Raw genomic sequence first — 72089 nt, forward strand, 5'->3', positions numbered from 1 at the left:
TCTCCCCAAAGAGGTGCTGCATCATCATCATCAGCCATGTAAAGCGCACGCGGTGAGAAATGATACGATGTCCCGGGACGAGAACGAGGCGGCCTAGGGGGTGCATCGACCTCCACCCCATCGAAAAGATCGTTCAATAAAAATGACATGGATGGGGTAGCAGCAGAGTCAGATGGGGCATCAGTCGGTCTGCTCGATGGTCCGGCAATATGAGTTGCAGTGGAAGGCGCATAAGGCGCTGACGGGCCAAACAAGTACTCGGCCTATACGACTGGTGGGGAGGACATGGGAGTCCCTGGACGACTAGAGGAGGCATGTCGTCCTCCTCGTACTGGAGCTGGTCGACCTCCTCGTGTTGGTACATTAGGTCGACCTCCTCGTTCTGGGATCCGTCGACCGTCCTTGTGGACGAGGTCCAGTGCAGCACTCATCAATCGATGGATCGCAGGATCCAACGAGATCTGCTCTGCCTCAATGACTATGTCAGCCTGCAGGATATGAACATATTTTATTAACGCATTCAAATCGGAACGTATATATAATAAAATGAGTTGTGGCATTAATCTTCTTACGAGGCTCAAATATACAGCTGCGGTCCTGTCGACGAAGCGGCGTGTGATAGACCTATACCAAGTGAAGTATGGGTCATCTAGACGCATCGGACTGTGCTCCGCCACTCCTCGTACGATGTAGTCTCGGCGATACTCTCACGCAGAAACGAATATCGCGTGCGTACTCGACTAGTCTGTGACCCCTCGACCGCGTCCATCCATACCGTGGAGATCGTCCCCAACAATATCTACCCCCGAAGTCATAAATGGGGCGGGAATGACCTGTCGAAACCCGAACTGTCACATGACTCGATCGGGGAGATACCACTCAATAATATGAAAGCATATGAGTGGCACTCGCGCTACCCACAGGTCCCTCCCGTTTGCATAGGCAGGCGACATGTCGGCTAAAATCTCATCCGTGTAGGGCATCCATATAAACTGCAGTTAGACAAAACAAAAAGTTATGCGGACTATACACAACTGAAAGAAAGAAAGAAATGCTTTCATGTGTTATACTTTAACTGATTTATACCTCATGCTCCCGGTGCATGTCCAACTTGAACCTGTACCAGGGCAATGTGTGAAGCGCAACCATCGATGCCCTCAAGTCGTCCCTCCATCTGTATAAGATGAAATCTAAGTTCCCAAATGCAAGACTACTACATATTACGAATTAGTATTCGTAATAGTTATTGAGTGAATATATAAGGATAGATAAAATAGGTACTAACCGATATGCGAGCGGGAGAGGATCAACCGGACGACCGTCCTGACCCCTCTCAATCTGCAGGAAACCTCGCCGCGTAGGCGAGAATGAAGGAAATCTCTCCCAAGCCCAAACCTGGAGTAAGCGAAGGGGGCCCGCAATCTGTGTCTTCGAGTGGTGCGCGGCGCGACACATCTCCCTGTACAACCACGCCAAAGTGGCGGACCCCCAACTGTACGAGTGACACGCTCCGAAGTCCTCAAGAAGTGGAAGGAGCATAAGATGCGCATAACTGCCGGAAACATCCGAGAAGATCACCCCACAAAGCAAACGCAACAAGTGGGCTCGTGCGTGGCATGCTATTGTCTGAACATCTGCATGTGCCGGGAGCTCACGAAACGCATCCCCCTCAAGGAACCGCATACGGATGCGTGCACCAACCAACTCGCTGTCAGGCGGAACAACGCCTAACAAACGCTCGCACATAGTACGCAGGCCGAGTCGACCCTGACGGTCTGTAGGTCCCTCCACTGGTCCGGCAGTGTGACCAATGACAGCTCGCCCATCAATCGGCAACCCGAACAAAATAGCTACATCCTGTAATGTGACGGTGGCCTCACCATGAGGTAGGTGGAACGTGTGCGTCTTGGGTCTCCATCGCTCCACCAATGATGTGACAAGATGCCAATCAAGCTGGATATGAGCAATCCGATAAATGCCATAAAACCCCACATCGCATATCAGATGGACAATGCGGGGGTCTGCCTCTAACCAACGCTCGGCAAACTGCGTGCCCCCTCGGCAGCACAGGGGCTCCGCATGCTCCTCAGCCCACGCTCGGCTGGCCCTGTGATGATCGCCCATCGTCAAGACGCTCGGATCGGATGGCCCTGGATCAATCCTGGAAATGCATCGTTGCATTAGAATAGATATAAATAAAAAAGAAACGGTGTGAAATAGTATAAAACTGCATACGAAATCAACGCAACAGTCCCGCTGCATCGCCCGAGTGGGTCCTTCTCGGACACCTTGTGTGATTATGCCCTTCTTGATGACATATACTGCACGTGCTCCTTTTCCTACCTTCCCTAGCGTCCATCTCATTGTGTATACAGGAGCTCCTTGGACAACCTTTATGTCGAGCATACGCTGGATTTGCCTGTATAGTCGGCAAAGACGATGCTGTCCAGTACGCCTCGTGCATAATCGGCTGAAAATCCGCCGCATATGTCGCATAATGTTCGGCGGTGGTCCAACAAGGCTCAACGTACTGCATGGCGTTGAGTCGTGTCTCCGCACATGCAGCGAGAAGGTGGGAGCATGGAAAGTGTAAGGCTTGCCACTTCCCACACGAGTAGCCGTGCAAATCCTGAATGCGAAGCGTTTGCACGTTGTTTCCTTTATGAGGTCCCAAATGCGTAGTCGTGATGCTGAAAGTACCTATAGACCGGTTGAACGTCGTCACGCGATGTCCGGTCGCCTTCAACTTCCTTCTTTCCATCGCAAGCAATGTATGAGGAGTTAATGCATTTCCTCCTGATATTGCATTACGAGCAGCCTCACGTCGGCTATTGAAATAATGAGCAACGCGATAAAATGTCAGTTGTACAAGGGCAGTGATTGGGAGGCTATGAGCGCCCTTAAGGACGGCGTTGAAACATTCGACGAGGTTTGTCGTCATATTCCCATACCTTCTGCCCCCGTCGTGGCACTGAGTCCACATATGAGGAGCGATTTGATCGAAGAACGTCTTTGCGGGTTCCCCACCCTCATCAAAGATCTTCTCCATCCACATGTTAAACTTTCTGACCTGATGCTGCCTTCCCGCGCGCTCAGCCATTCGCTTTAGATTGACACTGTGTACTTTCGTGTTGAAGTTGGTTATAATGTGTCGAAGGCAGAATCGGTGGTGCGCACGCGGTGGCTGCCAATCGGGATTGTGAGACACTGCAGCGATGATCCCTGGATGCCTATCTGATATAAGGAAAATATCGTCCCTATCGGTAATGGAACGAAGACAACATAGAAACCAATTCCATGTGTCTAAACTTTCCTCTTGCACAATAGCGAATGCAAGGGGGAATATTTGCCTATTTGCATCCGGGCACGTCGCAATAAGGAGTTTTTGCTTGTACTTACCGTACAAGTGTGTCCCATCTATACAGATCATAGGAGGATAGTGGGGAAAACCTTGAATAGATGCTGCGAACGCCCAAAATACTGATACAAATGTTACGGTCTGATCACTGCCGGGTATAGGGTTCCACCTCCACTTTACGACAGTACCAGGATTATAAGTGCACATTGCTTCCATCCACCTAGGCAACGTCTGATAAGACTTCTCCTAATCGCCGAATACTTGGGCAATTGTCTTCTGTTTGCCTAACCAAATTTTCTTATATGAGATGGAATAGCCATAACGACGATTTATGAATTCTTTCAATGTAGCGATTGAGGTCGACGCATCACCCCTTATCATATTCACAACCTCACTAGCAATAAGGGACGACGTGATTTGGCTATGGTCTTGCGAGAGGAGTTCATTCAAGCATGTGTGTGGACCACCATATTGAGTGATTTCGAAGAATCGATGTTTCTGACGATACATCGCACGTAGTCTCCAACTGCATTCAGAGTTCTTACACCTAACAACCCATAATAGTGGGGTCAACTGCAGGACGTAGAAGTCATGATGCGTTCGAGCGTGGTATATTCGCACAGCAGCTATCAATTGATCTTTCGACCCGAATAGCATCCCTTGACTCAGTTCTGATGATTCATCCCAACGAGTTACCCGTATAGGAAGCTCGTCACCATGGGACAAATCTGCAGCCTCTACGTCAATTACACCATACATAGGAGGTTCGTCCATGAAATATGCCGTATCCGTGCCATCGTTCGATTGACGGGGGGGTAGGTCGACATCATCGGGGAACTCGTTCGTCCCTTCACCAATTTCCTCCTCATACGTGTCATCTTGTAAATGAACATCGTTCGTGATATTCATCCCCACGTCCAGCGCGTTGTTCGCTATTGTGAACAACGATCCTGGTTGTTCTGTTGAAACATCTTCGCAAACACCATGAAAATTCGTATGGATAGTAGTTCCTTCATACGTCTGCGCCTCGAATGACAATCGTGGACATTCGTTCATATCCACAACAGGCATCCCACCAACATCTGCATCTTCTTCCTCCGCTTCAACCACGTGCTCAATAGACGTTCCCGGCTGCCCATGTGTGGCGACACCCATCTGAGGAATGAGTTCAACATACAGTTGCACAGTCAAATATGTCGTCCCTACGCAATTTGCATCCAACACCATGCGCAAACCGTAATCACTAGTTACGGGAACAACCTCATAGAAGATTGTATCATGATGCCCCTTAATCGGGTATCTTGCGGTTAGCCGCAATGCATTTTGATTTGGATCAATTTGCAAATACTTGTATATCTTCGTATGCAATTTAGTTAATTTACACCTATGACCAATTCTAATAGGTTGAACTGGCGGAATACTATAACTAACACCGGTTTGGCCGGTTATAATGTTACCCCCCATGTACAACAATACCGGAACTGGAATACTGCTTGAACTTCCTGCCATCTAGATTGACGCCTGGTAAATATAAAAGACCTACGCAAAACAATAATTTTATGTATAAGTCGTATGCTAAGTGAATAGTGAAAAAAAATTATTTTCAATACATTAATGTGCACATTATATTCTTTAAATGGGTTAGGGTACACTCATGTAATTATATGGGTCATAAATGGGTGACCCATTTAGACCCAAAAATTAAATGGTTAAAACGGGTCTACCCACTTAAACCATCGGCCCATTTAAATTTTCAACCTAATCATTTATAATAGTATTTTATTTAATGTATCACATTTAAAACTATACTACGAGCAAGTAACTAGTATAATAATTAAAATCTCTACGTGCATAACATAATTATGGATTGTTCAATTCGAACATTTAAAGAATTATGAACGTAGTTTGACTTGGTTCGATTTTCAAACTAATTAATATGCATGCATATTCATAATTGCATAATTCGTTCAGTTTAGATATGCCTGTAATTATGTTGGTTTTTAATTCTAGTATTGGTTATACCTATTATTTGTAATTAAATTACATAATTAAATAATTAACATTATAATATTAAAATCTCCGGTGCATGATTTTATAATTATGGACCATTAAAATATAATATATGCATAATTACACAATTATGTGTATGCATGTAATTTTATTTGGTACGATTTTCCAAAAAAAAAAAACTAATAAGCATGCATGAACATACATTACATATTTGGTTCAGCTTAGATATGCTTAAAATTATGTAGATATGTAATTATATTTTTAACTACACCTATCAATTGAAATTAAACTATAATTACGTAATTAATATCGTTATTCGGAAATCTCTGTACATAATTTTATAATTATGGACAATTCAGTACAACTATATTCATAATTACGCAATTATAAATGTACACAATTGGTTTGGTTCATATGCATGCAACATGCATGTACGTAATTACATAATTGGTATGGTTTAGATATGTCCATAATTATGTAGGTATATAATTATAATATTGGCTACACCGAGCTATCATTAATCAATTAAACTACATAATCACGTAATTAACATTATAATTTGAAAATATATGTACCTAATTTTTTAATTCTGAACAATTAAATCTGAATATGTACGTAATTATCTAATTGGTTTGATTTAGATAAGCATAATTAATAGTTTGGTTCAATTATCCAAACCATCTAACATGCATGCATGTACGTAATTATATAATTGGTTCGATTTAGATACGTCAAAAATATGTAGGTATGTAATTATAGTAGTAGGTACATATCATTAGAAATTAAATTACGTACATAACTACATAATTAACATTATTATTTAGAAATCTAACCACATACATAACTACATAATTAACACTATTATTTAGAAATCTATGTACATAATTTTGTAATATGAACAATTTGGTCTCAATATGTACGTAACTACACAACTATATAAATATATATATGTATGAATTGGTTTGATTCAGTTTTCCAAACTATTTTTTTCATAAAAAAAAGAATTTATGTTTAGAAAGAAGAGAAACTACAATGTGCAGGGACAAGAAGTCCACTATAAAAAGAGAGAAAAAATAAAAAGGAAAAAAAAAAAGAAAACAAAAAAACACAAGATCCCATAAAAGAACTAAACAAAATCAACTGAGAAACCCCCTTTTCAAAACCTTACCATCAGAATATACCGAGCTCTTCAAATTTGCTAACCCTCTTTGACCTTTCACCTTTCAACTTTTACCACCATCAGACACACTTTATTTCCTCCAATATCACTAAACTTTAAATCCATTTTATCCTCAAGAATTTGAGCTTCTAAATCCTCCTCGAAAATCTCCTCCACTAGAATGAGAAAATTCCATCCCTATGCTGAAACTTATTCAACAACCCATCATTATCAAAAATTGAAGCTCCCTCTAGACCTTCCAACAGGCATGGATCAGCATAAGATAAATCCCTTATTTCATCACAGGAGCCAGAAACCTACCCATATTTTTTTGGAAATCTATCCAACAATAACCCCCCCAGCACTATCAAAATCACTATTGTCATCACTTTCTAAATATGAAACCTCATTTTAGCTTTTCTAATCTCATTTGAACCTACTGCAATCATCTCAACTTAGGAACTTTCACAATACTAAAGTCCCCTTTAAAACCTCTCCTTAGTACAGTAGTCGTTGACTCATCAGAATTTTCTCTCTTATCTTCAAATACCTTCTTTATTGCAGCACCCAAACAGGCTGCCTTTCAATGAGCAAAAACCTTATTACCTTCAAATTTATCCATTTAAAGACAGAAAACAACACACTCCCCCAACGCTGCTTTTTTTCTACTCTTCTCCACACCACCTTCTAATACATTTTCGGAACTAGACACAATTTCATCACCACCTATTTCTATTAACATGTATGCATGTACATAATTACGTAATCACTTTAGTTTGGATATGTTCGAAATTATGTAGATACGTAAATATACTATTGGTTACATCTATCATTTGAAATTAAACAACATAATACGTAATTCTAAACTATAATGACATTATTAATTAAAAAAACTAACCTTCCTCTAGATGCAGTGCCAGAACCCAAATACTCGGAACGCGGCGTGTGATATCAAACCAACTCAAAACATAAACAATTATCTCATGTAAATCTCTTAAATGAAATATTCACGTTATTTTTCTAAATATTAAATAACATACCCCATCACGATCCCTTTTAAATAGCCTCGCCTCGCCTTCGCTCGAGCCCGAACGGTCACCTGCACCTCGAACGGTCACCTGCCAACGCAACGGTCGTCTGCAAGCTCGAAGCTTCGTCTGCAACTTTTCTTCTCTTCTCCTCTGCACGATTGTGTTCTGAGAAGGCTCAGGGAGGAATTCAGCGCGCAAAACAAATCTCGCAGGTCCAACCTGCGAGATTTACCACGTGTCACGATCCCTCGGAATCTCGCAGCCACGCGTCGCCTATCCGCTCGAGCGCAAAACAAATCTCGCAGGTCCAACCTGCGAGATTTACCACGTGTCACGATCCCTCGGAATCTCGTAGCCACGCGTCGCCTATCCGCTCGATCTCTTCTCAAATCTCGCAGGTACAACCTGCGAGATTCACCACGTGTCACGATCGCTCGTAACCTCGCAGCCACGCGTTGCCTCTTCGTTCGATCGCTTCTCAAATCTCGCAAGTTGGACCTGCGAGATTTCTTCACCCGTCGCCACACGTCACGTTACACCTGTTTCTTTCTTTGCCACGCGTCGATGGCAGAGTAGCCACCAGTTTAAATTTCGCAGCATGAAGCTGCGAGATTACGTGAGCATTATTTTGAAAAAAAATTCCCTGTTCAGAGTATTATTTTATATTTTATTTATTTTTAATTATAAAACGGGAAAAAACTCCAATTACTTCCCTTCTTTTTAAACCAACTGTCATGATTCGTTTTCAGTTTATAAATTTAAAAACCGAATTGTTTGCTTCCATCCTCGTATGACCAAAAGGAAAATACTTGGTGTCGTTGGCCTGTGTACAATAACATTACCGGTGATTGAAAACCTACAAGTTCAGTGAGACTAAACGTCCAAAACGCGGCTTGCTCACATTTCTCCGTTCATGTCCAGCCAATGCCACTTGCATCATAGTCAGAAGTTTGATTTCATCACCGCCTTCTTGCACCAATCTCTTCAAACGAAGAATCTCAGAGTCATTAAGAAGCTCCACTCCCACCTCCTCAGAACAGGCTTGCTCTTTGTATCGCTCTCTATTCATGCCAAACTCATCTTCTCATACACCTCTTGCCTTCATAGAAACACCCTTCAAACCTTAACCAGCTTCTTCACCTGCATAAACCCCACCAACCCATTACCCTTCAATGTGATTATTTCCCATTTTTGCCAACATGGATCTCCTTTTCTTGCACTTCATACCTTCTCTTTCATGCATATTACTGGTGTTCCATTGGACACGTATGCTCTATGTAGCTCTTTAACGGCTTCGTCTACTGTAAAAAATGTTACAGTTGGTAAGCAGTTACATGCCCATGTTGCAAAATTAGGTTGGACGTCCAGTGTTTTTGTGGGGAGTGCTCTAGTTGATTTGTATGCCAAGGCGTTGCTTATTGGAGATGCATCCCACATGTTCGATGAAATTCCTGTTAAGAACACTGTTTGTGCAAATGCACTTCTGTCGGGTTTTGTTGAGGCCAAGTTGTGGGTCGAAGGACTTGAACTGGTCCAGAGGATGCCTGTGCTAAGCTTGAAGCCCGATCATTTCACATTATCAGCAGCCTTACGTGTGTGTGCCGGGTTATCCGCAGTTGAGTTGGGAAAACAGGTGCATGCCAATCTGATCCGCACAATTTTTGACATGGATACTGATGTGTTTCTGCAGACTTCATTGATTGAGATGTATGGCAAGTGTGGCCTAGTGGAAAAGGCTTTGCAAGCCTTTAATTCGAAAGGTGTTGGACTACGACGAAACAGGCAAAGAGATGTTGTCTTGTGGACTTCAATGCTTGGTGTGTATGGTAGAAGTGGGCAATTTAATGAAGTGATTGGATTATACAAAATGATGTTGATGGAAGGGATCAGACCAGATGGGGTGGCATATGTGACAGTCCTTTCAGCTTGTGGTCATTCTGGCCATTTGGGACATGGGTTTAAGTATTTTGAATCCATGGCTCGGGACTATGGCTTGGACCCTGGCCCGGAGCACTACAGTTGCCTGGTTGATTTGCTTTGTAGGGCTGGTGAATTGGACAAGGCATGGAAGCTTGTGAATGAGATGCCTTATCAAAGGAATAGCAGTTGCAATGTTTCCATGTGGGGTGCTTTGCTTAATGGTTGCATTGAAAGTGGGAATGTTGACTTGGGCAAATTGGCTGCTCAAAGGGCACTTGAGCTGGATCCTCAGAATGTTGGAATCTATATTTTGTTATCAAATTTGTATGCTAGGTTGCGTATGTGGGATGAGATTGGGCAGTTGAGGGAGTTGGTGAAAGAAAGAGGGTTGAAGAAAGATGTTGCGTGTAGTTGGATAGAGTTCACATGCTGAATTGTAGGGCTTTGGAGAATGGGTATGTTCGGCAAACGGGTATTGTTGATTTCAGAGGATGATTCTATTGAAGAAGGTTGTATAATCTATAGAGCTACTAAAGTGATTCCTTTTTCCATTCAAGGTGTTACAGTCCAATTTAAATTCATTGTCAAGGGAACTTCCCCTATACCTATATCTTGAGTTGCAAATAACTGGATTATGGCATCTGATTGGAAAATTTAAAGTCTTACGGATTGTGAAGAAAGTAGGTACATAGGATTGGCTTGACTTTCAAGATTAATAAAGGAAATGCTTTGGCATATGGTTCAAAAGCAACATGAGGCCAGAGGATATCTTTACGATGCACCATTTGAAAGGGATTTTTTTAAAAGAAGATTATTCCACATGGATTCCTTACTAGGCTTATTCTGAAGCCCAGTGCTGCATCTGCTTCTGCTCCGCAGTGCATATTGAAGCAATCTCATTGTATTTGTCAGGAAGCAAGCAAGAGCAGTACTAGCTAGTACGGTGCCAACCATGGAAACAGAGCTTGGACCGGCAGCTAGCAAGGATTTCCCAACCCAAGATATAAGGGCACTGATCAAATTCATCGAAGGATCTTTTCATGATCCTGCAAAAAGGGTTGTAAGATGAATGCTCTGGCTTCCCTTTGCCATGTTTTCTAGCTTGTTGTACATCAACTCTTTGACATTCCTTGTACTTGGAAAAAAGGAAAAATACCTCAAAAAATTTTCACTTAGGAATAAAATGATCACAAGAAATTTCAAAAACCCTGATTTCTCTATTTTGAATCAAAATCTCAAACATAACTTCAGTTGACTCTTAATCACCTTTTGTTCCTGGCTAGAAATATTTTATATTGCTTCCCAAATTGTATCATCTTGTGAGCTGTGAGGATTAATGTAATGTTAGAAAGGATAACATTTAAGGACTTTTTTTCATTTAAAAAAAAATAACAAATGGATATAGTGTAAATTAACGGGATACCTTTGAGACATCTAGTTTCACCACGAGTACTTGCTTAAATACATATTGAAATATCTTTACCATGACCATGTGAGGGTGCCTATCTATTTCTCTTAAATTTTAAAACTCAAGTTGAAACCTGAAGTACATAAAATCTAACAAAATAACCCGTCATAAAATCTTATTACTGGTGTATACAGTCGATATAGCAACTTCAGTGCAGGAAATACAACTGCAGTAGATTGGATGCTTGACGATTCAATGAGGACCCGCATCGTTTAAACAATTTCTTACAAGTCTTTCTTGTGCTGGTCCAAGTGCAAATTTGTCATCGTGTGATTGATGAATTCTAAATCTTATGTGCAGGAACAATTTCTTATGTCTTTCTCCTTGTCAAAATGTTTTGATCGAAACAGAGAAGTTGGTAGCTACAAAGAAGTCATCCATTCAAACAAAATAAAAATCTATTAGCCATTTTTTCCTCCTTGGAAATCCTTGCTAGGAACAGATCTTGCTGACAAATGAGGCTGCTGATTGTTGAGACTGAAGATTTTTAGATCACATTTTGAAGAATTCACATGATCCTAGTTTGTGAAATTTTAAACTAGAGTACCTTTTAGATGAACAACCAACATTTTTTAAGTTCTATCTCAAGCCTGTAAATGGACCATGAAAAAAATTGTACTCAAAATTTGCTGAGATGCATGAAACCTAGAACAGTGAAAGCAAAATCTCTGGAAGCTAATAGGAGTCATATCCAAAATGGTAACAATCCAATAAATCCTTTTTTGGTTTGAATACTCAAAGAAATCATGTTTTGCTATCATATCCAAAATCTAAACTAACCTTTTAATTTATCAAATTAAGTACAACACAAGAAATTAGCAACCTTCATCAAGACATGCACTGCATTCAATGTTGTAATGTTTGTTCTTGAAAATTAATATGTGTTTGGTTCCTGTAAATAATTTGTAAAGGATGAACGATTGACCATAATTATTCATTGATATTCTTGTTGGTATTTATTTATCTATTTATTTATTTTTCTTGTTTTCATGTACACTGCACTATTCACTGTGGAAAAAAAAAAGAATATTTGGTGTTGGCAATCAATTTGGTTACCAATGAATTCTTATTGATTGAATTTAAATTACAAGATGTCTTCTCCTAATATATACAAAAGCTAAGACATAAAATCAGCAATTAGCTCCAGAAACCAGCTTTGTTGAAAATCAGCTCCAGAAAAAACCAGCAAGCTGCTCCTCCAGCTTTGCTGAAAATCAGCTCCGGAAAATCAGCAAGCTCTGACCCACATTTAATGCATCCTGATTTTCCTCTAGTTTCCTCAATACTCCCCCTCAAGATGGAGAAGCTATAGAGTGGATTCCCATCTTGTTCAGTAAATGATGAAACTGTCTACAACCGATTGCCTTGGTTAAAATATCAGCAACTTGTAAATTTGTAGAAATGTGAAATGGTTTTAATAAACCTTCTTGAATCCTTTCCCGAACAATGTGGCAGTCAATCTCAATATGCTTTCTTCTTTTATGATAAACGGGATTGGGTGCAATATAAATGGCAGCTTGATTATCGCAAAATAATTGTACAGGTTGGTTGAGAGTTCCATCAAGGTCTTGTAACAGGCTCCGAAACCAAACTAATTCACATGTGGTAGAGGCCATTGAGCGATATTTGGCTTCCACTAATGATCGAGATACTGTTATTTGTTTCTTTGATTTCCACGAGACCAAAGCATCTCCCAGAAAAATGCAAAAACCAGTGATTGATCTCTTTGTCTCTGAGCATGCTCCCCAGTCAGCATCACAGAAAGCTGCCAACTGCAGTGGTTTGTTAGCTGGATAAAATAAACCTTGTGATGGAGATCCTTTTATGTATCTCACAACTCTAAGAGCTGCTTTCCAGTGAGCCACTTTTGATTGGTTTTGAAATTGACTCAAGACTTGCACGGAGTAAGAAATATCTGGGCTTGTGAACGTTAAATATAACAATCGGCCAATTAATCTTCTGTACTCTTTTGGATCAGAAAGTTCAGGTCCTTCTTCCTCATTAAGCTTCAAATTTTGTTCCATTGGAAATTGAACGGATTTTGCTCCAATTAACCCACATTTTTGTAAGATTTCTAATGCGTATTTTCTTTGGCATATGGAAATCCCTTTTGAACAGCCTAGGAAAAATTTCAACTTCCCAAGGTCTTTCAATTTGAAGTGTTTTTCAAGATACTCTTTCAAGTGTTGAATTTCGGTTTCATTATCTCCTCCTATCACCATGTCATCAACATAAACAATCATGACAGTGAAAGAAGTGTTTGTTCTTTTGAAAAATAGTGAGTAGTCGGCCTTGGATCGTGTGAACCCAATTTTGGTGATAATTGAATTTAACTTGTGATTCCATTGCCTTGGAGCTTGTTTCAAACCATAAAGGGACTTTTTCAGCTTGCATACACAATTCTCCCTCTCTCTACCATATCCCGGTGGTAATGACATGTAGATTTCCTCTTCCAAATCACCATAGAGGAAAGCATTATTGATGTCGAGATGGTAGAGGGACCAACCTTTAGAGACGGCAGTGGCCAATAGGCAGCGAATGGTGGACATTTTTGCAACTTGGGAAAAAGTCTCAAAGTAATCCTCCCCTTCCTTCTGTGTATATCCCTTTGTGTCACGGTCCGACTATTTTCACACGGTTGTGAAGGGGCCGTGCGGCGCTAGCTAAAGCACTCTTGCTTAACTAGCCAGCCTATCGTTTACCAACATTCATCCACGAAGCACTTTCATTAACATTCAATCAGATAGCAGCGGAAATAGTAATCAATTCATGAAAGCCGTGGCAACCAAGCAGTAAACATTGAAGCAAACGTAATTCATTAACAAATCCTCCGTTGACATGTTGTACTTAGCGAGGGAGGCAAGTAGGCTAAGCACGTTGACAATTGCTAGTGAGTTTTACAATGACTAATGAACACACCCTCCCCTAAAGAGGTTTTTATGTAATTATCATCCTGGCACTAGGAAACATCAAAGTGACCGAGGAGTCATACTGCCATATTTGGCTTACAAAGACTCTACTAGCAGAAAATAACCCTACACTAGTATTTACATGATGGAACCATCCTAAGCACACGAGATAAGCGGTCACAGGCAAGCATAATGCCCTGAACAAGCTTAGCTCGTGACACTTTGCTACAAGGCGTGCCTTGTGTCTTTCAATGGTACCATTTGCTTTATATTTTGTTTTGAACACCCATTTGCATCCCATGATTTTTTTGCCTTTGGGTAGTGCAGTCAACTCCCAAGTGCTGTTGTCTTCAAGGGCTATTAGCTCATTCTGCATAGCCATTTGCCAATGAGGATGCTGGCTGGCTGTGGCAAAAGAGGTGGGCTCAGGTTCCATGGTGATGGCTAAGTTGAAACTACGGTGAGCTGGAGACATGTTATCATAATTGAGGACAGAGGAAAGGGAATGAGATTTATCTTCATCCATTTTCTGTACAGCAGGAGAAACATGTGGCACTGCTAGAGAAGTAACAAGTCGGCAATGGAAATCCTGGAGATAGCCAGGTTGCTGTCTTTGTCTTGTGGATCTTCTCAACTCAGGATTAGAATGTGCCGGTGTGGGTAAGTGTAGCTCGGGCTGGGAGGAGTCACTAGGATGAGAGTGCTTTGCGGGTGGGTGAACTTCAATGGTGGCGTCATGGCTGTTTTGAGCAGGTGCTGCTGGTGTAGACTCAGAATATTCTGAGATGGGGTTGGGTATTACGGGCAGGTCATCAAGTCTTGAGAAAGGAGGTGTTTGTAAGAGTGAGGGTAGCTGATTTGTGTTTAGGAAGGGAAAGGTGTTTTCATAGAAGACTACATCAAGACTAATGAAGGTTTCTTGAGTCTTTAAGTCAAAGAGTTTGTAACCCTTAATGCCATTCGGGTATCCTATGAACAAGCATATATGTGCTCTTGGATCAAACTTGGATCGGTGTGGATTGAGGTTTGATGCATAGCATAGACATCCTAGAGTCTTTAGGTGAGAATATGAAGGAATTTTAGAAAAAATGATTTGATATGGGGATTGGTTTTGGAGGTTTGGAGAAGGGATTCAATTTATTAAATACCCTGCTGTGACAACACATTCTCTCCAGAATTTTAAGGATAAATTGGCTTGAAATCTAAGAGCTCTTGCTACATTCAACAAGTGTAGGTGTTTTCTTTCAACAATGGAGTTTTGTTGGGGGGTATAGATGCAACTTTGTTGGTGAACTACCCCCTTTGAGGCAAACAATTTGGTCATTTGTTTCCTTGATTGGATCTTATTCCTTTAATCTTACATTGAAATTGATTTTCTGCAAGATTGAAGAAATTTTGTATGATTTGTCTTGTTTAGCCTTTAGAACGCATGAGGTAAATCCATGTCATTCTACTGTGGTTGTCAGCTATTGTTAGAAAATAATGAGCACCATTGAGTGAACTAATGGAGAAAGGGCCCCAAATATCCACGTGTATTAAATCAAAAGGTGCATCAACAAATTTTTGACTCTTGGGAAAAGACAAACAGGTTTGTTTTTCCATGTGACAACTTTCGCATTGATGTTTGTCAACAAAAGGAGGGATTTTAGGTTCTATACTATGCAGTAAATTGAGGCGTTGATTGGAGGGGTGTCCCAAACGTAAATGCCACAATTCTGGTGTCAAAATAGATAAAGAGTTGGCCACGGGTTGGTGAGATGGCAGCTTGTTCCTGAGCTGATCCTTCTCCAAAAGATAAAGCCCTTGTTTTTCTCTAGCAATTCCAATCGTCTTCCAAGTGTCCAGCTCCTGAATAAAACTTTGTTTAGCCAAGAAAATGAAACAATAGTTTAGGTCTCGGCTAATCTGATTTGTAGAAATGAGATATAATGGAAGTTAGGTATGTATAGGACATTTTTTAGAATGAGAGCAGATGAAATGATGATAGTCCCTATATGTGAAACTGGTACCGTGGTGCCATTGGGTAGGTTAACCGAGACATTTTTCAAAGGCCTTTTTGTGGGAGTAGATCAAGAGATCCTGTGATGTGATCAGTTGCCCCACAGTTGAGGATCCATGCACTTCTATTGGTGATGTTGTTTGTGCAGCTTAAAGAATGTCGCAAGGAAATAGATGAAGCAGCAAGAAGCTCACCGTTATGTTTTGGTGAATTTATACCTTGATTTTCTGAGTTGCTGCTAGATGGAGTGGAATTTTGGCATTGCAAAAGGGCTATGAGCTGCTGTATCTGATCTGGCGAGATGTTCAGATTTGTCACTCCTGAGCCTTCATCTGAGGATGCATTGTTGGCCACCTTCTGCTGGTTCCCGCCTCCAGTTCTTGGCTTATACAATTCGTGGTTTGGAGGGTATCCATAGATTTCCCAACAAGTTTCCACGGTATGATTTGTTCTCCCACATTTTGTGCATGATGCTCTCTCTTCAGGACCCTATCCCTTGTAATTTCCTTTTGTCTACTTGACATTTCTCTTCTGGTTCTGAGGTTTGCCACTGTTGACAGTCATTGCTGCAGATTTCGAAATACTTTGGACCGGGTTAGTAAGCTCATGATTTGCTTCTCCTTGTAAAACAAGGTTGAACACATCATCTAGTGAGGGCAGCGGATCCTTCAACAGAATTTGGTTCCTTAGGTCTGCATGAGTGTCATCCAATCCCATAAGGAATTGCATAATGTGTCTTCTCTCAAGCCTTTTATTCAGCACTGAAACAGCGCCACAATCCATTGTCGAGCATTTGAAAGGTTCTTCGTACCTCATTATCTCTTCCCAGATGAGTTTCAACTTGGAAAAGTAGACACTTGCTGGATTTTTTTCTTGTTTAGTTGTTGACAGCTGCTGTTCAAGCATGAAAATTCTGTTATTGCTTGACCTTGCAAACCTTTTCTTGAGATCATTCCATACAATTGATGCGGAGTCCGACCACATGATGTATCCATCAATCTCAGGTGAGAGACTGTTGGTGATCTAAGATAGGATCATATGGTTGCATCTCTGCCACTGTGGGTATTTGGCATCTGTATCGGTAGGCTTTGTGATGGTGCCATCGATGAATTTGTTTTTGGCTGAGAGAGCTACATACATAGCTCTGCTCCAAGCATGATAATTATGGGGGGTTAACGGTTGTGAGACTAAAACAAGTCCAGGGCTTTCCCCATGATGTAGGAAATAGGGATTGAAAAATTCATCTTCAGATTGGTGAGGTTTGGCCATAATGAGGATTGGTAAGAAAGAAGATATGGAGGTGAAGGTGGGATGTTAGGATCGATAGAACAGAGAAATTCAAAGCTCTTGCTCTGATATCATGTGGAAAAAAAAAAGAAAAAGAATATTTGGTGTTGTTAACCAATTTGGTTACCAATGAATTGATTGAATTGTTGTGCCGGGCACCCCACTTGTGCAAACACCAATACTACAACTATTGCTATTGAATATATAAGAAATTAAAGCAATGCAGAAACTAATAATAAAACAGTAAAAAAAAACAAGACAAGAAATTTACGAGGTTCGGTATAGAATTACCTACGTCCTCGGGCGCCGATGATCAATCCACTACTTCTTGACAAAGTACAACTTTGAGGTGTGTTTTACAAATGAAGAGTTGACCCACATTTAATGCATCCTGATTTTCCTCTAGTTTCCTCAATACTCACTACCACGGTTTTCTCTCGATACTTTTAAAATTGAGACATCCAGTGACACATGTTTTACATGTTGGCAATCGATTGGTAACCTTTTTTAAGAAGATTTTGTAAAATGTAAATTATTTAATTATTATAATTTTAGGTTTTGTGTACTAGCTATTGGCCTTAAGCAATAATTTGATCAATCTTTGTTAGCTTTGATGTAGTTACTTCGATTTACAAGTTATATCAATTCAATGAATATGTTGACTACATTGTTGTTATTTCAACTTACAAACTGTTGTTTGTGTTATCAACTTATCAACTTATCATTTTCATTTGATTTCCCATTGTGTGTTCATATAAGAATTGTTCTTCAAAAATGATAGGAAAAGAAGAGGAATTGAGATCTTAAATATTTGGTTCTTTTTGTTGGCTGTGTAAATAAAAAAAACTATCACTTTGATCCTATGACTAAAATATTTTGTTTAGTTGATATGAGTTTTCATTTCTCGATAATCTAACACAAAACTCAAGATGAGAATATATTGTCATTATTTGTTTATTTGCTTAACAGACAGGAAGTAAGGTAAAATGTGAGCAAGAAAATTATGGGCCAATTGGGTCAATAAATTTTTTTGACGGGGATTTCGAATTCAATATTTATTAATTCTTGGATTAAAATTTAATGGGATTTGAAAGTTTAGTGTATATAACTTTCTTGGAATATTAAATCCCTTTGTTTGGGACTTGTGTACATTTTTGAAAATGTAATATTATAAGCGGTCAATGTATATTTGAGCACTTAAAAAGGTTACTATCACATAATCTATTGGTGCACCTTGTTATAGAGGAAAATTTGTTTCCATGTCTCTTGATTGATGTGAATTTACAATTAAAGATGAACAGAGGTGCCAGCCAGTGTATCACAATCTGAATATGCTAAGATAATTGAGAGCTTGTTGTTTCTAATGAATTATATTCGTCTTGATATAGCACATGCATTTTATAGACTGCGTAGATATAATCAGCATCGTAACTGAGACTACTAAGATATCTGAGAGATATCATAGATTATGGTATAATGTATAGTAGATTTCCTGTTGTATTAGAGGGTCATAACAATGCTATCTGAATCTTTGGTTCATTTGAGATAAAATCCACTAGTGGTTATGCCTTTGCCCTAGGAGGGGGTGTTGTGTCATGAAAATTATCCAAGCAAATTGTTATAGCTCGGTCCACCATGGACTATGAGTTTATTGCCTTAGAGATGGCAGAATTGAAGTTAACGGGCTAAGAAATTTCTTAGAAGATATCCCTTAATGAATGAAACCAGTTCCATTTGTGTCTATGCATTGTGGTTGCCAAGTTGCAATAGTTCATACAAAGAATAAAATTTATAAAAAGAAAAACAGGCATATCTTCCTAAGACATGATGTTATAAAGCAATTGCTAAGTGAGAGGGTAATTCCCCTACATTGTGTAAGCTCAAAGATGAATTTAGCAGATCCTCTAACTAAAGCACTAGGTAGAAAGCTAGTGTGTGACTCATCAATGGGAATGGGGCTTATGCCTGTAGCTGAAGGTCAAATGTGATAGTAACCCAACTATGTGATTGGAGATCCAATGAAGTAGGTTCATATGGGTAATAACAAGTCATCGGTTGTCCTTATATCAACTATCATTAAGAAATTTATAAATGGCTCCTATGGTGAGGATAGTGTAAGAAGCAATTGTGATGTTGAACACTTGCTCTTGATAAATTCCATAGCCCTTGTGAGTAGTATGCTTAATTGCAGTGCAAACTTTATGGTTTCACCTATATGAGTGTGGAATGGGGGCGCTCCTATGTAATCTTAGACAAGATTACTAGAGCACTTATGAAATCTAGCCGAGCTGCATGGTCTATTCGCACCAATCTGCATTGAATAGGTAGCTTAAAATTGTAATGTAGATGTTGAGCTTATTTGATTTACAATAAAAATTATGGTTCATAGAGACTTAATGTTTCACCATATTTTTGGGAGTTACAACTTATCTTCACAGGTTTGGTTCATAGCCCAAAAGGCACCAGATACAATACATTACATTCTAGTTGATTAATCCAAATATTCTTTAGTCTTTTAAAAAAGAGGTGGATTGTTGGTATCTTGTAAAAACAGTATTTCAAAAGCCTTTACTGCTTCTTTCCTTTAACAATCGCTTAAAGAATTTATTCAGTTTTTTAACAATTGTAAAAACGATTATGACCGTTTATGTGACTGTTTTGTGACCGTTGTTATTAAATGTCTTGTGACCATTTTTGTTGATCATTTTGTGACTGTTATTAACCATTTTTTATCGTTTATAATAATTTTTTAATATATATATATATATATATATTGAGGTAGAAATTTATAAGTACAAAAAATGTTATGATTTTCTTCTTCCTCACTGAATTATTATTCTGTTTGAATATCCTTTTGTTGTTCATCTGATCATGATTTCTTGCAAGTTGTGACTGTTGTTGAAATATATCTGTTTGGGTTAACCAAACTGTGTTGTTCCTATCTCCCAATTGGTGAGTGCATGCCAATTGAAAGGGTTGTTGTATCTTGGGAGTAAATGCCAACGAGCCTTCTGCACCATATTGGAGGGGTCAAATCTTCCCTAAGGGCAGTGCTATGCACATCTCAACCGATAAGTTTTCTCAAATATTTTATTTTTATTCTTAGATTCATTTTTCCAACACTTCTTACCAGTTAGCATGCTTATGATCAACATGATAACACCATCAATTATATTGTTGCATCAAAGCATATTAAAGATTCACTTCTTAACATACTAAGATTCATTTCCTTCTTGCAACATCAATTAAAATTCAAACTATGGACCATCATTGGCAAACCCCTCAAGTGAAATGCAACCAGGCTACTGCAGTCACCCAGAATGCAATTGTTGGAGATCAACCACCATGCCCCCTACATTTCTGACATGGCAGTGTGGAACTGAGGAGACTAATGGAGCGAAATCAGTAAGGATTCCGTTTTTCCCCTTCTTTATGGTCTCATCCACACTTTAATTCACAATGATGGCAGAATCTAAAATTTTCCTTGCCTGCATAAAAACACTTTGGCTGCCTGATATTCATGTGTTTCTATATATCCCAATTAAGAAATAAAATAGTACTGCCTTTTGTGATATAAATCAATTTCTGAGTGATTGGTGTAAAACATGGGAAATACTCCTGCAGCTGCATGCATTAAATTCAAAACAGCAGAATCCAAATATGGCTTCTCCATGCTTTTCAAGCCAGGGTCAACATGGGAATTGGATCCAAGAACAAGAACTGAAAAGAGAAAAAGAACAAAATGGATAAAATGGGAGAAATATTTAGCACGACAGAACTAAAGAAGAAAGAAAAAGGATTTGAAATTAATAGCAACCTTGATCAAGACAATGGCTTCAATTAATTTTGTAATGTGGGTTCTTGCAAATTAATTACATCTTATGTAGATATATGTTTGGTTCAAGTACTTATTTGTAAATGATGAACTATTCAACAAAATTATTCACTCATCTTCTTATGAGTTAAGAATGCTTTTGTCTAACATACTAACACCATTAATCATATTTTTGGAGCTTCCAAATTTAGCTGATGAGGAGTCGTCTAATTGCCACTGCCTTATCAGTAAAGATTCATTTCAATATTCAGTTGAAGATTGATTTCCTTCTTGCATCTTAGCATATTAAAGATTCATTCCCTATTAAAAATTCATCTCCTTCTTGCCTCTTAGCACATTAAAGATTGATTTCCTTCTTGCATCCTCAGCATATCAAAGATTCATTTGCTTCTTGCATCTAGCTCATTGAAGATTCACCATCTTCAATACTCAGCATATTAAAGATTCATTTCATTCATGCATGGTCATTTAAAATTTCAAAATATGGATGATCATCTGCAAAACCCCCAGATGAAATGCAACCAGGCTACTGCAGTTACCCAGAAATCTGTAGTCAGAGATCAAAACACCATAGCCCTTTCGTGCATTACAAGGCAGACTCAGCAGCAACAACAATTATTTCCTGACTCAGTGCCTGTTGGATATAGGTTCTGCCCTACTGATAATGAACTCATCGTGCATTACCTCCACAAGAAAGTCACCAACCAGCCTCTGCCTCCCTACAAATTCATTGATGTCAATATCAACCAGCACAGCCCGGACTACCTGATACATGCAACTCTCATATTATCCCTCTTCTTCTTCTCAATTAATAATAATATTGTGTGTGTGTGTGAATATACATGCAGGGAAGTATAAGAATGTTTGGCATGGGATGTTCTATTTTTTCACCAAGAGGAACAGTGGGAGAAAGCAGAATCGTGCAGCAGGGGATGGGGAAGCACTGGTGGGATTTAGGAAAGCTTTAGTCTTCTACAAGGGAAAACGCCCTGGCATCAAAACTGATTGGGAAATGCAAGTGTATAGGCTCAGCAAAATCACACCTGGAATGGAAAGACAGCTGCAGAATAAAGATAACATGAGAAGCATGCAGTTGGATGACTGGGTTTTGTGCAAGATTTACAAGACAAAAATATCATATACTAAGGCAGCCCAGAAGAGCAATGATGAGGAAGATTGCCTTGGACTACAGGAAGATGCAGCATCATCAAAAGATGAAACAGAAAGATTAAATACTTGGGTTGCCAAGAAGAGGGTGATGGGGAAGAAAGGCTGGGACTGCTAGCAGGCACAGCATCAATGATTGATGAAACGAAAAGATCAAATACTGGTACAGCCAAGAAGACCAAGAAAAAGGATGATATGGAAGATAGGCTGCCGCTACTCTCTGATGCAGCATCGACCAATGAATAGGCTGGTGCTCAATCATCAGGCGATGGTTTATAATTTTGATGATTTCTTTCATCTCCAGAACAAAGCTAGCTTGCTGCAGCACCCCAAACCAGCTGACCACTTGGACTAGCTAGGGGCATGGTCTTAAATTTCCACGAAATTTTCGAAATTTCGGTCAAAATTTCCGATTTCCGTCACCCTCGAAATCGAAATGGCAGTCGATTTCTGTCTCGCATAATTTCCGTTGAAATCTCAACGAATCATTTGAAATTTATTGAAATCTGAAAATTTTAGCGAAACTTGTCGAAATTTTAACTATACGATGAAATTTCGTCAGAATTCAAATTAGAAATTTAGGAGTGAAGCGAAATTTCTACCTTAATTTATTTTATCGAAACAAAAGATTATTACAAGTGCTTTTGAAATTATATGAAAAAATAAACTTACAGTAACATTTTATTTAACCATTCAGATCTAAAACATTATTATTTATATAATAACTAATATTTAAATGATTTATGAATTTCATTTGTATTAACTGAATATGTTTAATGTACATTATCTTACAAATATGTTTGATACACATACTATTTTACAACTTTTCCACCTCAGTCTCATACAAAACATAAATGTATTTAATTTGCAATATATTAGTCCTAAAACTTATATTATTATGTTTGTTAACCATTTCTGAAGTTTCACAAAGAATTCCATGCTTTACTACTAATTTCCGTTATTTTTTTCAAATCAAAATCGAAATTGACATCGAAATCTAAATTTCCGTACATTTGGAGCTTCAAAATTTGAGTCAAAATCGAAATTTAAGACCTTGGCTAGGGGGAATCTTATTCATCTATTGTTTCCTTCTAGTAAGCTGGCTTGCAATGTGATCCTTATATGTTGAGTTGATTATTATTATTTTGCATTAAGGTTAAAAAAAACTGCCCCTTTTGCATTACGGTTTGATATTGCTTTTTGTGCATCATAACAATTATAAGCTGCAATCAACATGAAAACCTGTGTACCACATGAGAGCAGTGTGCATAGACAAACGATATAGGACGGACACATCTACAATCCATGTCACTATGTTTCAATGATTAAACAATAAGAGGATGCAATTTTATATTTGAAAAATAATGGCTGTTGTCTAGACCTTTGTCCTAGGGGAGCTATAGGACTAGATGCTCAAATTTATATTTCTAATAACCGAATAATTTGCATTAATCAAATGTTACTACCCAAATGGAGAAGGTATAGGATTCATAATCATAGGGATCTAACAAGTTTTACTTTGGTTGTTAGCTAACTGACACAACCACCCTCCTTTACTCAGGCTTGGACTAGATGTGTGTTAAAAGAATTAGGACATTGAGTGCATCACATGAGGAGGAGTGAGATCTAAAACAACTTGAAATGAGATTGTAAGGATTTAACAGCTCTTGAATTGTTACAAAAAATTGCCGATGATTGTGTAAGCAGAGAAAGATTTATATAGGCAAATGGGACTTAAGGCTTATTGTTTTATTGTAAATTTGAAGATATAATTGGTTTGGTTCCTAGAGTGCCAGAGCATATTGATATTTGGATCGAAATGACTACAGACTTGCAGTAAGGCAGTAATAAATGGACAGTTTTCTAAAGCAGTCATTTGAATTACCCTTTCCCTGATGTTTGAGAGAGACCTTGGATTTGGATTTTTGCATGGATTTGGATAAAATGTAATGCAAAATTATATTGAATTTTTTCCTAAAGGGTGTCCCTAGGCCATAAGACTCCCCACTTTGAAAGGGTAGGAGGAGGGTTGTCACAGTGTACGTAGCCTTACCCCTGCTTTTGTTCCAATCCACCTAAATCCAAATCCAAAACTTGAAATCATGCTCCCAAACACAGCGTTCAGGTCATCCCTGCAAGTTTATCTTTGATCATATGCATTGAATTTCTAGCTTGTTCTAGGTGAGAAATTCACTTACGAGTTTGTCCCACATCAGAAAAATGAAGTGGAAGGTTTAGACTCAATAGGCTTAAGCTTTTAGGTCAAGTTGGTGCTTGTTCATGTGTATCAAGCCCCCATGAACTCCCCCGGTGCTAATAGTTCCTACAAATTAATAAATAATATATATAGTACCAAATTAATGTATTTGTTCAATTGATATTTCAGGGAGCTAAGAACCTACAACTGAATTTAACCATGATCGCATACATCAAAATTTTTTTAAACTGAATTTAATCAAATCCACCCAAAAACTGTGATATTTGATTTTTTTTTTTTTTTAAAACCAAAATGCTAGCCTCCTCGGGGTTATATCCTGGGAGATGTCACAGCGTGTGAAGTTTAGAGTCATCTTGTGACATGCCCGGAGTACAGCTCGTTCTGTGTTTTGTCGCCTTGCCTTCCAGAATACAATCCAAGGAAGGCTAATACTTCCTTCTTCTTTTTTTAACCTTTTGTCACGTCCATAGTTTTTTGGCACGTGACCAGCCGTAACTCCATCTAAAATCCAATGGGGTCACTAGGCCTAGGCAAGAATTTGTTGTACAAATCATCATTTGGAACCAAGTTAAAAGCCAATTAAGAGTGAACATGTTCCATAAGCAACTAAAAACGTGTTTCATTTTGTAACAAGCTCTTTACATTGGGCTGTACTTTTCATACAACGTTTTTCTCACTTCCTAGTCTGCATATATAACAGCTGAAAACTGAACACACGCTTAGTATCCTTATTGCCTTCCTGCCAACCTTTAACACATGTCAAAATGGTAGTATCTTGGAGAACTCAACATGTGGAGCTCTCCTTCAGTTTGAACCTGAAATTATTAAGGAATAGGGTGAGCAACCACAACCTCAATAGACATCCTTAACTCCCCCTTATTCAAATAAGGATAACACATGATTTCTTACATGTATGCATGATCATAAGGTGCATAAACACAATCTTTATTCAAAGCAATCTGTTCATCTAAAGTGACCAATGCCAACATTCAAATAGCATGCATTTACACATTTTTTTTCCAACATAGCAGTGCTATCCCAGCTAAGTGCACGTGTTATCTCAAACAAGTGCCAAATTCCAGCTTGGCCAACCACCACTTAACGCAGAAATACCCTTCGGAGGTTTAGGGCCTTCCACCCAAGGGAGACACAATCCCTACTTGCTCAAATTCCACAATATCACAGCCACAACAACACATGGTGCCATCTATTTTACCAAATAACAATTCAACATATGCGTACACAAGCTTTGCCATAGCAAGGGAAACCATAGTTCTTACAAGAGGAATATCTATCACATGAAAATTTTTCAAAAAACAAGATATGCAACTATGATAACCAAAGAAACACATGCATTATGCAGTCATATCAAGTAATTAGAGATAACAAACTTAAATCTTCCTTATTAGGATTCAACTTTATACAAGTTCCTACCCTTGTTTCCTTTAAATACCCAAAATCCCTAGGTGAATAAATGAAAATTAAGAACACCTACCTTGATTTTCAGCTTCTTCAACTTAGTCTCAGTTCCCCTCTGAATTTTCTGTATTTTCTCTTGATTTTCTCTGAATTTCCTTGATTTTCTGCAAAGTTATCTCTCCCTTTCTCTCTCCCCCCCTCTCTCTCTAGAGCTAGGGTTTTCAGCCAGAGTTTTGAATATTCTTTTCTATGGTTAGGCTGTTCTACAGGCTGGAAAAGTCAAGACAGCAGCTGGACACATGGCAGGACCATAGCAGCTGGTGGCAACAAGGATCCTGCAGTGCTGACAGGTGTGCACTAGGTGTCTGCTGCTGGTTTTTCAGAACTGCCAGGTGGCAGCTGCTGGTTTGTAGTGCTGCCAGTTGTCACATCTGGTTTCAGCATGCCTCATATTTTTTTTTTTCTTCTCTCCCCAAAGCCTTATGCTATTTAAGTTTTAGCTTGACCCTCATAATTTGCTTTCATCTAAGTCCCTCCTACCCCTAATAAGTCAAAAGGAATTTCCAATATCAGATAACACAACTCAAATAAAAAAATAACATGGCTAGCATAAACTTATTTATTGAAAAACAAAACAAGTCATGCTAATTTATCAAACTAGTTTAAATTTATCGTGGCCTAAAAGGTATGGTTATGTTGTAATATGTGGCTCCTATGTTGAGTGGAATGCATGTACAAAGAGAAAACATGGTAGAAAACAAGAATGCTGGTTTTCAAGATCAAACCGTCGATGGTTTCACTGAAATCGTCGATGGTTTTGCCAAGTGCAGAAGAAATAGTTAGACTTTTTTTTTTTTCCCGTTACATCGACTGTTTGGTCTCAACTTTAAACCGTCGACGGAATGACTGAAACAGTCGACAGTTTTGCTTGATTACTCAACACTGGTTTTCAAATTTTGAATTGGGAAGTTGTATAGGTTGGGTTTCGGAGGGAAAACCTCCGGGAGGGTTATATATATACATGTTGTATGATATAACTCTGTGTCTTTAGACAAAAGATAGTGAAAAATCATTGCCATTTGCTCCAATGGATGTAGGCATTGCCGAACTATGTAATTATTCATGTCATTGTTTTATTGCTTTCATATAATCTGCATGATTGTGTTTTTATGTATATTTTATTGTTGGTTGCTGCATTGTAAGATCGTTTGTTTCCGCTGGCATTAATTTGCATAACAAATTGGTATCAGAGCAATAGGTTATGATGGCCTATGGAATTTCTTCTACAAAGTTCGATGTTTTTAAGTTCGATAAAACAGGAAACATCGGACTATGGCAGAGAAGGGTTAAGGATCTTTTAGTGCAGCAAGGTATGGTGAAGGCATTATACGGAGGTCAACCGAATGTAACAAGTCGAAAGGAATTGGAAGCGAAGGCTGTGGCGACTATCAGACTTTGTCTGGCCGATGACGTGCTGTATCACGTCATGGATGAGGAATCTCTTGCGGCTGTTTGGCAGAAACTTGAAAGCTGGTATATGTCTAAGTCTTTAATGAACAAATTGTATCTTAAGCAGAAGTTGTATTGGCTTAAGATGGCGGAGGGTTTGGATTTGAACCAACACATCAATATATTTAATCAGATTATAAGTGATTTGATGCGGGTTGATGTGAAGTTCGAGGAAGAAGACATGGCTTTGATGCTATTGAATTCCCTACCAGCGTCTCATACGTATGAAAATCTGGTTACTACTCTGATATGGGGAAAAGAAACCCTGAATTTGGAAGCGGTAACAAGCACGCTACTGGGTTTTTCATCAAAAAAAGAAGGCTAGTGATGAGATTTCACATGGTGAAGGGCTTGTGGTGAAGGGTAACCAGGAACGTGGGAGAAGCAAATTACAAAGTGGATCGAGTTATGATAAGTCTCGGTCGCAGTCCAAGAAGAAAAAGGACATACGGTGTTTTAAGTGCGGGAAAAAGGGGCACATAAAACCGGAGTGTCCGGAAAGGAAGAAAAGGAATGTAGAAAATCAAGAGGATTCTTCAAAATCCGTGAATGTAGTGGAAGGAGACTCAGAGAGCAGTGATGGTGATATGCTTTCTGTTTCATCGGGGTCAGATCGACTTACGTAGTCTTGGATCCTAGATTTGGCGTGCTCTTTTCACATGACACCAAATAAAGATTGGTTCAGCACCTACATGTTAGTTAATTCTGGTTATGTTCTGATGGAAAATGATGCTTCATGCAAAATTATTGGAATAGGAAACATAAGAGTTAAAATGTTTGATGGTGTTGTGAGAACATTATGTGATGTAAGAAACATACCAGATCTATGGAAGAATTTAATTTCATTGGGCACTTTGGATTGTAACAAGTTTAGTTACAAGTCTAAAAGGGGGGTAATGAAGGTGTGTAAAAGTGTTCTAATGGTGATGAAGGGGCAAGAGTTAGTGGGAAATATCAATGCACTGCTGGGTATTACAGTTGTAGGTGGAGCTGCAGCTGCAGATTCTGAGTTAGATAATGCTGCTTTGTGGCATATGCGGTTAGGGCATATGGGTGAGCATGGGATGAAGAAACTTCATAAAAAGAATCTTTTGAAGGGTGTCAAAACATGCAGGCTGAATTTCTGTAAGTATTGTGTTATTGGGAAACAAAACAGGATGCAGTTCAAAACAGCCACTCACAAGACGGAGGGTATTCTTGACTACATTCATTCAAATGTTTAGGGGCCAGTGAGAGTCGTATCACGGGATGGACATATGTACTTTGTGAGTTTTATCGATGATTACTCACGAAATGTCTGGGTGTACTTCATGCAACACAAGTCAGAGACATTTGTCAGGTTTAAATCATGGAAAGTTGGGGTGGAAAACTAGACCGGGAGGAGAATTAAATGCCTCAGGTCAGACAATGGAACCAAGTATGCTGATTCGAGGTTCATGGAGTTTTGTGAGCAGTATGGCATAAAGAGACATTTTACAATACGCCGGACACCACAACATAATGGTGTGGTGGAAAGGATGAATCGAACTCTAGCTGAAAAAGGTCAGTATCTCAAGTTGAATGCAGGATTTTTGGGCCGAGGCAGTGAGTATGGCATGTTTATTGGTTAACCGATCGCCAAGGGCATCACTAGAGGGGAAAGTTGTAGAAGAGGTGTGGACAGGTAATGCGGTAGACTACTCTAGTTAGGGAGTGTTTGGTTGTCCAGCCTATGTGCACATTTCTAGTCAGGAGTGATCAAAGTTTGATGCAAAGTCTAGACGTTGCATTTTTCTAGGGTATCAGAAAGGTGTGAAAGGGTTCAAGCTGTGGGATCCAATGGTAAACAAGGTGGTGATCAGTAGAGACATGGTTTTTGATGAAAAAGCCATGGTGAAGCATACTCAAGAGGAAGAAGAAGAGAAATAGGTGCCAGAAAACTGGAGCAAAGATGAGCATGTGGTGCGGGTGGAGTTAGAGACTCAGGGCAGTGATGACCGTGTTCAGAATGCAAGGAGTTTTGGCTCAGGAAACCAACAGGATCACAATATCGCTATACATAGACCCAAACACACTATCATACCACCGCCTAGGTATGGATTTGATGATCTGGTGTCTTATGCTCTTATTACCAGTTGCAAGGATCCTACTACTTTTTTAGAGGCGGTACAGTCAAGAGAAAATTAGATGGATGGGTGCTATGGTAGAGTAGATGGAGTTATTGTATAAGAACCAGATGTGAGATTTGGTGCAGCTTCCATAAGGGAAGAGGGCGATAGGTTGTAGGTGGGTGTATAGGAAGAAATAAGAGGTATCAGAAAAGGAAGAAGAGAAGTTCAAGGCTCGGTTAGTGGCAAAGGGATACTCGCAAAAGAAAGGAGTTGATTATGATGAGATCTTCTCTCCTGTGGTCAGGCACACTTCCATCAGGGTAGTGATGGGATTAGTGGTGCATTACGATATGCATTTGGAGCAAATGGACGTAAAGACATCGTTTCTCCATGGTGATTTGGAGGAGCTGATTTACATGGTATAGTCATAATGGTTTAGTCAACCTGGATAGAAGCACTTGGTTTGTAAACTGAAGAAGTCATTTTACGGGCTGAAGCAGTCTCCGAGGTAGTGGTACAAATGTTTTAACTCCTACATGATCCGGATTGGCTACAGGAGGTGTGGGTATAATTGTCGCATGTATGTTAAGAGTCTTGATGATGGTTCTCTCATTTTTATGTTGCTTTATGTTGATGACATGTTGATTGCTGCGAAGGATATGACTGAGGTAAATCAGTTGAAAACTCTATTGAATAAAGAGTTTGACATGAAAGATTTGGGTGCGGTCAAGAAGATTCTTAGGATGGAGATTCGTAAGGACAGAGCTGCAGGGAGATTGTGGTTATCTCAAGGCAACTATGTGGAGAAGGTGTTGGAGAGGTTTAACATGGTTGATGCAAGACCGGTAAGTACACCATTAGCGAATCATTTTAAATTGTTTACTGCTCAGTGCCCAAGGACAGATGATGATATCCGTGACATGTCAAAGGTCCCCTATGCTAGTGCAGTGGGGTGTTTAATGCATGCTATGGTATGTACAAGACTGGACCTGGCTCAAGCTGTCAGTGTGGTAGGTAAGTTTCTTTAAAATCCGGGTAGACATCATTGAGATGTCGTCAAGTGGATTTTCAGATACTTACGGGGTACTTCTCACAATGGCATCATGTTCGGCAAGCAGCAAAGTGATCCGTTAGTTGTGGGATTTGTGGATGCAGACTATGTAGGGGATCTGGCTAACCGGAGGTCTACAACAGGCTATGTGTTTACTCTTTTGGGAGGGCCTATTTGTTGGAGGTATATGGTATAGTCTCTAGTTGCATTATCAACAACTAAGTTAGAGTATATGGCAGTCGCCGAAGCTGCCAAGGAAGCATTGTGGCTTACAGGTTTAGTCAAGGAGCTTGGTATATAGTGAGGTGGAGTTCAGCTGTGTTGTGACAGTCGGAGTGCCATTTATTTGGCAAAGAATCAAGGGTATCATGCAAGAACCGAACATATAGATGTGAGGTTTCAGAGGATCCGAGAGTTGATTTCCTCAGGTGAACTTGTGCTTGAAAAAGTTCACACTTATGAGAATGTAGTAGATATCTTGACAAGCTGGTTACCATGGAAAGTTCAAGCATTGCTTGGACTTGCTTAATGTCTCTAGTTGCTAGACGGGAGGCGGTCCCAACCTATTGTCCCAGGTGGAGCAACGGGTTAAGTTTTTGGTTTTTCTCCTAAGGGGTGTATATTCGCCAAGGTGGAGATTGTTGTAATATGTGATTCAAATGTTGAGTGGAATGCATGTACAAAGAGAAAACATGGTAGAAAACAAGAATGCTAGTTTGTAGGATCAAACTGTCAACGATTTCACTGAAACCGTCAATGATTTTGCTTCGTTACTCAGCGTTGGTTTTCAAATTTTGAATTGGGAAGTTGTATAGGTTGGGTTTCGGGGGGAAAACCTCCAGGAAGGTTATATATATACATGTTGCATGATGTAACTTTGTGTCTTTGGACAAAAGATAGTGAAAAATCACTGCTGTTTGCTCCTGTGGATGCAGGCATTGCTAAACCACGTAATTCTTCGTGTCACTGTTTTATTGCTTTCATATAATCTGCGTGATTGTGTTTTTCTATATATTTCACTGTTGGTTGCTGTGTTGTAAGATCGTTTGTTTCCGCTGCACATTAATTTGCACAACATGTTATCACACCTATCATCACGGTTCATTTTCAGTTCTTAAATTTAGAAATTGAGTTGTTTGCTTCCATCATCCTGTTGTCCAAAAGGAAAATACTTGTTGTCATGGGCCCACACCATCATGGGCCAGTCATGGACCGTGAACAATAGCATTACTGATAACTAAAAACATACAACTTCACTGAATATAAACGTTCAAAATTCTGGCTTGCTCAAATTCCTCCATTCATGCTCAGCCAATATCACTTGCATCATACCCAGAAGTTTGATTCTATTACTGCCTTCTTGCACCAATCTCTTCAAACGAAAAATATCAGAGCCATTAAGAAGCTCCATTCCAACCTCCTCAGAGCAGGCTTGCTCTTTACATCCCTCTCTATTCAAGCCAATCTTCTTATACACCTGTTGCCTTCATAGAAACGCCCTTCAAACCTTAACCAGCTTCTTCCCCTGCATAAACCCCCCCAACCCATTACCCTTCAATATGATTTTTTCCAATTTTTTTACCAGAATGGGGCTCCTTCTCTTGCACTTCATACCTTCTCTTCATGCATGTTAGTGGTGTTCCATTAGACACATATGCTCTGTGTAGCTCTTTAACGGCTTCTTCTACTGTTAAAAATGTTATTGTTGGTAAGCAGATACATGCCCATGTAGCAAAGTTAGGTTTTCTGTGCAGTGTCTTTGTGGGGAGCACTCTGGTTGATTTGTATGCCAAAGCATTGTTTATTGGAGATGCAACCCGCATGTTTGAGGAAATTCCAGTTAAGAACACTGTCAAATGCACTTCTGTTGGGTTTTTCTGAGGTCAAGTAGTGGGTTGAAGGACTTGGATTGGTTCAGAGGATGCCTGTACTAAACATGAAGCGTGATCATTTCACATTATTGGCAGCCTTACGTGTGTGTGCTGGGCTATCTGCAGTTGAGTTGGGAAAATAGATGCATGCAAATCTGATCCGAACGATTTTTGACATGGATACTAATTGTGTTTCTGCAGAATTCATTGATTGAGATGTATGCCAAGTGTGGCCTGGTGGAAAAAGCTTTGCAAGTTTTTAATATTAAAGGTGTTGGACTAGGACAAAACAGGAAAAGAGATGTTTTCTTGTGGACTTCAATGCATGGTGGGTATGGTAGAAGTGGGCAATTTAATGAAGTAAATGGATTATACGAAATGGTGTTGATGGAAGGGATCAGACCAGATGGGGTGTGTGACAGTCCCTTCAGCTTGTGGACATACTGACCATTTGGAACATGGGTTTAAGTATGTTGAATCCATGGCTCAAGACTATGGCTTGGGCCCTGGCCCGGATGCTACTGTTGCCTGGTTGATTTGCTTTGTAGGGCTGGTGAATTGCACAAGGCATGAAAGCTTGTGAATGAGATGCCCTATCAAAGGAATAACAGTTGCAATATTTCCATCTGGGGTGCTTTGCTTAATGCTTGCATCGATTGTGGGAATGTTGACTTGGGCAAATTGGCTGCTCAAAGGGCACTTGAATTGGATCCTCGGAATGTTGGAATCTATGTTTTGTTATCAAATTTATGTGCTAGGTTGAGTATTTGGGATGAGATTGCACAGTTGAGGGAGTTGGTAAAAGAAAGAGGGTTGAAGAAAGATGTTGCATGTAGTTGGATAGAGTTCACAAGCTGAGTTCTAGGGCATTAGAGAAGGGGTATGTTTGGCAAATGAGCATTGTTGATTCCACAAGATGATTCTGTTGAAAAAAAGTTGTATAATCTATAGAGCTATTAAAGCGACTTTTTTTCCATTCAAGGTGGTAGGGTCCAATTTAAATTCATCGCTAAGGGAATTTCCCCTACACCTACATCTTGAGTTGCAAATAGTTGGATTATAGCATCTGATTGGAAAATTGAAACTCTCAAGGATTGTGAAGAAAGTAGGTACATATGATTGGCTTGACTTTTTTTCAAGATTGATCAAGGGAATGCTTTGGCATACGGAGCATAAATCAAAAGCAGCAATAGGCCAGAGTACATCTTTGCAATGCACCATTTGAAAGGGATTTTTCAAAACAAAAAAAAAAAAATTCCACGTGGATTCCTTACTAGGCTGATTCTGAAGCCCAGTGCTGCATCTGCGTATGCGCTTCAGCACATATTGGAGCAATTTTGCTGTATTTGTCAGGAAGCAAGCAATCAGCAGTACCAGCTAGCACGGTGCTGACCACGGAATCCGAGGTTGGACTGGCAGCTAGCAAGGGTTTCCAACCTAAGACACAAGGGCACTGATCAAATTCATCAAAGGTTCTTTCTCATGTTCCTGCAAAAAGGGTTGTGAGATCAATGATCTGCATTCCCTCTGCCTGGTTTCTGCATTGGTTGCTCTCTAGCCTGTTGTACATCAACTCTTTCTCTGACCTCCTGTACTTGGAAAAAATAAAAATACCTCAAAATTTTCAGTTTAAGGAATAGAATGATCACCATTACCTTCAAAAGCTCTGATTTCTCTATTCTTGAATCAAAATTTCAAACATTATGTCACGGGTATTAGCTTTGATATATATATAGATTAAAAGATCTTTACCCTTACTGGCTTACTGTGTGAGGGGCGGCTATCTATTTCTCTTAAATTGTAAAATTCAATTTGAGAAGACCTGAAGTACATAAAATTTGACAAAACAAATAATAACCAGTGATAAACTCTTAACTACTGGTGCAGACAGTTGATATTGCAACTTCAGTGCAAGAAATACAACAGAAAAAGAAGGTAGTAAGGAGGGCTGTTTGGTCATTTACTTCATCAAAATAATACTCTTGATGACCTAAAAGGCCCCATATTGCTGAAGTTATTTGACACGTGTCTTTGTCTGATTAGTCTCTGCATAATTCTATCATAGTCTCATCGTAGGTGATCACAGTTATGGCGCAGAGCCTCCTTCTCCTCCTTCAGTTCTTCTGCAAATAAAACCCTCACTGCTTTGAAACAATACAGTGCGAGTTGGCAGAGAAGAATCCTTATTTCTTTGATTTCACTTTGACCGCGCAATGTCACAGAGCTCATCTGCCAAGAAGCAGGGTCCAGATCAATCGGACGGTGGTGGTGCCGCCCCGAAATTGCAGCGCGGCAAAATGGTGAAATCTATAGAAGACAATGAGAGGAAGGTAACGTTTTCAATCTCGAATACAAATTTGAATGGTTACCCATTTCTTAAAGAATCATAATACGTTACCCAATAACTTAAAAAGACAAGTTTTAGAACTCTTTTAAATCTACAGAAGACAATGACGAGAAGGTATGAAGTTTTTCTTCTCAAATTCAAATTTGAACGATCGCCCATTTCTCAAAGCATCAAAAAATATTACCCACGTACTCAAAAAGCACTTTATGGAGCTGTTTTTTGAAATCACTGTAACCCACCATCGTGAAATGTTGTTATGTCACCGTGTCGTTATTGTTTGTTTTCCAGAGCTTGAGCAAGAAAGTGAAAGATGTTGAAATTTGTGTTCCCATAGTGTACGGTAACATTGCATTCTGGCTGGGTAAAAGGGCAAGCGAGTAAGTATGACTAATCATCAATGGCTGCCTCATGCATTTAGCTAGATGACATTTACAATTTATGTACTTTACGTAGGTATCAATCTCATAAGTGGACAGTTTACGTTCGTGGGGCTACAAATGAGGATTTAGGTGTGGTGATAAAGCGTGCAGTCTTCCAACTTCATTCTAGCTTTAATAATCCAATGAGGGTGGTGGAATCGCCACCATTCGAGTTATCAGAATCTGGATGGGGTGAATTCGAGATTGCCATCACACTCTATTTCCATTCGGATGTTTGTGATAAGCCACTAAACGTGTAAGTCGCTTTTTCTTGTTATTGTAGCCTTGTTTAATTATGAATAGGATTTATTCATTCTTTTGGAAACAACCTGTTGAGTTTTGCTAGTCATTTGGAACCAAAACCATTTGGTACTTTACGAGTTAAAGGGTTATGAGCAATGATAGGTTCAAAATGTTTGAATATGAAGTCAGCATTAATTTAAAGGAAACAAAAAAAAGAAATGGGAATCTTGTAATGTGTAGTTGTAGAAAACAGTTTGCTCTTGTCGTTTTTCCGTTTTCCAAATAATTGCAATGTTTTCCAAGTTTTCCAGGGTTCTATGGAACACCCAGTTTAGTTGTTTTCCAAAATTTCCCTATGAATGTTGGAAATTTTATGTGATTGATAAGATTCAATAATAGCTTCAGCATATTATTTCACTTAGCCTGCCTCTCCCATGACTTTCTGGGCCAAGCAACCCAGATCTTCCCTTGAAAGTCTCTCTGCATTTTGGGAGCAGAGCATGCAAAATCGAGCAATGGATCTTAGAAGAATTGTGATGCTTTCCAAGTTTTCCAAAGTTTTCTATGGAGTACCTAGTTTAGATGTTTCCCAGAATTTCCCTATAAATGCTGGAAAATTTGGAATACATGGTGGTATAATTTAATTATTTGGATATTTAGTCCTTACAAATGACCCTGTTTTCCACAGCTAAATATAACTTTTGAATCTTGTAAATGCCTCTCTAACTCTAACTTTAACCACCTACAGAATTCTACCCTCATCTGTTGTTTTCTCAGCAGCTAGATGAGCACTGATGAAAATTTTCAGAGAACTCCTATTTCACTCTAGCCAGGGGATAATTATCATTAATATGCTCTTCATTTCCTACCATAAATTTGACCCTCACTGGTTGGAATTTAGGTTCAACGTACTAAGATGGATTAAAATGTGAAGTTCTGAAAACAGTTCTAACCTTTTGTATTAATGAGCTCTGAATTATTTACAGATATCACCACTTAAAGTTGTACCCTGAGGATGAATCTGGCCCTTTGTCCGCTAAAAAACCTGTTGTTGTCGAGTCATATGATGAGATTGTATTCCCTGAGCCAATGGAGGGTTTTTTGGCTCGTGTGCAGAATCATCCTGTGGTGACCGTGCCCAGGCTACCTGCTGGTTTCACTTTACCTCCACCTGGTGTGTTGCCTTGCCGTGTTTATAGTGTTTGCTCTCTTCTGTAATTTGGATAGTTAAGTAAATCAGCCATTTGTTTTTTTTTTTCCTCTTTTTTTTTTGGAAGTGCCAATTGATGATGTGAATAAAAAGAAGAGAGGTGATACCAAAGACAATGCCCTAAGCCAGTGGTTCACGAATTTCTCAGAGGCAGATGAGCTATTAAAACTTGCAACGGCTCGCCAGCAGGTATGAATGGGAATCATCCCATGTTCTTCACTAGTTATTTAATTAGTTTTATAATTCTGGATACTGTTGATAATACATTCACACAAATGACGGAATCAACTTTCTTGCTTGCTTTGCAAGTAGTGCCTATGGATTTATATATTGTCTCTGTTTCTGGTGAAAGCTAGTTACTAAGTCATCTGGATCATAGAGGTAATCTATGAATTTAAATGTAAAATATGAGAATGTAGAAGATAGATTTGAAAGAATTTAAATGAGTTTCTATATGATTTATGGACCTAGTTCTGGATTATGTAAAATTTATTATAGATAATTATGTTTGTAAAATTAAAAATAATCACATCAGTGATAGTGAATTTATGCTGGATCATATTAATACTGGATTTAATTGTAATATTCTTGATTTCTCATTCGGGCAAAGTGGGATTTTGCACTATGATGTTAACTGGGTTCTTGAGGAATCAATCTGAATTTTAAGAGTTTAAGATTTGAATTGTCATGTGACTTGCTGAGTATTTGTTATCGAAATAGCCAAACAGAAGTGGCTCACAAGTTTAGATAAGAATCCATTTGCCATGGGGTTGCCAACAACGAACTCAGTAATAATATCAGACACTGATTGTGGCAAAACTCATGCTATATAGCAGTATTTGCTACTGAAGCATCATTTTGTAAGTGAAAATGATAGTTGAGGTAGTGTGATTTTTGAAGAAGTTGAGAAGCTCAAGTAAAATGCGTTGCAAGTTGGGCAAGTTGTATTTTCAAAGTGGTGATGGGGTAATGTAAAGTCGATAAGAGAGGATAGAATCTAAATTAGGAGAGGATGTGGATTTTATTTCTATGGCAAAGTTGATTGTTGAAAGCTAAGAGCATGAGTAGATTTATGCATCGGTGGTCAAGGAATCTTCCAAAGATGATTGGGCCATTTTCTAGCTTGTTCTCCATTAATCTCCTCCAAACTTGGAGGAAGATAAATCACTGAATCAACTGAATTATTGGTTTAACTGTTTAAGTTACTGAATAAGACAATCTAAGGTTAAGCCTGAAGGAGCTTAACTTCCAAGTAATGGAGTTGACATATAAAGGCTTGGTGTGGTAGAATGATTTTATTTTATTATTATTTTTTAAAACTAGCACCACTTAGGCACTTATGCGATAGAAGTGATCTGGAATGTTATCTCCATAGAATTTTTCAGAAGTTCTGGGAGAAGGAAAATTATATTCTAATACTAGGAAACTCTGCTTTGTTATAGACAGCCAGGGATCTTGAATTATGATCTAAAAAAAGGGATACTGTTTGATAGAACTGCAGACAGTTCATAATTTTTGGCACCATTCCATTCCACATCCATAATATAATAAATGAAGGAAATATGTTTTTCAAATGGATTGGGGAAGCATGGGATACCTTAAATTTATGGCAACTGTACCTCTTTTTGGTACATGTGAAGATTGGTGCATTGTAATTAAACCAATTTATGGCCCTACACCCATCAAAGATGGCTTGACATACACCCTTCTACATAGATCACTTGTCATGACCTTTGAAGCCCATTAGAGTAATAGCTTATTTGTGTGATGCTGTGTCAGGGTCTTAGAGTTTTGCAACCTGACACATGGTTTTGGTGTATGATTCTGACTTGGGAGGAAGGTTGGTTAATTTGGATTCGACTTGTGGATGTCATGACAATGGTTTTGGTATATCTTTGTGATGTTGTGGTTGGTCCAGATAGTACTAATGGTGGTGTTTGTGAACCTAAGATGCATGATCATTAGATCCTTGGTGGTTAGTCATATGTGAACAGGAGTACTCCGAAGACTTGTTCTTTTAGGGGAACACCAAGTGAGCTGCCTACCTCCCTCGGTATCCTATTGGGTAGAAAGTGAGTACCCTGAGGGGCGCTTAGGGGCGAGGCTCTTGACATCCTCGAGGGGTGTCTTGGGCTTCCATATCAAATTGGGAGTCCCATGGATGATCCATTCGGGAATGAGATCGCACGATACTCTCAGCGTGGAGGTTTGATGTTCGTCCTTTCTTGGCTAGTGTCTTTCTAGATCCAATTGGACTATCGTGGGTGTTGATCCTTTGTGTCTCTTGCTCAAGTAGTGTATTGTGTCACTTCCCCTAGTCTTGACCAGTAGGTGGTAAGTGATGGGTACATTGACACAAGGTTTGTGCTATAGGTATGAGAGTTACCCTCAATGCTAGTGGAAGGTGAGTTTAACTCCCTTATTGTTCGAGTTTGGGATCCTCAGTGACGACCTCAGTTGGATCAGGGGCCTTTGAGCCATGATACTCACCTTTGGGTTATACACTTGAGTGTTTCCTTGCATAAGGATGAGTATGATTAGGCTGGACATCGTGTAGTCTTACCGCTGTATGGGTGTGACTCCTTGACATTTTGAGCAGATCTTGGCAAGGGTGATTTGGCCTTTTTGAGAATTCCATGTCCATGATACTATGCATTGATGTAATTCTTCTATTATTGAAACTTTATCTTTCAAATTTCAAATTCTAGATGCTAAATATTTCTAAGTAATCAAACAGGGCAATTACTTTTGGAAAGGGAAAAAGGGGGACATGTGTTACTCATGCAAATACCCATTTGTCTTTGAAACTGTTCTGTTTCCTTCTAGATCATGGTTTTAAATCGCAGTTGTGGGTAGCGTAACGTAATGGTAATGAGTGTAATGGGAAGCGGGAGTAGCGGATGTTACATAACGGGAAGTGGGTGTAACGGCCGTGAATTTTTTTAAAGCATGCACTGCCTTGTGCATATTAGCGTACTTACATGCTTTAAACTTTTAGTTCTTCTTAGAAAGAGTTTTAGTGTATTTTGGATCCCTTAGTTCGAGTAACTAAGTTATTTGGTAAGGGCAACAAGTTTACATTTGTTTTAAACCACCATTGGTAGAAAAATTACGCGCGCGCGTGTGTGTGTGTATATTTATACTTCTCATTGTTCTTATTTGTGATAAATTCTTATGTGTGCTAATTTAATTAATAGAACAATACTCCATTAATCTATTAGACACAAAAGACATACAAATAATACAAATATAAAATAGCTAGAAAAGAAAGATGGTTGAAGTTGAAAAATATAGAACATAAATATCACATTATTAATATTGGCAAAATAAAATAGTCTCCTAACTAGTATTTTCAAATTGTTAATTAATGCATCTATTGTGAGTATTTAAAGAAATAGTAAATTTTGTATCATTGTCATCCTCATTATAATCTTTTCCCCCTCTCGCGCACATGGTATATTGAGAATGATTTATGAAAGAGAGGGAAAAAGTGAGAAGAAAAAGTAAAAATAATTTTTTTGGTGTAACAATCCTATAGCTGTTAAGTAACAGTCATAGCGGCCTTTACGTAACGGTTGCGGTTCGTAACGGCCGCTACGGCCGTGATTTTTCTTCTTACCAATTTCGCAATGTGTAACGGTATCGGTAACCCAAAAAACCGTTACGTAACGGTTGCGGCCTTTATTAAAACCATGTTCTAGATAATTCATCGTCTGAATCTGGTTGTAACCATAAGTTCAGCGGGTTGTAAAACTTGCAGTATATGGTTTGGACAGTGAACTGCTTTGTTAATTGCTGCATGGATTCATGCAGTGTTAAATGAGTTCATAACATTGTGAAACATTACTAGTTTGGTCAGCATGTTATCACAACTAAGTGTTAAATGTGGAAGAATTATTTGTGGTCCTTAAATAGGTGGCTTTAAGAAACATTTGTTAATAGAGTTGGTTAATCTCAATTATCAATGTTTTTTTCTGAAGACTCAATTTGAGCATTGTAAGTTACTAAGTTTAAACAACAGAAATGCTGATGAATTAATTATGAAGAAAGGTTGCAAGGCTTTCAATAAATTATCATGGCAGAAAGGTGCTAATATCAAAATCCTTGATTTATAAGTTTTTCACACTGCTTCACCTAAAACTCTCGCCAATTTTGTATATGGTTATATTAGGGATTCGATATCTCCAAAATTTGAAAGTTGTTGACCTGAAAAGGACTGTTCTGAATCTGAAGAGCTTTCACCTGGAACCCTGTCCCCCACCCCAACAAAATACAAGTAATTGATGGGTTGATTCTAAAATTCTTGATCTAATCAATATAATTTTAATGTAGAATAAATCATTCGCTCTGCATTGGTGTTGATGGAAGCATTTGAATCTTGTTAACTCTTTGGGCATTAACAATGCATAATGGATTTATATTCAAGCTTGTTTACTTGGATGTTTCAATTTTAATGAAAAAGTCCTTGAAACATTTTCTTGACTGTTTATTTTCTTGTTGTTAGGTGCAAGCTCACATTGCTAAACTGAAAAGACAGTTGAATCTGCTAGATGGGCCGCATCAACAGTTGAAATCTGCAGCTGATCTGTGAATGTACATTACTTCCCACAAATTTCTTGAGAAATTCTGCTTCATGTTGGTTATGTGGAAGACCTGTGAGGGCTTAAGAATCTAAAATCATATGATTCATGTGGCTTGCTCTGCCCCCAGAATTAAAAAAAAAAAAAAAAGGAGATCTGTTTCATCCTCTTGCCGTTTCCTTCTTCTCAAGAGGTCTAATGACAGTTCAGTGCTGTATCAAAAGAACAAAAGGAAAAAAGAAGAAAGAAGAGATTTTGGTTATAAAAGTTTTGATAGTTGAATTTACTGTACTCCATGAACTGCCAGTGGGTACACTAAAAGGACCATTTTTCTAACTTTCTCTTTTTTTTTTTTTTTTGCTGTTAATTCTACAATGGAAGCCATGCTTTATCAGGTTTGTGAAGTGCATCATATTGAAAAAGTTTGACCAACTGATCTATTAGAATTAATTAGAATTCTCTGACGAGTTTTTTCGAAAGAAAAAAAGTGGTGAAAATTATCTATCTGCTTCTTACTCTTTAATGTTGATTTGATTGGAAGAACTGAAAAAAATAATAATTGTGTTTAGAAATTGTGGCAGATGATTTTGACCCCAATGCATGCAATTGAACTATTACTTGCAGCAAGGAGAAGTAGATTTCCTTCTCTTTTTGTGTGGATGAACTTTGCCCTCATGCTGAGGTGTTGAATTCCATGATTAGTTTGTTTGCTAAAAAGGCCTGACTGGCAGTGTAACTTGTTTGAATGATGGTGTTGATTCCTTCGACGCAAGACTTCTTTTAAAAGTTCAGACAGAGCAAAACATTGGGACTATGTAATTGGAATGACTTTTGGTTAAGCTATGTCCCAACATTAACGGATACAACTTTAAAACATCAACTGTATCATCATTTCTATAACGTACGGGCATGGTGTATCTCTTTACACTTTCATCCATGTTTGAGTGCTTGTTGTTTTCATGATGTTGATCATCATAACTTTGACATCATGTATTTGTTCGGTGATACATACTAAAGCTTTTCCTTGTCTGGAATATGCTGGAGCTTGCTTCAAAATTCTTTTATCTTCACTTTCATACATTATACCATAATAGATAAGCTACCTAACACAGGAACTGTTGAATATGGTTTCTAATGTTGTGTCATTGTCAAATTTTAAGGGCACATGAGCCCTCACGTCAAATTTTCTTTACAAATCACACAGTACACGTAAATAAAACTGGGGATGCCATTCTCAGGTATGTCCTTTGCTAGTCCTTTTTGATGCTTGGTGTGTAGGTGGTAAATGGGAATGGGGTCACCATCCCTGGCTTTCATATGGGTCCTGCATGTGCTATCATATGTTTCAATAGAATTCCCTGGGCACTCTTGTTTTCGTTTGGGACGTACAGGTATGAATTCCTATTTTAAATTTCAATATTCCTTTTATTTTTTGGTTGAAATGGGGCCAGAGGAATTATCGTATTTTCACTACAAATGCATTATGCTTATCTTCTATCTTGACTTTTAATCCTGAATGTTTCAACTTAGTGATAATGTTCTCTCAACCATGTGTTTTGGTTGTTTGGGTATCTTGAAAGTTGAAACCCTTTATGTAATATCTGATCATCTATCTTTGCATCATCATGTTTGTGAGCATGAATTCTCTCATTTGGTTTCTGTGGCTTTGCATTATGTAAATACAAATAGTGTTATCTTCCCTAAGTATTCTTGAATCCCTAGGATTTCTTTCTTGGCATAATTTTTGGAGGAAGCTGATATTGGTAATTCGTTACGAAGTGGAAAGAAAACAAAGGTTGATTATCATTTTCAATAACACACCATACAAGTCATTTTTTACATTTTTCTGAGGTATTTCAGTCTTTTAAGTAGTTTCTTTGCATCTCTTTTGGATCCCAGAGAGAAGAAAACTAATGCATTCCAGTCTTTTGAAGTGATTTCTCTCCATTAGTCCCTGGTTGAGTATAGAAGAAAAGCTACCCTTTTTCTTCCCTATTCATTCAATGTCAACCTCAGGAAGGAACTGGAAAAAATAATTGTTCTTTTATTTTTTCTTCTCTTTTCTCCTGCTCTGACCAACCAAATGAGGCACAGAGGACAAAAATAACTGCCCTGAAACTATTAGGTGCGGTAAATAGTGAAAAGACATGCATCACCTCACCTGGCTCTCATCAAAGATTCCCATGGGGGGGTTACAGGTTGAGGGATATATGGTTGGATAAGCAAAAGCCGTTTCAAGTAGTTGGGATGATCTCAGAGGGCATTACTATGTTGTCTTTAAGGGAGGGTTTGGGGCAGGAGTAACATGGCCTTCATGTGCTGAGTGAAGCTGGGTCGCTATCAACTTCAGAGAAAATGCCTTTGCTCATTAGTTCTAATGCTAACCGCATGTTCGTGAAATGTGGGCCTCCCTCCCCTCCTGTTCTGTTTTTATCCTCATTCATTCTCATTCACAGAACATGAGCTCAACTTCTCTCAATGATGACCCATGGTATTTTTCCAGACATGATCTTCAAATCTAGCTTATAGTTAGTAGTTACCTCTCTCACCACGCTAATTTTAAGTCTATTCTGTTCACCTTTTGGGACTTGCCAGGTTTATGAATATTTTTTTAGCACAAATGGGTATTGTTGTGGAGTTTGGTAGAACTAGGGGAGAACAGAGTAAGTTAGATTTGAACGTGTTCTCTAATGCTAGTGTGAACTCTTGACATCCACTAGTAAGGCAATCCTAATGTGTTTTTATGCAGGGATATGAGCTTGTAGTGATCTGGGTATTGTTATGGACGTTTTGGGGTTGAGAAAAACAAAAAGTGAAGACAGAAATACCGGACAGTGCCGTATCAGGCATTTGATCTAGCTTTTGCAAATCGCTTTCTGGGCTTTGTAAGATGGGGAAGTAACTTTTGGTACAGAACTAGGGTAGGGAGATATGTGTGGTGCTTATTTGAAATGGGGTTGTCTGCTTTAGGACTCTCCCACTTGGTTGTGGGGCTTCCACCAGGACCACCACATGGGAGAATACCCCACATTGTAGAGACAAACTCTCTTACTTTACTGGCAAACACAGCACTGTGAGAAGTGTAAATTGCACTTTATGCCAACAAAAGAACTGAAAGGAAAAATAAAACCCAAATTATAAGAAAAACCCATGCTTAAATTGTTGAATATGATACTTAGAATATACTTCTCCCCTTTTAATGGAAATCACAGCTGAGTAGGAAACCAGATTGCAGTTTGAGAAAAAAACTGAAGAAAAATGAAATCCAAAAAACAAGAGACACACCCAAGTTCTTCAATTGTTGAATATGCTGCGTAAGAATACACCCAATAAAAAAGAAAACACATTGAACTTTATTCATTAGCAGTTTTTGCGGTTACCATGAATTGTATTCTCATGGAGTGGTGGCGGTGGCCTGGTGGGCCTCTGTTTCTCTGATTTAATCACAGCCGTTAATATGCATGACCATTGATGTATAGAAGCATAGAGATGAGATGAGGGACAAATACCACTTTAAATGCTTGTGAAGTAAGTGCCTAGACTGTGGAATAAAGAAGATTATCTCCTTGAAGTAGGATGCAAGGGAATGCAGAGGTACCAAGGAGTCCTACGAGTAGAGAGAGAAATAAAATAAAAATGCACTATTTCTTAGGATCTCCCTCGTGCAGTGTGACCTTTTTAAAGGTAAAGTCATAAAGGTAAGAAATGGGAGGGAGAGCGGGTCAAAATGTGCAGAGCTAGCAGTAGATCTACGCATCGGTCAAAATCTTATAGATTGACACTGTTTTTTTTATATCTGCAGTCTGTGGGAACTGTTTCTTTTTTCAATTTATCTATGGCTGGTTTTAAGAATCACGAGTCCAACAATGAGAAAATTCCAAAGAGTCCATGCCAGTACCGTTCAGTACTGTTATTACTACATGATCCGTGATTTCAGAGAGAGAGAGAGAGAGAGAGAGAGAGGGCAGAGGGACAGAGGGTATGTGTGTCTTATTTAGATAGTTAAATAAAACCACAGGTCATAGTCTAGGAATCAAAGCTTTTGTATATGGGAAAATGTGAACTGGGAAATTGCCTTGGGATATTGCCAGCAGAGTTACAGACTTACAGTGCTGTGAAAACTAGGTATTTCACATCAGTGCAGAGGGAAAATGTTGTGCCTAATGCATTCAATGACTGATGCACTTGTGGTGGTAGAACTTGTTTAGTGAATAATGTGAAGGGAACTTTTACAAAGAAGAGAGATCAAGGAAACTAACCCAAAAAGAAAAAAAGGACAAGGACCAAGAGAAGTTGAAAGGGAAAATAATAATCCTTGAGATGTAGAGCTATTCATGACTCATGAGAGAGAGAGAGAGAGAGAGAAAGGGTCCATGTTGTCATTTGAAGGCCTAACATGGAAGAGAAGCCCCGATGGGCTTGGCTCCCACCATGTCCTTGCACCTATACACACACCAAAACACCCATGGTCTGTCCTTCGCCCCACACTCCACATGACCCTCTCCCACTCTCTCTCTCTCTCTCTCTCTCTCTAGCTTCTTCATAAATACCCCTATCCCCCCACTATCCTTCCAGCACCACCTCTTCTCTTTTCTTCTTTCTCACACATCTGTACTACTCTACCTTTGTTCCTTTCGCTTCAGCCCACAAAATTTTCAACCCCAATTCCCAAATGGCTCTTGGAAAATCAAACAAGCTCCCTCAAACCGCAGTCCTCAAGCAAATCCTTAAGAGATGCTCAAGCCTGGGAAAGAATAAGCACGGGTATGATGAAGAAGTGCTCCCAGTGGACGTCCCAAAAGGCCATTTTGCTGTTTATGTTGGTGAAAACAGGACCAGATACATCGTCCCAATCTCCCTCCTGAGCCATCCTGAGTTCCAGTGCCTTCTCCGGCGAGCCGAAGAGGAGTTCGGGTTCGATCACGACATGGGTCTCACAATTCCCTGTGAAGAAGTTGTTTTCCAGTCTCTAACATCCATGCTGATCAGATGAAACAGCGTGGCTGTGATGGGTTTGTGTTAACTGGAAGAGGAAGATGGCCAAGATGGAGCAGAAACCATTGCTTCTCTTTTTTTAAACATCTTTCTTCGATCAATCCATTGTCATTTCTTCTTTGATTATGTTCATTTTTTTTCCTTAAACCCTTGTGGGGTTTTTCTGTCAAATGACTTTTGCTCTAACCCAAAACCCAAGATCTCCATCTGGGTTAGATTTGTATAAAGCTTGAGAGATTTTCGCCACAGAGGTGCCTTGTTGGGTGCCCAGTGAGAGCAGCACTTCATTTCAATGAAATTAAGCAAAAGGGTAGTCAATTTGCTGCCTGCTTCAGTTTACATCTCTCTCTCTCCCTCAGAAGATAGATCTGTGCATGGCTTGAACAGTTGAAGTTAAGAAGTAAAATCAAATTAGAAAAGATTTGCTGCCTGGTTTCAGTTTACATCTGTCTTTTTCCCTCTCTGAGTTTAGATCTGCGCATGACTTGAACAGTAGAACTTAAGATTACAGAAGTAAAATCAAATTGGAGAACATTTGAAACAACAGAGAGAAGATAGAACACATGAGCAATGGGCATGGGGCTTGTCAGAAATTGTAGGATATGCAAGTACAAAATGTACGGTTGCTCAAAAACTAGTTTGGAATATTTAATATTCAATGAATAAATTGACAGTTGTTTTATTTTTATTTATTATGTTCTTAAACTCTTTTAACTGAGAACTAATTTAGTAGTAAATTGATTGGCTGGACTTCCTAAAAATGGAATAAAAAATTGAATAAAGAGCATAAAATCATTTGATTTCATTCCATTTGAGTTGATTCGATTTCAGTTGAAGTAGTATCATTATAGTTGTTCAATTTCTACGAGTCCGCCTTTTTTACTCTGATATAGATATGATTATGCAAGGCTGCAATCATGTCAATTGGAAGAACCCAAAAAAATGAATTAAATGTACTTTTAGTAAACAAAGTTTTATTTTTGTTTTTTTAAAATTTTTGTGCAAGCAAGCTGCAATCATATCAACAGGGAATACCAAAAAAGGGAATGACACTTTTAGGCATTAAATTTTTTTTTTTTTTTGGGGGGCATACTATTTTTTCCCTAATGTAATTATTGTATCTTTTAAATCAATGGAAATCAATGTCAATTTTATTCTTGGACTGAATTGGTAATGATTTAAATGTATGACAATTGACAATAGAAAAAAAAAAATTACAATGGCCAAGATGAAAAAAATTATAAATTTTAATAATCAAACTCAAATGTAATGATTCTTTGTATAGTAACGGTTTGTTTGGAACTTCAAAAATATGGAAAGGAAAATAAAATAAAAAAAATTTGGCTTTTTAATGTTTGGTTCTCAAGAAAAGTGAAAAAAAAATAAAATATATATTAAATCAATGAACAAAATTTTAATTTTACATATCTTAGCATTTGATTTTTGTTAATTTTTTTAATCATATTAGAATTATTTTTATTTTTACTAATATTTGATATAAAAAGAAAATATAGTTGAAAATGAATTTTCTTCTTATTTTTTTTTTCCCCAATTAAAATCCTTTATCCAAACAAGTCCTAATAAAACTAGAAAAAGAGAATATAGCAATTCAATTATAAATCTTTTAAAAACTCAATAATCAAAACCCTAAAGTACATTTTTCTAAAAATAATGATACATTAATAATAATAAATTAATTCTCAACTTGTCGATGCTATGATTATTTATGAAAATATAAGAATTCACTTAAATTCATATTCCCAATTGTAGCATCAATCAAATTCTATACCAAAAGTAATAATAACAACAACAAAACCAAGCCTTAAGTTCCACTAGGTGGGGTAGCTTATATGAATCTTTTTCTACCAATTTATGTGATCATGGACAATTTCTTTTGACAGATTCAGGGATTTTAAATCCTTACTATCTTCTCTCAAGTTATCTTAGATCTACCTTTATCCCTTCTACTACCTCCCACAGTAACTAACTTACTCTTCCTTATTGGCGCATTATGTGGCCTAAGTTGCAAGTGTCCATACGATTAGAGTCATCTCTCCATTATCTTATCTTTATAAGAGCTACACCTAACTTACAGCGATCAAAAGTAATACTTTTATTTAATTTTGAAATCAAATGAATCTAAAATGAAAATAGAAAAAAAAATAACGATGTTACCCCAAAATCATTAGATCGTACATTAGGTAACCATCATGTTAATTGAGCCAACCCTAATGTCTTGCTCTAATTAATTGCTTTCTTTGACTAACCAAAAAGACTTCAAATCAAAGGAAGAAAAAGGGCTTTGTTTTGCTAAGAGTGTAAACCCTAAACTGCATTAATATTTAGGCAGTTGTAGTGGGTGGGGAGGAAGTAATAATGGCTAGAGGGCAAAGTGAAAAGGCTGCATGTGCATGCGTAGGACTCTGTGTGGGGTTCGAGCAGAGCATTGAATTGGGAAATGGCAGTGGTGGGCCTGGGCCGTGGGCCATATGGGCCACGGGGGTGGGGGCTCATTAAGGAAGTGAGGTTGGTTAGGGCCTAGGGCAAGTGATGACTAATAAGTACCCTTTCGTACTCAATTCCCCCAACCCCCGCAACTATGTAAAAAGCTACCACGCTTAAAAGCAAACAGTTAAAGCTATCTCACCTTTTTTGATCAGACAAACTGAAGGAAAACCATAAACCACCCCATGCATCATTGCATGAACCCCTCCACCCCTCTCTCTCTCTCTCTCTCTCTCTCTCTCTCTCTCACACACACACACACACACACACACTAGGGTTTTGTTTCTCTCTCTCTCTCTAGGGTTTTGTGTTTGTGTTTGAGACTCAAGCCATTGCATGATGCAGGGTGTTTGGTGTGAATCTCTTTTGTTTCCCCTCTTTTATCAACTAGCTGTTCTTTCCATCTTCTTTTATAATATTAGTAACTGATTATCATATTGAAAATGATACACCTGTTCGGTTTTAAATTTGCCACGGATGCATCGATTTGTTTTATGAGTTTCAAACGGAAAGTCGGGATTTAATTCTTCATATAAATCGAGAAATAGAGTTAGGAGTGACAGTGTGACACATTAAACTATTTTATGTTTTATTTTTGTAAAATGCTGACAAGCACAAGCAGTAGAGCTTTTTTATAAGAGCAAAACACTCATTGGGCACAGGGTTATGAGCCTACCCCTATGGGTACATCTTTGAAAAAAAAAAAAAAAAAATCTCGTATGAAATTTCAAATTCCAAAGACTGTTTTTCAGTTTTAGGTTCAAATATTAAGAGAATGAAAGGAAAATATAGAACACGAGATACGCTACTATATGAAAAAAAAAAAAAAGATGAACGCTTTCAAAATACAATATTATATTATTAAATCACTCAAACAATAACAAACGTGGTTAAGAATATACCAATTGAAGCTGACAAACCTATTTCAAGATTGATGATTGTTAATATAATACTAAAAATTTCAGGAACATTCTGCAATTTACCTAAAAAATTAAACAAAGATCTCACTTTGTCTTCCAGGCTATCATGCCAAGAATCAGGGGAAAGGCAGAGCATGGGAAATGAATAGTCTTAATTAGTTTTTCACTAGCTTCAAGGGGTATTTATTTTTCTGCTGAAACAAAATTTCACCTGAAGAATCTCTCGAGGATGATGACAATAATCATAGTGTCCAGCCTCTGCTCCCATGCCCTCTACACTCCACAAGCCTACCTCTGCTGCATTGTTTCCTAAGAACTATTCTTTTAATTAAAAATGGGGGCCTTGCTCTTGTTTCTTTCTTCTCTCTATCTTTTTTATTTCATTTTATTGTGGCCTTGATGTTTTTCAATCGGATATTTTCTATGGGCATGCCCTAGGTTACCCTCTGTCCCAATAATTTATGGGCTACCTTTGTCTTCAATCATTCCTCACCTTAGCTAGATTTTTTTTTTCTTCGGAATAACGGCTAGTTTCGGTATAAATGAATCGATATTTTCTAATATTTCAAGTAAAATTATCTCCCGATGTTCACTTAGGTTTAAGTTTGATTCATGAAAAATTGAATAAAAATTATTCGAAATAATGTCTTGAGGGATTGCCCTTAAGCTGGACTACCATATGAGAAAATTAACTCTTTGTATAATAATTTTTATAATGTTACATTATCTAGCTATTCGCATTATCAACAAAAAGGGAAGTGGATGATTGGGGATAGAAAGAAAAATGATTATTGAAATAAACAAATCAAATCTACGTTTGTTGACTATCGAACAACTGAAAAAATCCCACCTTTTTTTAGAAAAAAAATAAAATCTCAACCAACCTTTTTTTATATCTCTATCCTGATAAACCCTCCTAGTTGATCAAAAGGAAAAAAAAATATTTATCAAAAAATAGAAAATGAAAACTTGTGCCTAGATATAATTTTTTTAAAAAAAAATTTAAAGTCTATATCAAACTTTGAAAAATATTATTATAGATTGTCTTTGAAAGTATGGTTTTAGGGTTTTAGATTTGAATATATGTAAATTTGGATGAAACTAATCAACACAATTTTAAATTATATTTTGTCGAAATCCACACAAATCCAGATCCATAGGTTGAATTTCAAGAAGGGCTCTAGACAAGTTAAGCCAAGCTGAGCTGAGCTAGTGAGCTTTGGCCAACTCGAGTTAGGTCGATTGCTTGAAAGAGAGTTCGAGGTCGATTGCTTGGAAGAGAGTTGGAGCGCAATTACAGTTTCAAGTGTAATGTTTAAGTTTTGCTTGTATAGTATATATATATATATATAACTCAAGTTTTACTCAACTAAAGTTTGTTTCATATTATAAACGAGTTAAGCTTGAGAACAATTTGACAGATTGAGTTTAACTCAAACTCAACTCGATCAAAGGCCATTTCAAATTAATAAATAAGTCGAGCTAACAAACAAGGTAAACATAATTAATACTTAATAAAGATAGGCTTACATAAGATAGTTATTTTAATTAAAATTGAGGTCTCATTGAATTTAAATTTAAAAATTATGCTTATAACCATCAATTATCATATATTTAAATTTTGAATGAACGATAATACGAATAATTTAATTTAATTTGTAATAATATACTCAAAATAAGATATATTTACCACCAAAAATAAAAATAAGTCAAGTTTGTCATTAAAGCGATATAGTACGCCATTGGCGCCTATGAATCAATAGGTAGACGTTAATATTTTCATCTTTCGGTTTGGTGCCGTTTGAGTGAATCTGAAGGGGTTACCTGAGTTGGAGTTTCGGGTCATAAAAAAAATAAATTCACTATTAATTAATTAATTAATTGGTCCATTAAAAATTCTTCAAATGGTATATAAATATGAATTTATTTATTTATTTAAAGGGCAAGAGGGTAGGGAGCCACTTGGCATGGGTGTGGGGAAGACATGCGTGATGTCTTTCTTACCATATATTTCCTTTAGATCCTCTCTGTGTTTTGTCGGTCTCACTGTTGGCTGATCCCTCTCTCTCTCTCTCTCTCTCTCTCTCTCTCTCTCTCTCTCTCTCTCTCTCTCTCTCTCTCTCTCTCTCTCTCATCTCAAAATTTGGGACCAAGAGAAAGAAAAAAAATATGAAATATATAGTTTTTATAAAATATATAAAAATTTATTTTTACAAAAGGTACATTTGTTGTGAAAATTGGTTTATTTTTTGGGTTTTATTTTCACAAATATTAAAAATACGACATATTATTTTCTAGATTTCTAATATCTGTATAAAAATTTTCAAAGTTTTTTAATTATTTTAAATTTTCCATACAAGTGTTATAAAACTAGAAATTAAATTAGATTTTGTGTTTATTTTAAAAATGAAAATGCAAATGAAAAATATTTTGATAGCAAGATGTTCCTTTATTTTTTACTTAAAAATTAAGGAGGAGAAAACATTTTTAAAATTTTTATTTTCTTAAAAAAATTAGATCAATAAATTCGTTAATTAATTACTATTTTTCTTTAAATTTTTATTTTATTTTATCCGAATAATAGCAGAAAAAGGAAAACACAATCCTTTTCATTTCTTATCTTTTCCTTTTCTTTTATTTTTTTTCCCCTCCTTTTTATCCATTCTCCCAACAGCATCAGAAAAAAGAAAAACATGTTCGGGAATGGAAATAAATATGTTCAGTATATAGCAGACGACGTCGTTTTCTCGGCTCTACTTTCGCCGCCGGTCCCCCTCCAAGTTGCCCCGGTGACGTTATTTTCGATGGACCATTTCCCCTTTTGCCGTAAATGCCCCGACCGTTCTGAGGACCAAACTGCGTTCAAGAGGGAGTCGAAAGGATAAGCCGTCAGGGGCAGAATCGTCATAAAGGAAATCACGGTACGTACGGATCCGTATTGGGCAAGTAACAGCCTGTCCTTGGCAGTATCAGAATGATAAAGTCACTGCAGTTTCACCTATAAAAACTGCCATCAACCAATGAGAGTTGGCAGTTACGGACGAAGCTTCCGTGATCAACTAATATTTCCCCGATGACTGATCAGATGGGAGCATGTGGGCCCCGATAGATTCGCGTTGATGGTACTGAATAGCACCTGATTGCTGCCCCCCTCGCACAGGGCCCCATTTATAGTTAATTATATTTTGAGATTTAATTTACATAAGTTTTAATTATTAATGATCGGAGAATTGGTTGCACTCTTTAAAATATGACTTAATTAATGGTGTAATAAAATAATTATAAATTTTTTTTTCACGTAGAGGTTACTTTGAAAATTTATACCCTGATGTCAAGTTATGGTAAGAGGATGACAATGATTTAAAGAAATAAAGTCTTTGTGACAAAAGAGAGTTTCAAAAGGATCCTCAAATAAGGTAAGACAAGTAATATTTATAGTGCTAAACTGCTAATTAGGAGTAAGTCTATTATTCAACGAGCGAGAGTCATAATAAGTCTTTTGTTATTATCTTACTCTTCAAGAATTCGCCAATAGTGGTTGGCGACTTCATCGATACCAAGCTTACAATTCAACCAGTGTCATGATCCCCATATAGGAATGACTTTTAGGCATCAACCATATGAGATGTTTTTTATAACATAAATAGATGAGACCAATGGATTTAAATGGACAAATACCTCAATGGAGTTAGGCTGAGATCATTAAATTTGGAATTAAAGTCATCTCAAATGTATTGTCTAATGAACTAATACTACATAGAGGTGTAAGTCATTTTTACAAGCTTATCAAAGCTCTGATCCTGGCTCAGGGAGTCATTTCTTATGTGATGAACTGTTGGCACCAATCTTACATTTTGTCTTTGTGGATCGAGGATAAAGGAGAAAAGGGGTTTAGTTAAGAGGATTGTACCATGAGAGAAGCAAGGAGGTCAACCTCTTTCAAATATACAACAAAAGAGTCTATCATGATCTTACATAAGATATGTACTATAAGGATGGTTAAGGCTTTAATCTTACAAAACACTTTTTATAAGACAAAATCATGAAACCAATGGATCAAACATATAATTCCCAACTAGTTAGTTCAAGATCATTATAGAAAGTATTGATTTAACATGTTTGTCATTGACGGACAAAAACCTGACTTTGTATGAATATTAATTTAATTAATTAATAATTCATTTAAATTAATTAATTGTTGATCTTTTAACATGTTTTGTCAATAAAAATAGTAAACTTTAAATTTTAATATAATTTTTAATAATAAAAAGGATTTAATGTCAATAATAAAATCCCAAGACCTCTTTTTTTTTTTTTTTTGCCCAGTCCAATTAATTTCGTTAAATAACTTTTTAATTTACCTAAAAATCCCAACTTTTTCTTTAAATTTCAGTGGAGCCTCCACTGGTCCTAACTTTTTACACGCAAGTCCCCCACTAGCATCACATAATTAATTGTTCTTTGCATTCACCATTGAGGATTCTTGGCATTACAAGAATATCCTGAGGAATAATATTTATATAAAGTGATGAGTTGATTAAAGTTGGATAGATGTAACATGAAAGTGACTTGCCCTATTGAGCATTCTTATTTATGTTTCTTGAAAAAAAAATTATTGTATTAATTTTTAGAGTAACAAATTAATTTTTTCGGAAATTTATATTCAACGGTGTCCCGAGTATATATCTCTGTGCGGAGTCAATCTTTCTTAGTGTACAAAACAAAAAGTTTCAATGTACACGGTCAAGGTTTCTTTTTTATTAATTTATCGTTTTGCTTTTTCATAAGTAATATCAAAAGCAAATATACTTTTGGTGACTATTTTGTTAAACAAATATATTTTTATATGATTATTAATTAGACATGGAAATGTATGTGATTCAAATTTAGACGTCTCTTTTCTAATTGTATCCTTTATAAAAAGTGAAAATGACAAAAAAAAATTCAATACCTATATGATTAAAATAAAAATAACAAATTAATAAATTATTTTATTTTTATTTATAGCCATTAATTAAATATATGGCAAGAAAATATTATTAATATTAAATTAAAAACTTTAGCATATGTAATTGGTCATTAATTTTATCAAATATTTATACTCTTGAGTATTGAGAAGGTTAAAATTAAAAAATAACACATGTTCAAATATTAAATACCAAATAGTTAAAATAATTCAAATTTTAAATTTAGTGACCAAATTAAGTTAAATTTAGAACTGATTCACAAAATTAGATTTGAATTCAGTATTCAGTATTTAACACTTAATTTACGCCCCCTAAATCCATTCGTTGCTACTAAAATCTATTGAGCTTGATCGTGACCATGATTTCTTGCAAAGAGAGTAAGAATAACTGAGAGGACCCGGGGTGGAGGATCTATCTAATGCTTTAGTCAGACTAGAATGATAAGAAAGAACGACTTCCTTACATAGGTTGTATAGTTGCGAGATGTCTTACCTCCTTCGGAAATTCCCTTTTATAGTAGTAAAATCCTCTTGATGTTTAATTCTTGATATACTTAATCCAAAAGAGTTACAAGATCGTTATGTGCCTTTACTGACCCCTTTTACTTTGGGGTTACAAACTCTTCATCAATTCCTCTTTCAGTATTTTAGGTTACACCCTAGGGTGTCAATTTATTACAGATAATTTGTGCCTCCACATCACCGACCCTCTCATTAGAGGAATCGAAGCCTATATTTCTCTTTTGGGAGTTAAGAGATGAACTATAGAAGCAAAGCTCGAGTTCCAGTGATAATATTGATAATAGTTCAACAAAGTAATTTGACAAAAGAGGTCGGAGATGCAAGATACGGTAGACCATTTTTTAGAGAGAGAAAAGTTCTGGTACAATTGTAGCAAATTCTATCTCTAAATGAGGTCAATGGAGAATATTTATGTTAATATTACAAACTGTGCCTTTAGATCGAGATCACAATCATAGGGACATATAGGATGTATAAAAGTTGGCAACGTAAAATTTCTAGATAATCAAATAGTCAAAAAAAAAAAAACCAAATGCCTAGAAACCACAAATCAATGGTATTAAAAAGTTTAGTCAAAAAAGTTTACCCTAATCCAAGCTAGCCCTTTACCATATGTTCTGCTAGAGAATCAAAAGCATAACGTTAATTAAAAAAAAAAAAAACTTTACTAGTAAACGTAGTCTTTTCAAGCTCATACGTCACAAATTATCTTTTAATTATGATTTGAATAAAATTGTAGTTTATTATCACAAATATTAGTCTAAGCATCATTATAATGATAGTGATTTCATAAATAAGAATCAATCAGGTCAATTAATAAATCACTTAGATTATCAATAATTATTATTAATTAGTATTGATGAACAATTAATTAAAAATCAATGTGGGCATCAATCAACACTAGCTACTTTCACCCTCTAGTTTCATTGGATTGAGGAGGCTTGTAGGCTCTCTCTTTGTCTCACAAAGCAAAAGACTTTTTGGAAAATTGGATGCTTGGATGCGAGTGCATCACTTTGGGAACCCCACATAGAGGGGAAAAGGCTCAATAAAAAAAAAACAATAATAAACTTAGGTGGCATGGATCAAATCATTGGACCAACTCACATTTGACCTTAACCAGCTAATGCCAAGATTTTGCACTTTAGAAGCGTCAAGTGTGAGGAAAAGTCAAGCTTGGTTCCATCATTGGACCCTCTAGGCGTGCACCATGGGCTTTAAAAAAATAAAAATAAAAAAATAAAAAAATTCTTTTTTATTTTTGTGATCTGAAATTTTAACCCTTTTGGACCATTCATATGGTACCAAAGTAAAGGGATAAAAACTTTACCATCTACTAATTAACACGGCTTTAATAATTTACTATCAGACAAATACAAGTGAGAAAGCGCACTAGGTATCTTAGGATCATCAAAACTCAACTTCACTTTTACCACTTGAGCAAATCGTATTGGGCCATTCGTTGGCTAAAATTGACAAACACATATACTAAATTAATTCAATTTTAAATGGGTTTAATTGAATTTTGAAAATTAATGATGCCTTGAGTTGAAAAAATTGATGTTCTTTTTCATGATAATGTTCGGAATGAGTAAAAAGAGCTATATTATTTTAAAAATTTTTATTACTTGCATAAAAAATTAGAAAATATTTTTTTTCTTGTTTTGACTAAAAGAATATTGCACTTTGCCCTTTTCTTTTACTATTGATTTTCATACACTTACTCCTTTGGTTTTTATTTCAAGTATTCGGCTCCTTAGGTATTTTAAATGTCAATTTGGTTCCCAATTTTTAACTTTTTCCCAACTTTTGTTTCATAACTCACTACTCATATTGAGTCACACTTTTTTTTTTTTTTTTGACAATATTTTATAAAATAAATTTTTTTAATGATAAAAAACTTACAAAAATTCGGCTTATTTTTCAATTTTTTTTGGTTCTATTCACTCATAAATTTGTTTTCTTATTTTAAATTTCTCAAATAATTATAAAAATGTCATTTTTCTCTTATATATTTTTAAAAAATTTTATAGAAAAGTTGAAAATATTTTTTATTATTTTACATATTTATAATTTCTTAAACGATTTTTGAAAAACTAAAAAAATTGTCATTTCGGTGACTATTCAAAAATTTAAAAATACATTTAAAATAAAAAATGAAAATATTTTGACTATTATTTGATAAAAAAATCAATCATCTTTTTAAATAGTGGTGCAGATTGTGATCATGTAAATATGACATAAATATCAGCTAAATAAATCCTTTATTTTGTATCTTTTTAATACAAATCTTTTAAATTGAAACCAATCCTAACAATCAATGACGCATTTGAACACCTCATAGTTAATTTAGCTTATCCAAATTGGGATATAATTTATAATTCTTTAAATCCTAAAATTTTGATTCAATTTTAGTCATAATTTATGATTCCTTGAACCGTAAAATTTAAGTTTAATTTTTTTTTTTTTGATGACCTAAAACCCCAATACGGGCAACCCCTTCGAACTCATCCAGACGACACCAAACCAAGAAAATAAAAACATCGTGACCGCCCATTAATGAATCCCTGGTAATTCATCGGACAAATCATAAGTGAGAAATCGAATCTTAAACCTTTAACTCACCAACATTCAACTTCTCCTCGCTACTTGAACAAACCTAGATGACAAATTAATCGATGAAACTGACCCAAATCGACCATATATAAATATATGAAAGTATGGTTGCACTTTATTGGGTCTAAATTAATTTATAGGACTCATCATTGATGTATTCCTTGGAAGGGTTGCATACAAAGTTGCATCAAAGTCCAATTGCGTGAGGGTTGGGGGCTGCCTATACAATATGATGGGTCTCTGTTATTTTCCCCAAAGATCACTCTCCATGGACTTCATTTTCAACACCCCCATAATCACTCCTCCAAAGTTAATAATGACATTGTCTTTTAGCACCTTCTGCTTAATTCTTTGTTTACTTATTAGTTTATTGTTCCTTTATGCCTAAAAAGTGTCCTAAAGGTGCAGGGTTCAATCACTTTGCTTGTCCTTAATTTGAAAACCCAATTACAGAAATTAACATTCCATCTTATGCAATTTTTATCGAGCTCGATTTCTCTGTTAGTTTCGGAATTTTTTGAATCTTATTTAGATAAAAAATTTTACTTGATATAAAAATAATAAGCAAACTCATTTTTCTTTATATTTTCCTCTTTTATTAAATACTATAAAAAAATGAAATTTTGTTATAGTATGACTAAAAACTAAGAAAATTTAATATTAATGATGTGTAAAATTAAAATTTTGTTCAGAAATTTGATATATTTTTAATTTTCTTTCTCACTTTTCTTAATAACCAAACATGAAAATCTAAATTGCTTGATGTTTTTTCTTTCCTTTTCTTAATATTTTTTTAGTATTTTAACAATTAGATACGTATTGGTGTTCAAAAAATGATGGTAAATCAATGAATTTTTTAATCATAAAAAATTCATTAATGAATTGCAATAGAAATAAACCATTTTTAAATGTTGTGGGAGATAAATAGAATCCATGGACAATTTTTTTCGGTTAAAATCTTAACAATATTTAGAATTTAAAATAAGCTATTAAAATTTCTTTTTATCTTATTTTTTTATTGAATTTTATTCTGTTTTAGAATGTTTGTCTTAATTTTAAAAATAATATTTTTAGTTGCAAAATAATTTAAATTATTTGTACATATATATATATATATATATATATATATGCTAATTTGTCATGTTGACATTTGATTTATGCTATTAAATATGTTTATGCTATTTAATTCTAATTAAATAGTAAAAGTAAAAATTACATTTAATCATAATTAATATACCATTAATAAAATTTTTGAATTCATTAACATGTAATTAATATAGTATAAAAATTGAATAAATTATATTTATATTATGGTTTATAAATATTTTGAATAAAAAATTTGTAAGGCCCCTCAAAGATTATTTGGTGTTCCTAGGCGTGCTGAAAAAACCTTGCAAGAGGTGGTCCCTCCATGTGAGATTTGGAATATTTCAATCAAAAAATATATTATTAATGCTTGGACCACCAAAATGATGTGACCCAAATCATTAGGTTAAAAAATACCTCTTACTTATATAAGTCCAAATGCTAATACGACATCTTGTGATTGAAGGGTTACAAATTGTACCTAAAGAGATTGTCGCATATAAGTTACTTAGTTGAGACTTAAATTTTTTCATTTGAGATTAAACCCTAGTTAGACAATAGGATGAAAGAGTAAGCCCATTATCCCAGCAAATTAGTTGAGTGTTTGATCCAAAGGAATCTAAAATTTCGGATATCATTATATATTTTAAAAAATAATAACTTGTAAGGGCGATGATATTTTAAAAACAATAAGGAAAATGTTACTCGAAACTAACTCCTTCTCTTTTAGTTACTGGTAGATTAAGGTGGCAAAACGGGTTGAAACTCAATGGGTGATCCGTGACCTGTCTGTTTAAACTGGATTTTGATTTAATACAAGTTAACTCGTTTATAAATGGATTAACCCGGACCCAATCCGTTTTTAACTAAGTAAGGCAGGTTTTGGTCGAGTCACCCATTTATGACCTGTTTAAAAATAAAATGGAGTGTTTTTTTTTTTTGAAATATATATATATATATATATCTTTTGTATGAAATTTTTTAAAAAATTTTAAAATAAATAAATTATATTTTTTAAATGGGTGACCCGTTTATTAAACGGACGGATTTTGATTTATATTTTAGTCATTCATTAATAAAAAGGTCAACCTAAACCTTAACCTGTTTAATCCCGACCTCGAAAATAAATAGTATGAACATAGTATAAATTTGTTAGGAATTTTGTCTTGTTTGAAAAATACCAGGTTATTTTTGTTCACGATAGAATTTCATACTATTTATATTATATATATTATGTAACAATATAATATGTGGATGACAAAATTAAAGGCTAAATGTTATTTTTTTGGATTGGTAAAGATATTTAAACCTAGCTATTAATTACATTAATTGTGATGGTGCAACCACATTTGTAGGTTACAGTGTTAAAATTAAGTTCTACATTGCTTTGCTTGCTCTTGGTTTTTTTGGTGTGTATGAATTAATGAATAGGCACTTGAGGGACCTCTTTACTTAGTACTACTTAATGGACTAAAGCTTAATTTAGGCAATTTGTTAAAGCAAATCCACTATTAATCTCTCTCTCTCTCTCTCTCTCTCTCTCTCTCTCTCTCTCTCGCGAACACTAAGCCTAGCTATAGAGCGAGATGATCGAAACTTATTTTCCATTTTGTATTTTCTTCAATAATAAGTATCTCATACTTTTTTCGCAGAGTTCAAACATATATGAGACTTAATAGGGTCCATAGGAATCTGTCTCCATTTTGTCTTGTACATTTGCTTATTGCAGTGTGTGTGATCCTTGTGACTTGATATATCCAAAATATATCACCTACCGTAAGTCAAGTGGGAACCCAACATTAATGAGGGTCGTTACCGCCCAAGTCAACTGCCCAACGAGAGCAATTAACGCCCACCCAATAATGGCTGGAGTAATCCACGCCAGGCATCATAATGATGAAGCTCCTCAGGGTCAAACTTCATCACTATAAATAGGGATTCAGAGGAGAAGCAAAGGTACCTCATTCTAACCCAATTTCATTGTTGCTTACAACCTCTCTAAAGCACTCCCTTACGTAGGCATCGGAGACACCCTCGGAGACACCTTGGGTCCTCTAAGCCATTTTTTTTTTCTATCCATTTCAGGTGATCGAGATTGAAAAGCTCGCCAAAGGTCAATCAACATTTTTGGCTGCAATAGTTGGCGCCGTCTATGGGAACGCTTTTGAGAGGTGTTCATCCTACCTCCGATCTCGATTCTTGAATCATGGCAGCAACCACACCAGTTCTAGGTCCGACCCTGTTGCAGGTGATCAATCACTCCAGTCTGTTCAGTCTGCACCCAGAGATCGTTCGAGAGTGACAATAGAGGAATTCCTTATCTTCCAAAGGAGAATGGAAGCCTCCTAGAAGAATATGGAGGAAATGTTCAACATGCTCTTACAACAAAAGAGTCATGGAGAACTCACCCCCCACCAGCAGCTAGTTGATCTTGACTCACAGGAGAAAGCGGAAGACTTGAAGGAGAGTGATGGAAAAACTAACCCCATAAAAAAGGTGAAGGATGTGAACAGCGTAGGGATCAATGAACAACGATTGAATGAACTAGAGGAAATAATCAAGAAGATTGACCAAATAGAAAAGATGATGAAGGAGGTTCGTTCCAACTCATCTTGCAGGGAGACCTCATTGAAGTCTTCAGATCCACCCTTCATCAAAGAAGTGATGGAGGTCTCGTTTCCAAGTAAGTTCAAAATTCCTACCTTAGAAAGGTATGAAGGCTCGATCGACCCGGTTGATCACCTGGATACCTTTAAGGCGTTAATGCAGTTGAAAGGCACACCAGATGCTATCATGTGTCGTGCATTTGTCGCCACCCTTTAAGGGAATTCCAGGGCATGGTACCAAACCCTGAAGCCCGGATCCATCAAATCCTTCTCTGATATGGAATAGAAATTTGCCGGATACTTCATCAGCTGCCATAAGATGGCAAAGATCTCAGCTCATTTGTTGAACCTAGTCCGAGGAGAAAAGGAAACATTGAAAAAATTTATACATCGCTTTGTCACTGCTACCCTAGAAATTCGCAACTTGGATCATGGAGTAGTATTGGCAGCCCTAACCACGGCCCTCCAACCTGGGGACTTCTTGTACTCCCTGGGGAAAAGGCCTCCAGCCGACATGGGGGGAACTAATGGCCTGGGCACAAAAGTATATCAATATGGAAGAAGTAATTGACACAAGGAGAGACTGAGTTGATTTGAAAAGAAAGAGCTCAAAGGATACAGGGGAGGCCTCCAAAATAATGAAGAAGTAAAAGAGTAGCAAGCTGCAGAGCAGCCCTAGGGGCTTAGGACATACAAGTAAGTTCTAGTCCTACACTCCCCCAAACGTCTCACGAACCAATGCCCTAGGGGGCTTTGGCCCAATCTAGCATGCTCAGAAAGGATAATGTTTCATAAAATTGCATCTCTGTTAGTCATATTTTCGAATGTTTTGTGTGCCTCTATTAAATTGTCAAACTTTGTGTACATATCTATAAGTGCATTCTCTGTCACGCTACTCGATTTCAGCCCAAAAGATGAGTACAAATCATTAGGTAAAAGAAAATCGGCCCAATTGACGAGCAACACTCGTGAGACCAAAAGACTACTCAGCAAAGGAGCACAACTCATTAGGAAAAATGAGCCCAATTGATGAGCAATGCTTGTGAGGCTGGAAGACTACCCAACAAATGAGCACAACTCATTAGGCAACACTTGTGAGGCCAGAAGAATGCCTAACAAATGAGCACAACTCATTAGGCAAAATCGGCCCAACTAACGAGCAACACTCATAAGGCCAAAAGAACCGTTTGACAAGAATTCCCCATGAAGGGCCCACAAAAGGCTGCTCGGTAAGAAAGCCCCATGAAGGGAAGGTAGGCAAGAATGCCCCCACGAAGGGGTAGGTCGACAAGAATGTCCCACGAAGGGCAGTTCGGCAAGAATTCTCCACGAAAGGCAGGTTGGTAAGAAAGCACCATGAAGGGTAGGTCGGCAAAAATGCCCCACAAAAGGCAGGTCAGCAAGAATGCCCCCACAAAGGGCAGGTCGGCAATAATGCCTCAAGAAGAGCTGTTCGGTAGAAATTCCTCACCAAGAGCTACTTAGTAGATATGCCTCATCAAGAGTTGCTCGGAAGGAAAAAATGCCTCAAGAAGAGCTGCTTGGCAGGAAAATGTCTTACGAAGAGCTACTCAACACAAATGCCTTACGAAAAGCAGCTCGGCACGATCCCACGAAAACCTGCTCGGCATCATCTGCTCGGATCAGCCGATGCCCCAACAAGATCGGCTTGGCAAAGCCATGAAGGCTTCTAATCGGCTCAAGAGAGCCTAGATAGCCTCCAAACCAGCTCAGACTAGTCGACACCCGCCAATTTCAGATCGGCAAGCTGCTCACATTGAAGAATCGACTCGGATGAGCCAGTAAGTCCGCGAATTCGACTTGGCAAGCCACCCATACAGAAAAATAGGCTCGGATGAGCTGAAATGCTAGCGAATCCAGCTTGGCAAGTTGATCATACAGGAACATCAGCTCGGATGAGCCGACACACTAGCAAAATCGGCTTGGCAAGCCGCACGCACAACAATGTAGAGACCTGAACCCGTAAATAAGGAAAATAAATAAGAAAAGGGTAAAAAGGGAATTTCAATAGGGTTCGTTGATGAAACTAGTATATTCGTCGAAATTCAGCTCGCCATCGACGAGGAAATACTGAGTGAACTAAGAAAATATCCAAATGGAGTTCGTCGACTAAGGAAGAGCTTCGTCCACGAACAGTCCAGGTGGTTCGTCGATGAAGGCGCCACCCTGTCGATAAATTTGACTCGATCAAAGGCTCTATAAATATCATTTTTTGTTGCTTAAGGGGTAAGAAAACCCAAAAGCTCTCTCTCTCTCTAGAACCGGCAAGTTCTCTCTCTCTCTCTCTACAATCCTTTGCCATTCGTCGTATGTTTCTACGATCGGAAGTTTTTGTGTGGATTAGGGGAGGAAACTTTATAGTTATAGTGGATCAGATCGTTGTTTTGAGGATTTTTGGGATTTTTCCTAAAACCGAGGTAAGGATTTGAATTTGTTTTCGATTCGGTAGATCTATAGTAAAAAGGATTATATTGAAGTTTTGTTCTTTGATGTTTAGATTTTGAGGTTTTCGTGTCGTTGTTTTGGATAGATTCGCTCGTTTTTCGATTTTTACGTTAAAAGGTAAGGGGATTTGTTTACATCAGTATTTTTAGAAAAAGAAAACCATAGGATATGTAGCTTATGTTCATATGTACTTATTGACTATTTATTTGCAAAATTTTACTGGGTATAAATGTCGATTCTTATGGTTTTCATGATTTTACGATTTTGGCAAAAATGAGGTTTTTGGCATATGATCTCTAAATTTCTTAAACTACCTTATTTGCACTAAAACTAAAGTAGGAGATGCTTGAAACTCTTAATAGCAGCAGAAATGATATTTTACAAACTAGTTTATATGAAATGTATAATTTACCAAATAAGTGTGATGTATGATATGAATTGAATCTATACTGATTTGAGATGTATGTATATTGTAGAGACCTGAACCCGTAAAATAAATAAGAAAAGGGTAAAAAGGGAATTATAGTAGGGTTCGTCGACGAAAGCAATATGTTCGTCAACGAAAGCAGTATGTTCGTCAATGAAGTTCCTTCAGTTCTTCGTTGTCAAAATTCAGAGCATCGTCGATGAAGAAATCTTGAACGAGCCAAAGAAAATATCCAGATGGGGTTCGTCGACGAAGGTAGAGCTTTGTCCGCGAACTGAGTGGCTGGTTCGTCGACGAATTTGACTCGGTCAAAGGTTTTATAAATATCATTTTTTATTACTTAAGGGTTAAGAAAACCAAAAAGCTCTCTTTCTCTCTAGAACTAGCGAGTTCTCTCTCTCTCTCTCTCTCTTTACGATCCTTCGTCGTTCATCGTCTTTTTCTACGATCGGGGGTTTCTGCGGGATCAGAGGAGGAAACTCCACAATTATAGCTGATGAGATCGTTGTTTTGAAGATTTTCGGGATCGTCCCTAAAATCAAGGTAAGGATCTGATTTCATTTCTGATTCGGTAGTTATGTAGTAGTTGAGATTATAGTCAAGTATTGTTCTTCGATTTTTAGGTTTCGGGGATCCCGGGTTGTTGTTTTGAACCGATTCATTCGTGTTTCTATTTTCGGGATTTAGGTAAGGGGATTTTTTTACACCAGTCATTTTTAGAAAACTAAACCACTAAAAAGTTAACTTATGTTCATATGCACGTATTGACTACTTATTTGCAAAGTCTCACCAAGTAAAAATGTCGGTTTTTCGATTTTACGATTTTAGTAAAAATGAGGGTTTTAGCGTATGATCTCCAAACTTTTCAAAACTTCTTAATTTTCCTTAATCTTAACATAGGAGATGCTTGAACCCCTTTGTTTTCCATTTAAATGGCATTTATCGAATTATATACTATATAGCGGATTTTGGATCAAACGAGTGTGACATATGATATGAAATGAATATGTGAATCTGTTTAAATACATGTATGAACTATGGGAACTGGAGTTCCATTTTGCAATGTGAAAAAAATGTGAAAAACTGGTGCCGGTTATATATCGAGCTATATATGTAAAATGGGTTAAACTGAGAGGGTGTGTGCTGGCTTATACCACAGTACGATTGAATGAGTTTGTGAAAATACTGGAATTGTATAGGTGATTTGTGAATGTGAAACAAGTTAATTCATTTTACAGTAAATTGTATATATGATATTTGGAAACCGCAACTTGTTACTATTATAACCCTAAAAAGCTCAGTTATAAGAGAGCCTTAAAAAGCTCAACGTTAAGTGCCGTTCTGTTGCTTTATATATATTGGATACAGTGCAACCACACATATGATTTTCAGTGTGGGTATTAAGATAATTGGTTGGATATTGGAGTGACCACTAGTGGATTAATGGACCATGTGGAACCCATCGGACTATAGTAAATTGCATAACCCATAGGCCAAGGGGTACTGTGTTGGCAGTTGTTATTATTGTATCTAAGTTGGACAGTGTTCTAAATATGCATATTTATGATTTGAAAACTAAAATGGGCAAAGTCATAGGTTTGAGTACCGGGTGGAGAGATTGTATAGTGTATGTGTAACGACCTGCTTAACTCATCATATAATTAATCACATTAAATTCCCTGATACCACAACTAATCATATAATAAGGTCAACCCGAACTCGTGTGTAACAGGGACACACCTGTCTTACACAACGGAAACCTAAGCAGCAGCAAATATAAATTTCATACACTCAACCATAAAATACAATATACCAGAGTACCTACATTCCATCGTATACTGTTTAAATACACATATACGATCCCCAAAACATCAAAAGATATATCTAGGATCTAATATCAAAAACCTACAGACCCTAGTTCATAAGACTCACCCTCCTAGCGAGGTGGTAAACACTACCTCAGTAGTGGCCTCGGTCCGCCGGTCTTTCTAGGTTCCCTAAAATGATATAAGCTGGGGTGAGACACCTCTCAATAAGGGAAATAAACTAAATACAGTTATGTGGCAACATGAATATTTAGATGCCATAATAAATATACAGTACATAATGCATGCTTGAAAACACTGATAACATAGCTGGGTAAACGTACAATTTCATAGTTTACTAAATCATACTGTACTTCATTGTTTATAAAATCATCTGATATGACTAGTAATTCTGAAATTTACCCAGGATGAATAATTAGTTGATGTCATGTATTATTCCCCATGACGGGTTGTGCAACCCGAAGGTAAGACCCAATAATGGTTGGTCGACCACTGTCGAGTGAAAAATGTCTGTAAGTACAATGAGCCCACCACACCCTGGTCTAGACTGTTAGGTGGACGTCTACAACTCTACACGGAAAGCCACATCGACTATCTATCTTCCACCCCCTCTACTAGTAGGGGTAGTTAGCACAAGTCTGAACTGAACTAAACTGAACTTTCATATATAGCTACAGTACCGTGCTCCTGAAACGGATCTGAACTATCATTCGGGTTCTGATAACATATAGTACATGATAATATACTGTTTAAACATAAATAGATTGATAGCATTTTTCTAAATGGTGTAATAATGTAAATAAATGCGACCTTGCGCCGATTAAATTCATAATGATGGTCTTGCGCCGAAAACATACATAATCCATAACCTTGCGCCGACTATCAATCACGGCCTTGCACCGAACATATCATACATGTTAATCTAAATAAATATATTATTTATCATGTATTCTTGAAATCATAATATACTGTATTACACTGTTATTCTTGAAATAACTGTAAATATACTTTTCCTGTAAACTTGACTTAACATAATACAATTTGAGTAAAATAATATTCATGTCACACAATGCTGATTAAAACCATAATTTCCATTCTAAAATCATATTTCCTGTATAATAGTAATAATTTCCCAAATATGCATTTTTACCAACATACTTATATATAATAGAGGCTTCCTAAAAATTAATTTGCTAATAAGTAATAATAATTTTCATGAAAAATAACTGCTTTAATTTACTCTCTTACCTGACAACTAAAAAGCCCCTATAAAGTTTAGTCTTACACCCGTAAGCTTCCCTGTTCAACATCCTAAAAACAACATTTCCCAGAACAAAAGTTCAGTATATCTCTGTGTACTACATTTCTTATAACTATGGGAAAGATGAATATTGAATAAAGAGTCTTACCTTGAATTTGGGATGAAATCCAAGGCAGCCCCACCAACGATCCACTCCAGTAGACTTGAAGAAAACTTCCCCAAGAGTGTCATAGCGGTTTCGGATCGTCAATCCGGCAAAGAACGGACCCAGAAACTTAGAGAGAAGGGAAGGAAGCCGAAGAGGAGAGAGAAAGTTTGAGTTCTTTGAATGTTTTGCATTGAAATCCGAGTTTAGAACTCTTTATACACTGGGCTTCATCGATGAGGCCACGAAGGTAGTTTGTCAACAAACACCTATTACTCGTTGACGAAATTCAAAGCTGAATATAACCTCTTGGTATCTTCTCGTCGACGAGACACGTGTTCTCGTCGACGAGCCCCTCTTGTGTTCTCGTCGACGAATTCCTTGTGTTCGTCAACGAGACCCTGTTTAAATATTCCAAATACAATTTCCTTTTCCCCCTTCTTTCATTATTTAAATACCATAATTCTTCGGGTCACTACAGTATGGGCCTGTACCCTACTCTAACCTCGGGAACTCCCGCTTGTTATGATGCTAAACTATTTATCATAGGATTTATGTCTATATATCTCCTATATTACAGTATTGAGAATATTCTTTATATGTATTTGTTTTCAATTGAAATAAATGCATGTGGTCACACACTGATGTAATATCTTCCACTTTACTGAGAAGTGTCTCACCCCAACGTACAACCTTTGTTTCAGGTCCCACAAGACATCGGTCCTAGTTGTTAGAGGAACCTAAAAGGGTAGTTTTGTCTTTATCTTACGTAAGTTATTTTGTATATGCTATAGACTAGTTCGGAACGTTTTTTGGGGTTGTAAGAATTGATTATGTTTTAAGAATGAATGTATGTATTTGAGGATATAGTTAGAAAACTCTGGTATGTATTTTAGATTTCCATATGGATGTTTATGTTTTTCGCTGTGCATGAAATTGTAGATCAGTATGAAATACACGTATGTCCCTATTCAGGGCGGGTCGTATATGTATGCCATCAGGGACAAGTGTATTAAATAGGTGTAGTAGCACTCTAGGGTCGTATAACAAGTCGTGGCGCTACATATATGAACTATGGGGACTAAGGTTCCAAGTGATTATCAGAAAATGCGAAAAACAGGTTGCGGTTAGATATTGTGCCAAGTATAAGAAAAGGGTAAAATCGAGAGGTTACGAGCCGATTTTTACCACAGTATGAATGAAAGTATGCATAAATGAGATTGTGAAAATATTGGAATTGCACATGCTATTATGTTTTAATGTAAATTATATATATGATAGTGGGACTGAAACTTGTCTCAATAGTACATAAAGCCTTAAAAAGCTTATATTATATATGTAGGCTCGATATCGTTACCAAAACAAAGGTACAGTGCAACCACACGCAGATATTTTTCAGTGTGGGTACCTAGTAGTAGGCTTGGTAAGAAGGGCCACTGGTCAAAAGGGATCAAGGTGGTGATGGCCAAGTCGGACTGTAGTATGTTATGATGTCTGACAATGCCTACACGAACAGGGCTCGATCAGTGCTTTCTTATCGCACAACCCTTGCCACGGGGAGTTACTGGCATAGTTATGATAGTTTCGAGTTAGACGGTGTTCTAAATATGCATATACATGATTTAAAAGCTTTACTAGGTAAAGTCACAGGTCTGAGTACTGGGCGGAGGGATCGTACAGTGTATGGGCCTGTACCCTATCCTAACCTCGAGAACTCTCACTTGTAATGATGCTCGGTTTTATATTATCAAGGATTTATATATGTACTATATACACATTATTGTATTGAGAATGTGCAATCTATGTAACTATTTTCAAAGAAGAATATAACTATACAGTCACACACTGATGTAATATCTTCTTCCTTACTAAGAAGTGTCTCATCCCAATCTTACAACCTTTATTTCAGGAATTATAGGAAATCGGTCCTAGTCTTCTAGAAAGACTTTGGAGCGTAGAGTCTGGTTAGCTGACGTAAGTTTTGTATGAGTTTTGGGTTGTTTAGCCAGGATGGGTTTCTTTTTGGGAATGTAATACAATTTATGTTTTACGTACGTGTTAATGTATGTCAAGAACAGTTAGATACTCTGGTATGTCTATTAGAATTCATATGAATGTTTATATTTTCTGCAATATATATGAGTACAGATCATTATGAAATACCCTTATGTCCTTGTTTAGGGCGGGTAGTTATGTATGTTATCAGGATTTGTACAGGATATGTATGTATACTAGTACTCTAGGGTCGTATTAAGGGCCCGGGGCATTACACATCGGCTCGGATGAGCCGACAAACCGAAGGGTTTGGCTCGGCAAGCCGCGCACAATGCATCATTGGCTCGGATGAGTCATTAACCCAAAGGGTCCGACTCGACAAGGCGGCTTGATGCAAATATTGGTTCGGTAAAACGGCTCGGACGAGCCAACAACGCGTCAAATCCAACTTCGCAAGCTATGTACGAGGGTAACCACGAAACATTATTTTGGATGGGGACCTGAATCAAACACAACTAGGCTCCAGAAAAGCCCAACAAGAACAATTTCAAACTTTATGAGACCAGCTCCAAAATTTCAAAACTAAGGGGGGGCAACTGATATACCCAAAATATATCACCTACCATAAGTCAAAAGGGAACTCAGCATTAATGAGCGTTGTTGCCGCCCAAGTCAACCACCCGACAAGAGCAATTAACGCCCACCCTATTATGGCCGGAGTGATCCACGCTAGGCACCATAATGACGAATCTCCTCAGGGTCAAACTCCTTCACTATAAATAGAGATTCAGAGGAGAGATAATGATACATCATTCTAACCCAATTTTACTATTACTTACAACCTTTCTAAAGCACTCATTTACTTAGGCATCAGTGTGACCCCCCAGAGTACACCCCAAGTCCTCGAAGCCATTATTCTTTCTATCCATTTCATGCGATCGAGATTGGAAAGCTCGCCAGAGGTCGATCGACATTTTTGGCTAATTGCAATGTGTGTGATCCTTGTGACCCAAGAAACACTAGTTAGGGCACATGTACATCAGGTGTGTTCCATAGTCTATTTTTTGAATATATATATATATATATATATGTTGAACCATTTTATTTCTTTTGATTTGTCTTGTTTTCATCATTCTGCTGCGCGGTGTCTCGTATTCAAAGTTCAAACTCTATTTTAAAGGTAAAATTTTACCTTATGCCAATGACATATTAATAATGTTCAATTTTCCACCATCTCCCATTGTCGTTTCCCAAAGGTAACCAAAAATTGCTTCCAAACCGTCATACATTGACTTATTTAACCCATGCCACATTTTCAAAAGCTCAAAACATTAGCTTGCAACGAACTACTCTAGTTATAATTGTGGATCATCTTTCAAACTTATCTATAAAAAATTCCAAATGACCGAAGAAATTCTAGTAAGTAGTAATTATCATAATTGTCGTAGTTGTCCAATTCCATTCGTGTGAAAACCTGTATAACACATGTAGGCTCCACTGAGAATTTAGCCTTGACAGTAAAAACACGCCTTTCAAAATACATTTACCTTTTTGCAAAACAGCTAATCCTCAAGGTTTGTTAATTAATAAAACTAAATTACTTGTCCGTACACACATCCTTATCATAGGACTCATAAATTTTGCATTAATAAATTGATAAATACCATCAACCCACCAAAGTAAGAAAAAAATATTTTTTTTTATCAGCATTAATTAACTAATTAATTAATTAACATTAATCTAATCCCTCTATGGCTAAAATGGTAGTCTCTCTCCATCATCATCACCATGAAGTGAATTGAAATGAAAAGAAATGAAGTGAAAGGGAGGGGATAACCTAATCTTTATCTTCTACATTGAAAAAAGATAATGGGGGAATGCAAATTGTCCAAGTACCCAATTAACAAGAAATCAAAGTTACTTTCAAATTGGAAAATGACCCTCCACTGCCTGCCCTTTTTTGTCTTATAAAGGGCTTTTAAAAAATGAAATGGATGAGTTGGGTTGATGACAGGAGGATGCTGCAATGAGGCTCTTTTTTTCTACGTTGAAAGTAGGCTGATTTGAGACTGTCTAAAGCTATTTCCACGAATGGAACAGGCATATGCAGGAAGACAGTGTTTGGTTTGTAACTTTTTGCGTGGGAGTTTTCTGTGAACCTGCCCTTATTAGTGTAAGTCTTTTTCATGGTATTATATATATATATATATATATATATATATATATATATATCCAAAATGCAATCTTAATTGGACAATATTTGCATATTGCTTGTGCGTGTTAGGGGAAGATATTGTTTAATTGAGATTAATATGTTATGATATATTAAAATATTATTATATTATGCTAATATTTTAAAATAACGTTTAGTTGGGTTTGCTCAAGTAGTAAGGGCGAAAATGGGTTTTGATGGTCACAAGATCTCATGTTCAATTCCCCACTTGTCAATTGCATAGTGAGTTACTAGATATGTGTCAATAATTGGACATTAATGTCTTTGTCCCCGATTTGAAGCTAAAAATTATACAGGAGACATTTCCCTCCTATGTTCGTATGCCTGTTTCCTAAATTCTAAACATATTGAAAATAGATCCTTATCTTTACATGTTTGATATTAATGAATGTAAAACTAATTTGTCACATGTTTAACATA

General features: G+C 37.1%; 3 protein-coding genes, 1 long non-coding RNA gene and 1 pseudogene across 4 annotated transcripts; 4 read left to right on the forward strand and 1 right to left on the reverse strand.

Annotated features, from left to right (window-relative positions):
- Positions 1–8324: 8324 nt before the first annotated feature.
- LOC131156416 (pentatricopeptide repeat-containing protein At3g12770-like) lies at positions 8325–10684 on the forward strand. The gene has a single exon (XM_058110088.1). It carries the CDS (start codon positions 8472–8474, stop codon positions 9909–9911), a length of 1440 nt encoding a protein of 479 aa, XP_057966071.1. The 5' UTR covers positions 8325–8471; the 3' UTR covers positions 9912–10684.
- Positions 10685–20929: 10245 nt separating this feature from the next.
- On the reverse strand, positions 20930–26031 carry LOC131156417 (uncharacterized). The gene is made up of 2 exons (XR_009136990.1): positions 25853–26031; positions 20930–21737 (listed from the first exon to the last, which is right to left on the reverse strand). It is a non-coding gene; the product is annotated as an uncharacterized LOC131156417 (long non-coding RNA).
- Positions 26032–28185: 2154 nt separating this feature from the next.
- LOC131155136 (putative pentatricopeptide repeat-containing protein At1g68930) lies at positions 28186–33159 on the forward strand (annotated as a pseudogene).
- A 1226-nt stretch (positions 33160–34385) lies between these two features.
- Positions 34386–41532, forward strand: LOC131156418 (transcription initiation factor TFIID subunit 14b-like). Its single transcript, XM_058110089.1, has 6 exons — positions 34386–34631; positions 34937–35025; positions 35102–35323; positions 36297–36484; positions 36588–36709; positions 41025–41532. Exons 1-6 carry the CDS (start codon positions 34515–34517, stop codon positions 41109–41111), a joined length of 825 nt encoding a protein of 274 aa, XP_057966072.1. The 5' UTR covers positions 34386–34514; the 3' UTR covers positions 41112–41532.
- A 4123-nt stretch (positions 41533–45655) lies between these two features.
- Positions 45656–46436, forward strand: LOC131156419 (auxin-responsive protein SAUR50-like). Its single transcript, XM_058110090.1, has one exon. It carries the CDS (start codon positions 45773–45775, stop codon positions 46091–46093), a length of 321 nt encoding a protein of 106 aa, XP_057966073.1. The 5' UTR covers positions 45656–45772; the 3' UTR covers positions 46094–46436.
- The last annotated feature ends 25653 nt before the right edge of the window (positions 46437–72089 follow it).

Source organism: Malania oleifera, chromosome 5 (assembly GCF_029873635.1).
Source record: "Malania oleifera isolate guangnan ecotype guangnan chromosome 5, ASM2987363v1, whole genome shotgun sequence".
Taxonomy (NCBI): domain Eukaryota; kingdom Viridiplantae; phylum Streptophyta; class Magnoliopsida; order Santalales; family Ximeniaceae; genus Malania; species Malania oleifera.

Coding starts and splice junctions, on each gene's coding strand:
- LOC131156416 (XM_058110088.1), top strand. CDS start 8,472: ATGTCCAGCCAATGCCACTTGCATCATAGTCAGAAGTTTGATTTCATC.
- LOC131156418 (XM_058110089.1), top strand. CDS start 34,515: ATGTCACAGAGCTCATCTGCCAAGAAGCAGGGTCCAGATCAATCGGAC. Junction 36,485..36,587: donor TTTCACTTTACCTCCACCTG/GTGTGTTGCCTT, acceptor TTTTTTTGGAAG/TGCCAATTGATGATGTGAAT. Junction 36,710..41,024: donor TTGCAACGGCTCGCCAGCAG/GTATGAATGGGA, acceptor TCTTGTTGTTAG/GTGCAAGCTCACATTGCTAA.
- LOC131156419 (XM_058110090.1), top strand. CDS start 45,773: ATGGCTCTTGGAAAATCAAACAAGCTCCCTCAAACCGCAGTCCTCAAG.